This window comes from Hylobates moloch, unplaced genomic scaffold (genome assembly GCF_009828535.3).
Source record: "Hylobates moloch isolate HMO894 unplaced genomic scaffold, HMol_V3 SCAFFOLD_5, whole genome shotgun sequence".
Taxonomy (NCBI): Eukaryota; Metazoa; Chordata; class Mammalia; order Primates; family Hylobatidae; genus Hylobates; species Hylobates moloch.
In genome coordinates this window covers 64,602,785-64,674,873 of record NW_026652280.1, presented here as the reverse complement: position 1 = coordinate 64,674,873, position 72,089 = coordinate 64,602,785, and the positions used below count along the sequence as shown (strand labels likewise).

The 72,089-nt window shown below is 40.4% G+C and overlaps 1 protein-coding gene and 1 long non-coding RNA gene across 4 annotated transcripts; one reads left to right on the top strand and one right to left on the bottom strand.

Annotated features, from left to right (window-relative positions):
• Nucleotides 1-24,584: 24,584 nt before the first annotated feature.
• LOC131383470 (uncharacterized) lies at nucleotides 24,585-36,868 on the bottom strand. 2 transcript variants are annotated; one of them, XR_009213512.1, is made up of 3 exons: nucleotides 36,587-36,868; nucleotides 30,071-30,285; nucleotides 24,585-24,741 (listed from the first exon to the last, which is right to left on the bottom strand). It is a non-coding gene; the product is annotated as an uncharacterized LOC131383470 (long non-coding RNA). The 2 variants fall into 2 exon arrangements; XR_009213511.1 differs by lacking the exon at nucleotides 30,071-30,285.
• Nucleotides 36,869-37,180: 312 nt separating this feature from the next.
• Nucleotides 37,181-42,724, top strand: TMEM200C (transmembrane protein 200C). Of its 2 annotated transcripts, XM_058439767.1 has the most exons (3): nucleotides 37,181-37,630; nucleotides 40,500-40,723; nucleotides 41,039-42,724. In XM_058439767.1, the coding sequence occupies exons 2-3, from the start codon at nucleotides 40,594-40,596 to the stop codon at nucleotides 42,454-42,456; spliced, it is 1,548 nt and encodes a 515-aa protein (XP_058295750.1). In that variant the 5' UTR covers nucleotides 37,181-37,630; nucleotides 40,500-40,593; the 3' UTR covers nucleotides 42,457-42,724. The 2 variants fall into 2 exon arrangements, with proteins under 2 accessions (XP_058295750.1, XP_032008663.1); XM_032152772.2 differs by having other exon boundaries at nucleotides 40,500-42,724.
• The last annotated feature ends 29,365 nt before the right edge of the window (nucleotides 42,725-72,089 follow it).

Here is a 72,089-nt window from a genome sequence, read left to right as displayed (position 1 = left end):
ACCAGCCTGGTCAACCTGGAGAAACCCCGTCTTTACTAAAAATACAAAAATTATCCAGGTGTAGTGGTGGATAACTGTAATCCCAGCTGCTCGGGAGGCTGCAGCAGGAAAATTGCTTGAACCCGGGAGGCAGAGGTTGCAGTGAGCCGAGATCACTCTACTGTGCTCCAGCCTGGGTGACAGAGCAAGACGCCATCTCAAAACAAACAAACACACTAACAAACAAACAAGCAAACAAAAAAACCCTTCAATGCCAGCACTTGGGACCGGAGTGTGAAACTTTAGACTCAATAGCAATCTTGCTTTTCTCATCAGACAAGAGGATATAAGTCACTACAATATTGCACAGAGCTTTCGAGTTCTCAAGTACTTTCTTACACATTAGCTAATCTGGATGTTCATAGCAGCCTGGGAAGAGATGGAATATATAATTAACTTAACTTGAAGATGAAAATACTGAGGTTCAGAAAGATGTTAAATAACTCAGTCAAGGTCATGTGGCCAGAAGGAGCTGCTGCTGATGATGGAAAAGTTGTTCAGAATCCAGATGAGCCAAATATCCCTGAAGTCCTGATGAAATTCTGTTGAATGACTCAAGTGCCTTTGATACTGTCAGAAGAGTGGAAGTGCTTATTAGTTGATTGGGAATGGAGAGATTGAGATTAATGTAGATGTTCAGATGTGAAAGTGAAGCAAATAAGGTTGCTGTTAGTTTAACCACTTCACACAGCGATTATGTAATACTCTGGGCTCCCCATGCCCCGTGCTGACAGCTCCATCAATAGGACTTGGGAAAATGTGCAAATCCCTGCAGTAACTTTGCATTTTGATAATAATTTATAATGATGGAGTGAAATTTCTGAACTTACCAACCAGACTGGAGGAGGGAGGCTGAAAATTCTCAATCCAGGAACTTTGCAAAGTTGCTGACAATAGATTTTACAGCCAAACTATCTTTTTACATCAAAGTCATTTGAGTCTGCATTGACAAGAAGAGGGGAAAACTGTCCTAAAAATTTATTTACTTGATTGACACAAAAATACAGGCAAAAAAATGCTATGAGGGTGGTGGCTGATGTTTTCTGACCTGAACAGCATGACAGAACCATTCTCCAGTTGGTTATTGGGTTTCACGTGTATAACTGTGTGTAACAAGGGAAACCCAGGTTTGTCTCTTTTGGTATAAATTGTCATCTCAAAATTACTTGGAAAAAACTGTCCCATTAAATACATCAGCAGTCAGAGTCCTGGGTAAAATCTGCATATCTTAGGAATGACCTTGACCTACGTCCATACTAACTTGCAGCATGATCTTGGAGATGTCCTAAAAATCTAACTGCTCTTCACTTAGCCTGCCTAACACATGGACTCTTCCTCCTCCTCTTTGGAGAGAGGAAAAAAGGATCTGTGAACTAATGGTCATTTTGAGGATGTTGAAGGACATGATAAGATGAAAAGCAAGAGATGATTATCTGCATTCCCTGGGCACATTGACTACTCTCCTCACTAGGTGGCTGTGAGCCCATCTCCACGACCTTCCAAGGAACCCCATAGGTGAGGAAGCACTAAACTGGCTACTCCACTCCCTTTCTCTATATTTTAAGAACATCTACTCACCTACCACTTCCTCCTTCTGAAAGCTTTTCCACTCCCTAAAATGATCTTTTCATGTTTACCCCTCTCTGATTTTACAACTCACAACTCTTTACCTCTAATTTAGAATATTTCTTATGATACATCTTGAATTTTCATCCTTTATTGGTGGCAGAAGCACATGGAATCATAGGAATTTACCAAGTTTTTCTTCTTTACCTTCTAATGAGGGTGGGTCTCCCATGAGATCCTTGTTTTGCCAAACTCTCAAGAACATCTGAAGAAATGGGAACACAGAGCTCACATGAGGCATGAGAGGGAAGGATAAAGAAAAAAGAGACAGAGGGAAAGGAAAGAGAAGAGACAAGATGCATGCTATGGGAGAAATAATTTGGGGGAAGAGAAAAATATTCAAAGAGGATTTTTAGAAAGTTTGGCTGCATAATGTGAGATGTAACTTCCGTCCTTGTCTTCTGGTATTCACCCTTCAGAAATCTTTAATCAGAATCTTCAATAGATTCTCTCTCTGTGTGTGTATTTTGATGCAATGATGTGCTGAGACTGAAGTTAAGGGAAAAACATGACAGCCTGGATACAATCAAATTCTCCACTGTTATACATTTTCTTATATAACTTTTCATGTGTGCACGTTTTGCATCTCTCTCTAAATTACACACTTATTGAAGATAATAATTTGGGGCTAGACAATTATTCTCTGTATCTAACATATTGCCTATCACCATGTCTTACATGTGAAAAATACACATTAAATATTTTATTCCTTGATTGACAGGAAAAGCATGTTTGGTAAGAATTATGATTTGGTATAGTAGGCGCCAACAATAGCAAATCAAAAACTTCTGCAAAAGAACACACTTGTGTTGGGATCTTTTTAAAAAGATCCTCTAATGTCAAGGCATAATTGTATTCACAATAACCTGGAATAAAAACCTTAGTACTTAGTCTTATGCTAAGAAAAACATAAATGCCTATAAGCCTCTGAATGCAACTGGTGTCATTACCTCCCAGTCAAATTGTGCACTGTAAACAGAGCAGTCTCTGAGATGACTCTGCTTCAGGCTGTGGCAGGTTGTCTGAGGGGAAATTAACTGTGGATTGAGTATTCTGAGCAGTGGAATGCTGGTAAATCTTTAACAACTGGCTTTTCAGAGGGAAAAAAAAGCTCTAGGCTATAGCGTTTGCCAATTTCCATGGTGAAAATACTCGTCATGGCTGATTTCAAGCTCCCAGTATGGCATCACTGAATATTAGACTTAGAAAAACATACCCCAAGCCAGCTCTTCCAAGCCAGTGTAAGTCAGCTCCAGCACACCACTATTCTAAGGCTGTCCTTTTGTGGACATCCAAAAAGCAAGTATGCAAACTGCAGAGGAAGATGGGTTCATGTATGTGTGTGTGTGCATGCATGCTTCTTTCAGAAGCAAGAGGCCAAGATTTAGAAAAGTGACACAAAGCACTAAGAATTATTTGTAAAGCATGACAGAAGGAAAAAAATATACACACATATAAGGCTAGTCAACCAGCTAATAAAATATATCCACTTTTGGTACTACATTTGCAAAACCTTCTTAAGTTCCATTAGCCAGCCAGGCTGATGTGATTGTATCAGGAGAGCCAGAACCCCAGAATTATAGACAATTAATCCCTCAGGGGTCATTCAACTAGCTCCTGCAATGTGTGAGATTTTATTAAGATGAGTATAGAGTGAGAAATGTGCCAGTATCTGAACTTAGGTCAAACACCTGAAGATTTGTCTTTTGCTTGGTCCAAATCCTTTCGCATGTGATATTCCATTAGAGTTCTTTGCTGTGCTTTGTTTCCCCAGGACCTAACTAGGAAGTGCTAACATGTACAGGTCTGGTGACCCACAACACTGGGAACAAGCTTAAAAGAATTGAGGGCTTGCTGCAAGTCAATTTAGTTTGTCTTTTAAAACAATCTCTTTCTGGTAGGTGTATTACAAGTGGTGTGCATGCGTGTGTGTGTGTATGTGTGTGTGTGTGTATGTGCAGGCACATACCTGGACATCTGTACTATTTCACCAAGGCCCTGCCACTCCCTCCTCTCCAGCCTAATCCCTGTACCTACATGAGAGAGAAAAGACATGGATGGGGGCTCACTAAGGGTTCTCATTCATCATGAGAAGGCTGGCCTTTTAAATTTAATTAATTGAAAGACCTACTCTAAAAGGTTATATGTACCTCATTGCTAGGACTTATGCACAATAATCATCCCAACAAAAGCTATAAAAAAAGCTCCCAGATTTGAGTGTGTCAGTCTGGTGAGAAAAAGTGCACAATAGGCTCTTTCCATGTTGGACAAAAGAGGCCATCCACTGTGCTGTGTGAGGGGTACTGTATCCCTGCTTCCACATATTTCTCTTATCCTGACTCCAGAATGTCTGTCTTTAACCCAGAACTTGTTGGGCTTTCAGAATTCAGCCTCTCAGAAAAGACAGCTGGATTCATAATAACAATACCAAAAGGTCTGTCTCAGTCTTTTTGGGCTGCTATAACAAAATACCACATACTGAGTAGCTTATAAACAAAAGAAACATTTCTCACAGTTTTGGAGACTGGGAAGTCCAAGATCAGGACATCGGTAGATTCAGTGTCTGTTGAAGGCCTGCTTCCTAGATGGCAGTCTTTTCACTATAATCTCACATGGCAGAAGGAAAGACCCAGCTCTCTGGGCTCTCTTTTATTGGGGCACTGATATTAATCACAAGGGCTCAGCCCTCATAACCTAATCACTTTGCAAAGGCTCCATCTCCTAATACTATCACCTTGGGGATTAGAATTTCAACATAATAATTTTGATGTGAACACAATTAATCAGGCCATAGCAAGGTCATTTTGAATAAACCTTTGCAGTTCACATACTTTCATTGTAAATTAGATGACATAATAAATGTATCTTGTGTCAGAAAAATAATCTACAGCAACCTGCTGCCCCTGACACTGTAACAAATAGATATGTTATAGAAGAGCTTGGTCACTCTCTTTAAGTCTAATCCTAAAGGTTAAGAATATACACACAAAACTTTCTTAATAACAAATTTGGTTTTGTATTTCATTTATCTAACTAAAAATTTTAGACAATACTAATTTTTTTCAGCCAAGATGAACCATGTCAGCCAAATTTTAACTCTACATATAAATAAAACAATTTCCTAAGTCTAGCTTTTAAAATTTCAAGGGAGTGCTTAGCCAAGAGTTTAATACAATTTATTAAATTTAATAAAACTAAAGCTCATGAACATAGTTTTATAAATGCTAATCATGTCTGTCTTTCAGCCCTAATTTCTATATCAAAAAGTTCATAATTGCTACAGCTTCTTGTCTGATTATATATTTTATCGCTGTTTTGCTGTTAATTATTTTCCCCTTATATTCTATTTGCCTCATATTAATGCTGCTACATCAGCTATATTTTAAAATTTGGTTAGTATTATTTACCTAGTATAACTTTTTTCTTTTCTTTTTTTCTACATATCTGTATCATTTTGTTTTATATGTCCTTTTAAAGTAGCATACGGTAGGATTTTGTTTTTAATTCATTCCCATAGTCTTTATCTTAAGCTAATGGATAGAGATAATCCATCATTGTAATTCCTCTTATATATGAATTTGTATCTACATTTCACATTATTTTTTCTATTATCATCCTTTTCATCTGCTTCTTCACTTCCCCATTCCTGTCTTCTGTTGAACTGATAGGATTTTCTGTATCCCCAACTTTTGTCTTCCATGGAAAGTTTGGAAACTAGAGTTATATTTATATTATTTTTAACTTTTTATTTGGGGATAATTATAGATTTACATGGACTTGTAAGAAATAATACAGAGAGATCCTGTAAACACTTAATTTTCCTCACTGGCAGTATCTTTCATAACCGTAAGTATAATATCACAACCAGGATATCAACATTTTTAAAATCCAGTGACCTTATTCAGATTTCATCGTTTTTACATGCATTCGTGTGTATGTGTTCACTTCTGTGTGATTTCATCCCATGTGCAGATTCATGTATTTTCGTAATGACCTTAAATATATAACATACACACCAAACTATAAATTTGCATATTTGACTAATTAGAGTTAGGGTTCTTTTGCTTTGCTGAAATCATATGCTCTAGTTATTTGTACTTTATAATCTATTGTTAATTACATTTACCAGCATATTTTATTAATTACTATGTTTATTGCTTTTTTTCTGTCACTTGGATTTCCTTTCTTCTTGAATAGATACAACCTTTAACAGTGAAGGTCTGTGCTTGGTTAACTCTCTTTTTATTATGCATAAAAATGTCTCTATTATTTTGCATTCAATCTTGAATGACAATTTAGATGGGTATAAAATTCATGATTGAAAATGATATCCCTTAGTATTTTGAAGCTTTAAATCCAGTTTTCTGGCATTTATCATTGATGAGAAATCTCTCTTTGTATCATAGCCTTGCCAATAATCTGTCTTAAAGGTTTATCCCTGTATAACTCACACACCAATGAGAGATCATTTCCATAACAGCAGAAAGTTTTATTCTGTACTCAGCATGTACTCATTTGTGTCTGCCTTATTTTACTCAACATAATGCTTTTGGGATTCACCATGTTGTTATATATATCAGTAGCTTGCACCTCTTTTAAATTGCTGAGTAGTTATTCATTATATGGATGTATCACATTTTATTTATCCATTCATCAGTTGATGGATATTTGGGGCTAATATTAATAAAGCTGCCATGAATAGTCACATACAAAAAATAATAATAATCTGTTTTTTTCCTCCCTGGTAGTTTCTAGGATTTTATTTTTTATTTCTGATTGTCTACGTGTTCATTCTGATGTTGTTATAGATTTATTTTAGTTTATCTTTACTAGCATTTAATAAGTACTTTCAATTTGTGGACACATTTCTTAAAATCTGGAAAGGTTTTAGCTATTATCTCTTTCAATATTGTTTTCTGCCACACCCTTTTGCTTCTCTTCTGAAATTTCAACTGACATTTGTTGGAGCCTATCAGTCTATCCACTGTATATCTGAACCTCTCTTTCATATTCTACTCCAGGCTCTCTATGCTTCATTCCAGGGTAATTCTTTCAGCACTACTCTCCAGTTCATCGATTCTTTGTGTCCAGCCTGTTGTTTAAATTGTTTATCACACTTAAAAATATTAACAACATTTTTTTATGTCCAGAATTTCAAACTGAATGTTAGTATAGCTAGATGACCTTGTTTTTATTTTTGCCTCTTTTTCTTTCACATATTGTTCTTTTTATGAGTATTATGAGCATACTAAATATACCTATTTTAATATATTTCTCAGACCGATAGACTATTTTAACTTCTGGACTTAATTCATGTTAATTACCAATTTTTTTGTTGTTAGCATCAAATGTCTTTGTGAAGTTTACAAACCAAAAAGCCTTTTGAAAGATTTGCAGGATTATTTTGAAGTTTTAGTTTGGTTGTTTTGTTCTGATTTCTCCCTTCCTCTGTGCTCCAAACTTCCTGTCTAGAAGTTTAGGGGTTGCCCTCATCCACCTGTCTGAGCCACAGCCCAAAGTTAGGTCTTATATTATTATCCAGACCTGCTTTTCAGTATAGTTATCTTCATTTCTGTCTCCTGGTCAACAGGACATTTCATGAGGCTCCTTGTTTGCCCCACTGTGCCTGCATTCCCCCTTGGTTACGTAAGCTGTAGATGTTAGCAGCAGTTTTTTACAGCTTCTCCTCCTGATAAATAGGTTAGCACCCAGGCTTCAAGCACTGACATTGGTGCTAGACCCCACCTCAGGTGAAGGGCTTTGGTCCCCCTTATTCTGCAGGAACCAGATTGCACCTACCTCTGCCTGCTTCCAATCCCAAAAGCAGTGAACCCACATCTCCAACTTAACTGCTGTTTTATGTTGTTATTCCATTTCTGGTCTTGGGAAAAGTTCATAGGGAATTGTAAGCCAGCTGTGGTTATTTGCCTTTTCCTTTTATTATTTTATTTTATTTATTTATTTTGGAAACAAGTTCTCTCTATGTTGACCAGGGTGGCTTCCAACTCCTGGGTTCAAGAAATCCTCCCACCTCAGCCTTTAGAGTAACTGGAACTACAAAAGTGCACTACTGCATCCTTCTTCTATTTTATCAATCATGTCTATACGCTTAGAGCACAGAGAACTCTTCAAAGTCTGAGTTTACTGCACCATCCTGCCCATTTACAACAACAAAAATTAACATTTGCTCAACATTTGTGTGCCAGGAATTCTTCTTAGTCTTTCTATATCTTATTTCACTTAATACTTAAAACACTTCTGTGAGGCAGGTGCTGTCCTATATCAACATTTAAATGAGAGTAAATAAATACTCTCCAGAATTTAAATAACTTGTTTTATATAAGTATTCTGGCAAGTGGAAACATGGGTTTCAAGTCCAGGGATGTCAGACTCCAAAGCCTTAATACAATAAAGACATGATAATGTCTCCTCTTAATAACCTGAAATTACTGGCTTTATGGCCCTATAGAAGAATCTACAGGAGTAGGAATGGCATGAGCTGTGAATCTGCGTTACTGGTTTCTAGTTAGAGCTTGATGTTCCTGCCCAAATCTCATGTTGAAATGTAATCCCCAATGTTGGAAGTTGGGGATGTAGAAGCTGATTGGATCATGGAGGTGGATTCCTCATGAATGATGTCATATCATCTCCTCGGTGCTGTCCTCAAGATAGCGAGTTCATGTGAGATCTGGTCATTTAAAAGTGTGTGGCACCCTCCCCCTCTCTCTTGCCATGTGACATGCCTGCTCCCTCTTCACCTTCCACCATGATTGTCAGTCTCCTGAGGCCTCCCCAGAAGCCGAGCAGATACCAGCATCATGCTTCCTGTACAGTCTGCAGAACCATGAGCCAATTAAACCTCTTTTCTTTATAAATTACCCATTGTTAGGTATTTCTTTATAGAAATATAGCCTAACACAGAGTTATTTTACTAACTACCAGATGGGAAAGTCACTGAAGCAACTCGTATCTTTACTTTTTATAAAATGGGGTTAGTAACAAGTAATTTTTCTCCCTGATTCCTTATGAAGGTCCAAAAATAATGAATTTAAAACATCTCTTAAAAATATGCAATATATTCATAATGTTTTACATTGATGTCAAGCTTTTATTCCTGTATTGAAACCAAGAGATGTCATCAGCAAAGCTTGTATTATTTTGTACGACTGTATTGCCTTGCAGTTGCCCACACCATAGCTCATTTGCTGCTTCTCTACCCACTCAGGAAATCTCATGAGATCTTACTATGGTTTATCCCTGTCAGTTTGACATTTCACTTCCATCTTTAATTTTGGAGATCTCACTGTATACTCTCCAATCCAAATCACTTATAAAACAATTAAACGAACTCTTAAAATTTTTCTGTCTAGAGAAACAATCTTTTTTTTCTACCTTTGGTTTCCTATTAAGCAAATTCTCTATCTATAGCAAAACAAATACCACTCCCACATCACTCCCTGACTAGTGGTTAATATCTTTACTATTCCACAGTTGTTTTTTTTTTCAGCATTCCTTTCCTTATCAAGGGGGAACATCATAGGAAAGACCAGACTATGGAGTCAAATCCACCTGCTTTGTCATCAACTAGTGGCCTGACCAGGGCCAGGCACTTAGCATCCTCAAGCTTTAGTTTTTTTCATCTATAAGGTGAAGATAATATGTCAATCCTAAGGGAAGGATGCAATGGTTTTGTAAGGCAAAGTATACCAAGTGTCACATAGAGTATCTGGCACATAGTAGGTTTTTGATAAATAAAACCCATCCTTATCAGAATCGGAAGCCCAAAAGCATTGACTTGCTGCAAATGTTGAAAAAGCATGTGTTGACTACATTAACCATACTCCAGTGATGCAAATAACTTGCTTCTTTTTTTTCATTTTTATTGTACTGTCAGGTTCAATAATGCAGCAACATAGTCTGATTTTCAATGTTGATAGATGATGATGACTCATTTCAAACGCCAACAAACATGTAGGCCTCATTTTCCAGATAGGCAGTGGTTCTTTTCAAGCTACTTTGACGTCTTTGAAGGGAAAGAAGTGTAGGATCTTGAGTAATGATGGTGAGTGTGATGAAGCCTGCAGAAGTGTCCATTCCGAGCCTGGGGACCACGAGTGCTGTCCTTTACAAACCATGTACAAGCTGTTGATTCATTGGTGGCTAGAATGTGCTGTCCAGCCAAATGCAAATCTCTCCTTGAAGAATCACTGACCTCTTCCATTCAGACACGGCATTTATTTATTTATTTTTATTTTATTTTGAGACTGAGTCTCACTCTGTCACCCATGCTGGAGTGCAGTGGCGTGATCTTGGCTCACTGCAAGCTCCACCTCCCGGGTTCATGCCATTCTCCTGCCTCAGCCTCCCAAGTAGCTGGGACTACAGGCGCCCACCACCAAACCCAGCTAATTTTTTTATACTTTTAGTAGAGACGGGGTTTCACCGTGTTATCCAGGATGGTCTCGATCTCCTGACCTCGTGATACACCCCCCTCGGCCTCCCAAAGGGTTGGGATTATAGGTGTGAGCCACTGCGCCTGGCCCAGACATGGCATTTTATTTGAAGTGAGCTTCACATTCTTTTGTGATCATTTTCATAACCTCCATGAGTACAAGGCAGAAAGAGTTTCAGCCTGAATAGAACTTTAAACCTTTGGCCTAAGCTTTCCTAGACTGAGCAAATACAGGTGCGTGTGTGTGTGTGTGTGTGTGTGTGTGTGTGTGTGTGTGAGAGAGAGAGAGAGAGAGAGAGAGACAGAGAGAGAGAGAGAGAGACAGAAACAACTACTCAGGGAAAATGGAACTAACTGGGGGGAGGGGAAAGAGACAAGGGAAGCAGGAGAAAGGAGAGGAAAGCACAGAGAATTTTATCACTGTCTCCCTTTATCTTCCTTTTAGAGAAATGTCCCCACCACCACGTATGTGTTACTTTGTGAACTGCATATTTCCAGAAGATGCTCTGTAAAGCTCAATAAAGCAGCAACATACCCTAATTTTCAACACTGATAGATCATGATGACTCATTGCAAACTGCAACCAACATGTAGGCTTCATTTCCCACATAAGCAGTGGTCCCTTTCAGTGTTAACTTGTTAGCTGCATATTTCCAGAAAGTTGTACAGATTACCGTTGCCTTCATATACTATAGGAAGTAGAATTATTTCTTCCTAGAGGAAAGTAGATATAATTGCAGCTTGTTTTTTCATAACTATCTATATTTGTTTGCTCAGTAGATTTCTCTCCAAGTCCCTGAGTCATATCTTCCCAGAACACAAAACTTAAACCTTCTTTGCTTTTTATCAGGAGACTGACATTCTCATATAACATTTCATAATAATGTATTCAAATGACACATTTAAAATATATGAAATAAACTTGTTGAAAACTAAAGATATTACAAGCCTCAAGCTAACAAGCTATCTTAATAAAGAGCCACACTAGCTTGCAGAATCAAAATTCAGACTAAAGCCCGGGATGAAGTCCCTTTTCCACTTCTCATACAGTTGGGTTTCAATATTTTCAGGTGATGCCCCAGGAGATGATTTTTAATCAGATTACTTCAAATCGGTTTTCCCCTACTTAAATAAAAATGTGCTATGTGGAAAAAATGTGCCATGTGGAATAATACAATCAAATTTAAAATATGATGACTTCATAGCTGCCATTTATATTCCTCTGAGCTTGGCATCAAACTGAAAATTCCAATAACTTCTGAAAGACTAACATCTCTCTGCTCACCAGTTACTGTTATTTCTCAAATGTTTGTGCAACATTATCCTATCACATTTTAGGGAATTTTCTTCAGTGAAACTAAATTTATGTTTCTATTATTTCAGAACATACGTACAGGTAGGAATTTTGTAAAACTATAGTGAAAAATGTTCTGGTATTGATGTGCAGCATTAAAGACCATCTGTCTTCCATATAAAGACATGTATAACAATAAGATAAAGGCTATGGCTTCCCAATTAAATATTACCCTCAGCTGAAAACCAACAACTTTCAGTATCAGAATATACTAAAATAAGTCCTTCACTACATCTTCCCACCCACGACCCCTGGAGGCTTCTAAGGAGCCATAATCCAGATATCACTGTGACTTCGTGGCTTCTGTAAGAACTGTATTGGATTAGATTGAGGTCCCTGTGCGCCTCCAAGGGCTTGTATTCTCACGGCCACTTTTCCCCTTGTTTTGCTAAACAGACATGAAATTCACGTCCTTCCTTGGTTTACACACACCCATACCCATACACAATTATGCAAAGCCAACTGTATTGAAGGTTGGAGGACCATTAGGGAAGGTCACATATTCAGTGTATTTCCAACAACTTAGTATCCCACAGTATGTATTCCTGTACTTAAATATCCTTTGTCCATCCTTTCTCCACCCTCTCCTATCAAGGAGGTTTCTCATTGACCCCTTACCCATGCATTACCCAGCTTCTTTTCCTCATTCCCACCTCTTACACTTCTTGTGCCACCCTTCAAATTCTTTCCCCCAGTTCTTCCTGCAGGTTTGCAGAGCAGTTCCACTCACTCCAGGTCCTGCTCCCTAATGCACTGAAGTGCTCCACACACAATAGCATCGCTGGATCACAGGGACACACTCCCTTAGAAAGACCATGAGATTATACACATCATTTTCCCATTCTACAGTATACATTTCTCCTAAGTTTTAGATTTTTCAAATCATTTTATTTTTCTATAGCATTTTCATTTTTTTGTCAGAGACCATCAAATCTTTTTGCAGCTTATAAGAGTTCAGTCTCACATTCTATTGACATAATAAATAAACTTATTTGCTCCCCAAATGGAAGTTTTAGAGAATGATACGTTTTGTCTCACAAGTTGACTGATAGTTAAATTGCCTGCAGTGGGACTGATACTAAATTTTCTCTTTTTTATAGGTCCTATTTGTGTTGCCATGACACATTCTTAAGTCTTAATAAACAAACGCAGAGTCTCCTGTGACTTTGAGAAGCTTAGGCAAACAAATTCTCTCACATCCAAGGAGTAAGGAACTACCATTAATCAATGCCTGACTCTAAACTAGGTGTTTGCGTCATTACCGCATTAAAGTCAGTATGTAGTTTTGGGAAATGTTCCAGAAATGTATAATGAACAACTATCTCAGCATACACTAGTGTCATCTTTTTGTATCATGTAGAATTTAAAAAAATATACTGCCCCCATGTAATAGTTATTTTCCTTTCATGATGGAATTCATCCTTTCACAAACTTTCAAGTATCAGGACCAAATTTTAACATCAAAAACTTTCATAGACCACTGTTAATTGGAAAAAACATTCCAAATGACTGAAACCAATTATGACTTTGGCAGCATTTTCAAATTAATTTTCATTTTATTAGTCACAATGGTACTTACATTAGCTACCCAGTCTCTGTAGATGGGATTGTTAGGAGAGGCCTCTCTGTGGAGCTGACGTCTGAGCTGAGAAGTGAAGGATCTGTCATGGGAAGATCAGAGGAGTATCAAGTGCAAAGGTCTGGAGGTGAGTATAGGCCTGGGACATTCAGAAAAGAGGAAGAGGCCAGTGTAGCTGGATGTAATCAGCCAGGATCAGCATTCAGGAGGCTGGTGTGGACCCGACACTGCAGGGCTTTGAAGCTGTTGTAGTCCTTTGGGGGTACTATAACAAAGTACTATAGACTAAGTGGCTTTTAAGCAACAAACATTTGTTTCTCACAGTGCTGGAGGCTGGAGTCTAAGATTGGGTCCCAGCATGGTCAGGTTCCAGTGAGGGCTCTCTTCCGGGTTGTAGACTGTCGTCTTCTTGTTGTAGTCTCAAATGCAGAAAGAGAGGCATGGGAGATCTCTGGACTCTATTTATGAGGGCACAACTCCCATTCATGAGGGCCCCACTCTCACGACCTAATCAACCCCCAAAGGCCCCATCCATCTCCTAATACCTTCACATTGGGGGTTAGGTTTCAACATAGGAATTCTGGGGGGACATAAATGATCAGTTCATAACAGAAGTCAAGGTAAGAAGAAGAAACTTTACTGTAAGGGAAATGAAAAATCATGATAGGATTGAAGCAGAAGAGTGGCATTGATCTGATTTAAGCTTTTACAAGATCACTCTGGCTGCTGCTAGGAGAAACTGCAGAGGGCAAGGGAGAAGGCAGATCTATCAAGGGTTCACTGCCTTAGCCCAGGGGAGAAATGATGGGGCTTGGCCTAGAGTGGGAGCTTCTGAAGGGGAGAGAGGAGGGTGTAACGGGGGTATAGGGCATGCACGTGTGTGGCACACAGCATGTGGATCAAGTGTGCACTCTGATGATGATGATGCTGCATGGACAGCGGGAAGCAGTATCCACTTGACGTATTCATATGTATGGTTACATAGGCGCCTTTTGATAGCACCAGGTCCCTCTTGAGAACCACGGCTTTAATATACCACAGTAGGTATGGCAAGAGATATATTTCCTCCTTTCCATCATCAGGTGAACTTTCTGAAGTACTGCATGAACTATTTTCATCTGCAGAATATTGAAGGTAATTATTTCACATCAGTGCCTGATGAGGCTTAATTAGTGAATGCTTACAGGGTGGTTTAAAATGAAAAATGAAAAAATGTTTAAATGTCAACTATAGCTCTCATTGTATCATAAGCACTGAACTCTGATGCTTGCTGAGAATTCCCCTTTCCACAGCTATGCTCACAAGATGGTAGGAAAGCAGGAGCAGTTTTTTCTAACTGCAATAAACCATCTATCTATCACTCCACACCATTTTCCAGGAAGAAAACAGGAATCAAGTCCCATAGAGGGATTCTTCATTGTCTTCTAGAAAACCACATAAAATGGTCATTTTTTTCCTTTTTGTGAGTCTCACTCTTTTGCCCAGGCTAGAGTGCAGTGGCACAGTCATGGCTCACTGCAGCCTCGATATCCCGGGCTCTAGTGAGCTGGGACCTGTAGTCCCAGCTACTCAGGAGGCTAAGATGGGAGGGTCACCAAGGAAAACTGTAGCTTTCCTTGGCTCAGGACCTCCTTCCATCTTTAAAACCAGCAGTGTAACATCTTCAAGCCTCGATCTGACTCTGACACTCTGCTTTTGTCATTACTTCTCCTTCTCTGACTTCTTTAGAGACCCTTGTGATGACAGTGAGTCCTTGTGATGACACTGGGACCACCAGAGTATCCAGGATAACCTCCCGATCTCAGGTCTTTCACCATGTCTGCCTTGCAAGGGATCCCATTCCAGATTGGGGCTGGGGCGGGGATTAGGATGCAGATGTCATTGGAATTATTCTACCTGCCACACTCACAATCACCAAGCATGAGACTCTTCAGTATTGTGTTGGACATGGAAACAGGTAGTTTATAATTTTTTAAAAAGTTTCCCAATTCCTTAGAGCTCAAAAGGAACTAACAATCTAAACCACTTAAGGAAAGTGGAGTGATCTCCTCTATGTTTAAGTAAGGATTCACCTGTACTTCCTGTCAGGGCATAGGGACTCAGAGGGCTCTCTTACTTCCACTACACCCAGAGAGGCCCATTGAGGAGACTCCTCCCTACCCAAGTGGCTACAGTGCTGTCTGAGTGGATCCTGGAGGCAAGCTTGACTACACTGCAGAGACTGCTGTGTGCTGGGCATGAGCTCTGTCCTCCATATGATCAGCTGGCTAGAGGCACCTACATTCAAATTCCATCTGGCTCTTTGTTTTACCTGTATGAAGTACAGAGGTAGAATGTGTATTCCTGTGTTAATAATCTCTGTTAACTGCATAGCAGCAGTATTCTAAAACTTGGTTAATTGAATTAAAAAGTATTTCAGATTAACACTGAAAAAGGAAAAAAATTACCAAGCCACACAAATCCAGAACTACACTTTCATTCAGTCACATATTTGTATGGAGCACACCGTGTGCTGGGGAAATAGAAGTGAAGAAGAGAGATGAAGTCTCAGCCCTTCATGTGATTGGCGGTTGGCATCAGAACCATGAAGTACATCAGAACGCTGGGGTTGCCTGCTAGTTGAACTTCAGGAAAGGCCTCTCTAAGTCAGCACAGCTACTCTGAGCTCTGAAAGATCTAAAGGCAACCATGTGAAGAGTCAGGCAGACCGTTCTAGACAGTTCTAGACCATTCTAAGGAATAGATGCAAAGATCCTGAGGCAGAAAAGACACGAGGATGTTGAAAGAATAATTAAAAAGTCAATTTGGTGGAGGATGGTGGGCAACAGGGGAAGAGGAAGAAACAACAGGACCAATCAAATACAGCCTGATCATTTCAGTTTTATTCGAAGATAAATAAGAAATCATTAAAGTTTCAAGTAGAGGAATGACATGGAGAGACTGACATTTGTCTACGACCATTCTGGCTGCTGTATGGAGATAAGCTTGGACATGAGCAAGGGTGGAGACAGGAAGACCCCGTAGGTGGCCATCACAATCCCCCAGGCAAGATGGCCGACAGTGCCCATGGAGAAGACCCGACGGGGACATAGCCAGCATCCTAGTCTGAAGGTGGAATGGACAGGGGGTGCTCCTGGATTACATGTGGTGGGTAGGACAGCTGAAGACTTCAGAATGAGTTTTAAGTTTTGCCTTATTAACATGGCAGATGGTAGTGTCATTTATGAAGAAGAGGAAGATCAGGGCAAAACAGATTTGTGGGAGAAAGTTAACACTTCTCTTTTGGATGTTTATTATTAAGAAGCCTGTTAGACACAGAGGTTAAAATGTCAAATAGATTGCTGAATAGACAGTCAGGACAGGAGGACACCAAATGCAAAACTAACATTGTTCTAGCACAGAGTTCCACCTTCCCTGGGCATCACTCTGTGCCCATAGGAGATTTGTTTGTTTGTTTGAGACGGAGTTTCACTCTTGTTGCCCAGGCTAGAGTGCAATGGAGCAGTCTCAGCTCACTGCAACCTCTGCCTCCAGGGTTCAAGTGATTCTCCTGCCTCGGCCTCCTGAGTAGCTGGGATTACAGGCACCCGCTACCACGCCCAGCTTTTTTTTTTTTTTTTTTTTGTATTTTTAGTAGAGACTGGGTTTCACCATGTTGGCCAGGCTGGTCTTGAACTCCTGACCTCAGATCATCCACCTGCTTTGGCCTCCCAAAGTACTGGGATTACAAGTGTGAGCCACCGAGCCTGGCCCATAGGAGTTTCTAACAAATTTACCCCACTTCTGGGGATGACCCAGGTTTGCTAGTTGATGAAGGAGACACCCCTGAGTATTACAAATCTGTTTGACCCTTAGGCCTCAGAGCTATCAGTATGAAGTCACTAGTACTGAATATCCAAAACGGTCTTTGGGTACTTGTATATATTTAGTATGTGGCTGGAACAAAGTTTCTAGCACAAGAAGGCACACAAAGGTTTGTTGAATGAATGGTTTCCTTTAATTGCCTTATTTTTTATTGGAGTGAGAATGAGATTAGCAAGTATGAGTCTAACTTTCCATCAAACAAGAAAAGTGGCTGGGCATGGTGGCTCATGCCTGTAATACCTGCAGCTCTGGAGGCTGAGGCAGGAGGATCGCTTGAGCCCAGGAGTTTCAGGCTACAGTGAGCTATGATTACACCACTGCACTCGGGCCTGGGTGACTGAGAGAGATGCTGTTTCAAAAAAGACAAGTGACTTATGAATCTGCAGGATAGGCCAGTGCTTCTGAGACCTTAATGAGCAATCATTGGGGATCTTGTTGAAATGCAGATTCTGACTCAGTCAGTCCTGGGTCCTGCTTGAGATTCTGCAGGTCTTACAGGCTCCCAGGTGTTGCTGAAGTTGCTAGCTCTCAAATCACACTCAAGTAGCAAGGGAATATGACTTACCCCACCGTTCTCCCATTTCATCAGGCAACCTTTTGTGAAACAAACAACATTCAGTGGGCAAGGCTTCCACAACCAAATATGACCCCAGGCTGCTATTGCCGTGGACTTCCACAGCAACTGTTTCTGATGCTATCATTTGACATTCAACATTTATTGCCTTATATTTTTAATTGTCATCCCATGCCTATATGTCTTATTTTCCAAACAAAACTAAAAGTGTCTAGAGATCAAGGACAAAGCTCTGTGATTTTTTGTGTACCTAGCTCCAAGGCTCCATTCTCATACCTTGCACAAGGCGACTTCCCAAGGAATATTTGTTGACTGACTACTGATGAATTCCTCTGGTAGGGACTGTGGATCCATGAGCATTAGTTAGACTCATGCAGAAATAGAAATATGACTTTGGCCATAAAACTTAAAATTTAAATCTGATAGATTTTAGTTATCCTCACATGCAATAAAGAGATAAAAAGTGTATGTCTATGTGGAATAATTGGCATTAGCTGTAAAACAGGAGTCTTCTAAATGTTGGGTAATTGAAAAAAAGAAAGTATTTCAGAGCACTTGGACCTCTAATTCCTTCTCAATTACAAAAGGATTACATAAAGCTGTACATTCATATTAAAAACACATTAAATAATAATCATGAATATAATCTAAAATAATAAAGTAACTGTAAGTAGGTGCTTGATGTGAATTATCTGTAACATTTTCGTGATTATTCCTTAATTTATTGCTCTATAATATGGAAGCTTTTCTGCCTTTCAGTATGCATGGCAGTCTAATCTTATATTTCCTTCCCCTGAACTCACTCACAGCTGAACAGTTTGCTTGTATACCATGGCAATGAAAAGAACATTGAGTTATGTGGGAAAACAACCTCAGTGTGGCTGCCACTTGGAACCTAGTGCTGAATTACATACTGCAATTAAGATGAAGACCATTGTCGGAGTGACTGGCATCTCTCCAGGGCCCAGCACTTTCCTTCTGTGCTCCCTGGGAAGGAGTTCCTGGCACAGAACTTAGGATGGTCAGCTCTGGTCTTGGTCCATCTGCGTATATCAGAGGGGCTACTCCTAACAGTAGCTAAGTCCCAGTAACAGCAGAGGGGAAACAACCACACCTGACTTTTCTCCCCACTTTTTAGGCATGTCACTTACCCAGTCATTCTTTAACAGCATTTTGAAAGGACCTCTTCTGGGGATAGTGCTGTGCTAAGTTCTACATGAGATACAGGGATGGGATCTCCCTCTCTAGGAGCTCAGAGTCTACCAAACTGAGCTCTGAGGAGGCTGGGGTCTCATCTGGCTTGGTCACACTGTACCCCCAAATCCTGGAAGGTGCCTGGCTCACAACAGGTGTTCAAAAATATTTATCAAATGAATAAATGAATAAGACAATGGATGAATAAGTTTAGTGGGTAGCTCAGATACATAAACGATCAGCTTCTGCTTAATAGAGTGCTTATGCAAAATAATACCAAACCTACAATTTGTGGAGCCCTCACTAAGCTGCATGCCACATACTGTTCTACGGACTTTGCACATTATCTATTTTCATCCTTACAACTACCTCTGAGTAGTTGTGATTTTTACACCATTGCACATGTGAGGGGATGGTGTGAAGAGATGGCAAGCATTGTGCCCAAGCTCTCACGGTTAGTGATAAAGTGAGAACTCAGATTTAGGTCTGCTGATGCTTGAGGTCCTAACCAACGCACTCTATTGCTCTCTCCAGACTTTATTAATAGCCAGAGATTCCAAGTTGAGGATCCCAGTTTAAGAAGGAAAAGCAGTGGGTAATTTTTAGCCATGGGACATGTTAACGAAAACAATCTTTATCCTGCTGTTAGATCATCCTGCTTTCCACAGGGCTTCCCACAGTCCGAGCCCAAGGAAGATGCAGAGAAGAGGCCCTGAGCTGACTCATCCACTGGTCAGAAGATTCCAGATGACAGAGCTTTCCTCAGAGAATTCCAATTTTCATTAGTAGGCAGAAGACAGGTGGTACTCCTTCAAGACAAGCTACAACAGAACACCTTGCTTTGAGCACTTTTAAATATTGAGAATCTCCTAATGACAGCAGAATTAAAGAGTGGGGACAAAAATAGTCAAGATTTTTTAAAAAGTAAACTTTTTTCAGTGCACTAATTTCTATATAATGTAACAGACATTTCTATATCATATGACAAAGGAAGCTGTCATATGCACCATGAATATTTGATATAAATCACAGACTTATAAATTCTAAAGATTATAATCAGATTACTTACCCAGCATTTACTTGGGGCATGATTGCAGAGCTAGCTGCAGATGCAATGGTGCAGGTCTGACTGGAGAGCAGGAGTTGGGGACATTGCAGAGTCAGAGAATCCCCAGAGTCCCCAGCATCTGGGATGGGAACAGATTAGAATGAGAGGTGGGACAACACCCAAAACAAATGTTACTTCCCTTACAGTTGTGCCCATTAGATGTTTTGGAATCTCCTTTCTCTACACTGAGGCACTGCCTCACGTTTTTAGACTCCGCAGCTTTGCTCCCTGGAGGGGAACATTGTAGGTTGAGGAGTGGTGCCTCTCTCTCAGCATTGTGTGATAGTCCAGGACAGTTGGGCCCGTGTAATTGTATTAAATCAGCAGAAGGAGGGTTTACTACACTTAGCTTAGCAGATGGTTTACGTGGTTCTCGAAGTCATCCCCAGATCAGCAGCATCAGTTAGGCCAGGGGTCTGCAATTTTTTCTTTAAAGGTCTAGAGAATAAATACTTTAGCTTTGTGGGCCAGGAAACAAAATTGAGCATCTTATCTGGGTATTTATTATATAACAAGGGAGAAAAACAAAATTCCACTAAGTTTTCGTTGATGAAATTCAAACTATAATATTGGGTACAATTTTTGTGTAATGCAGTTCTACTAATGAAAAGAATGTAATTGTGAGGGGGGACAGAATTTTGCTTAATTGGGGTTCAAAGTTAGTGTTGCCTATCATGGAATCATTTGCAAAGGTTCATCTGTAAAAACTATTATTAACTTGCAGACCTTACAAAAACAGGTGAAAACATGGATTTGGCCCTAGGGCTAGACCTGGGAACTGGTTAGAAATGCAAATTATAAGGCCCACTCCAGATCTACTAAATTAGAAAGTCTGGGGGTGGGCCCCGTAACTTGTTTCTTAACAAGCCCTCTAGGGTATTCCGATGCATGCTACCATTTGAGAACTACTGGTTTAAAATAAATGTGGAAGGGCCAGAGTTAGCCTTGCCCACCCTGTTATTACCATGGTAACGTGCATTTCTCAATCACGGTCTTCAGCTCAATCTTCCCATTACCATTATTTCAATGAGTTTGGGTGTATATTTACATTTTTAAAAATAACCTTTCGGGTCTTAGGCAACTCAAGAAACACGGCTCGCCCACGCCCACTCTGCAATTTCTAAACAGAGAAGCAGGAACTCCTCTGGGAAGTGGCTCAAAGCCAGGAAGGAGAAAGCACTTCTCACCAATGCTGGGAGCATAAGCTGTCAGGCAAGTCATCCTCAGTAGGTATCCCTAGATAGCTGCAATAGAAGTTGTGACTTCTCACCTTTACAATTGTTACCTCAGCACTACCTCTGGCCAGTGAAAAATAAACGGAGCTACAACATAGAGGCTGTTTCTTGATTGAATTGGCGGGCTCGGTGCTATCACCGTTTCAAATGATTTATAAATAATATTTTTGTAGCAAACTCAGAGGGAAGAACTATAGAGACTGTCCCCTGGGTTAATTGCCTTCCCACTCTGACTCATGTTTTTCTCTCTAAACCTCTGCCTCAATTTCTCCATGTGTATGATGGAAACAATCAATAAAACCTCATTGACAGGTTTGTCTTGAGAATAAAATTAGGTTTGGGAAGGTCTCAGCAGTTGATGAATGCTGAGTATTATTCTTATATATGATTGTCCTAACAAACTGACAAGCTGATGCTGACGTTGACAAAAAGCGTGTAGAGAATCTATTATCCACGCAGTATCTGTCCTGTGGCTAAACACACCACTTCCATCTGCCATCTTTTAGGCATACAGAATTTTTTTTTTTTGCCAAAAAATTCAAATAGCTCTTTCGACCCATTGGACAGGAAACTGGTGCAAACATTTCAAATAGGTTCCCCACCAGCCTGACCCCACCACTACTCACTCTGAAATTCAGATCCCTTGAGTCACTTGGGGGTTTTATAACAAAAGGAGAAGGTGGGGGCCGTTGTCTGTGGGAGAGCTTGGCAAGTCTTCTAGGAGCAGCTTCCAGAAGATTCCTCTTAATATCATTAATTGATCAAATTACCTGGATAACACCTAGAAAATCCTATAGAGTCAGACCCAAGTGGATGAGAGGTGGGATTTTTACTATTCTTGTTTTAGAATTATGGGGTAAAACTGGGAAGGCTGCAGACATTAGAGGAGAGCTCTATATTCTCCTACTGTAAAATGTTGCCTAAGACAAGCAACAAACTCAATGTACTTTGCCCTCTGAGAAAGCTCAGAATCCTTGTCCTCAGGAATCATGCAATCAATGCAAAGGTAAGACATAAACCCACAAGTAGGCAATGTCTAAGTGAGGGCTGATGGAGGTGCTTTTAACAGGAGATGGAAACTGAGGAGGTGGAGGAGAATTTGGAAAATGTGTCCTGAGGCAAAAATTCAACTCTGCATCTACTTAAAAAATCAAACTAGCTAGAGTACAACTTCTTTTAACTGGCACTGAAACTAAAGAAAACTGGAAGGAGAAATAATAATGATTTGAAGATAATTAAGCTGTGAAAAGAACTCCATAGAACAGGACTATAAAATGCTTTTAAAAAAAAAGATATACTGGAATTATGGGTGAATCCATAACTGTCTCAAAAAGTTTTGTCTTAATAGATGACACTGTTAATTATTATTTTTGAATCCCCACTTCATGCTAAGCTTGGTACTGAGGTTGTATTCACGGTGTATATTTGTTATCTTCGATTCTTTTATTATGAAACTTAGATGAAGCAGGGACCCCTGCTTTCAAAGGAAAATCGTGAGCTCCTTCAAGGGAAATTCCAGGCACCTAGCTATTCCTGAGAAGTAAATGAGCAACTTGATAAGCGAGAAGGTAACAGTAGCTTAAAACAATAGCCAAGGAAGCTAGAATCAGGAGATATTGGTTCCCTCTAGAAAGTAAAGACAACGTTGTAATGTATGTCCCTGAGTTTTTTTTTTTTTTTTTTTTTTTTTTTTTTTTTCAGAAACTCAGACCCCCACCAAATGGACCCACTGGCACAGAGACCTCAGATGAGGGGGGGCTGAGGACTGAACTCTGACTGCCGTGTGTTGTTCAAAGTTTCTTTCCGAGGGACGTGGAGGAAGTCACAACCACGAGCTGGATCTCATATTCTTTTCTGCTGATTCCAAGTCTTTAGACAAAGATTCTCTTCTTTAACCAATTGCAAATCAGAAAATCTTTGAATCTGTCTATGACCTGTAAGCCCCCACTTCAACATATTCTGCGTTTTTAGGCCAAACCAATGTATAACTTCCATATATTGATTTATGATTTTGCCTATAACTTCTTTTCCTGAAATTTATCCCTTCTGTTAAAAACCCTTACCTGCAAGCCATTGGGGAGTTTGAGTCTCAAGTGTGAGCTGCTGTATTCTCCTTGCTTGGCACTCTGCAAATAAAACACTCTCTTTTCTCCCACTGCATAAACTCAGTGTGCATGTTTCGCCTTACTGCACTGGGCAAGCAAGCCCCAGTTCAGCTGGGTAACAAAAGCCAAGAATTTTAAAACAGAAAGTACCTCAATCTATTCCCAGAAATAATTCAGGTGGCTTTTAGGTTAACTTATTCAGGCCTGTATTAGTCCATTCATACACTACTATAAAGAACTACCTGAGACTGGGTTATTTATATAGAAAAGAGATTTAATTGACTCACAGTTCCACAGGCTTATCAGGAAGCACAACTAGGAGGCCTCAGGAAACTTACAATCATGGCGGAAAGCAAAGAGGAAGCAGGCACCTTCTTCACATGGCAGCAGGAGAGAGGAAGAGAGAGCGAAGAGGGAAGAGCCACAAAATTTTTAAACCCTAAGACCTTTGAGAACTAGTCACTATCACGAGAACAGCAAGAGGGAAATCTGCCCCCATGATCCAATCACCTCCCACCAGGCCCCTACTCTAAAGCGACATGAGATTTGGGTGGGGACACAAATCCAAACCATATCAAGGCCTGATTCTATCAGGAGCTAACTGGTTCTGAGAATCTTCTAATACCGAGCCTCTGGTAAGAAATGAACATTGACCACTGATGACAAATAATGCTTTTGTTCTAATTTGTTCCCTAACTTGCAAGCAAGTAGTGATAAGAGGGAATGGACAAAAATGGAGTTTTCAGAAGTAGTTCTAGTCACGGACTAAGTAAGCCTTGCTTCCTCCCCAGCTTCAGAATCCTGAAATGACTTTGGCTAAACTGCAAAGTTTCATGTGGCTCCATTTCTTTATTTGTAAATGGCGTTGGTATTTTATATTTTGCAGTTATATATTTATTATCTTGTAGTTAGCTTAAGAGTTCTCACTGTTCTTAGTAACATTTTCTTTTTTATTATAATTACAAAAGGTATCTATGGTCTCTTTAATAATGTTTAAATATTAAATAAAAAATGTTTAATAATGTTTATAATTGTTTAATAACAATAAAAGAAAAATACACAAAGAAATTTTAAAAATATTACTCATGAAGTCCCATCACCCAAGATACATATGCCATGCAATTTTTAAATGGGTTTCTTTACTGTCTCTTTGATTCTGAGCTCCAGCAAATGGAAAACTAAAGTTCTGAGAAGCCAGAGCTTGTCTGATGCAACAGTGTGAATGTGGAATTTTCCTTCTATTTTGTTTGAGTTAAGGAATGCATTTGGATGCAAGTTACCAACAAAAACCCTACCAATAGTGACTTAATCAAAGAAGGGAGAGTTGCTTCTCACATAATAAGAAATTGGAAATCGGCAGGGCAGGATTGAGACACTGGCACAGGGATGCACCAGGAACTCAGGCTCTTTTCTGTGCTGTATCGTTCTAAGCAAGCTGGAATTTATTCCCAGGCTAGAAGGTATCCTTTTATTTAGATTTAAATAAATAAATAAATAAAAGCTTTCTCAGAAGCCATCCCCTGCAGACTTGTGCTTCCAACATGTAGTCAGAACTGGGCCACAGAGCTCAGTGATGTGATACGAGATAATGTGAATATCTGGCTTCCCAACCTGTAAAGCAGAAGACAAGGAAAGGTTTAGCAGCAACTTTTAGGTAGCCAAACAGCAGTATCTGCTGCACACACCTATCAGTTTCCAATTTCCAAAATCATTTACATTTGAATTATACATTTTTAAATTCTAATATTCTTTTTTCACTTAGTATATCATGAACATTTCATGTCGACATTATATGAAGTTAGTCTACAGCAGGGATCAGCAAGCTGTGACCTATAAGGCAAAGCCATCCCATTGCCTGTTTTTGCAAATAAACCTATTGAAACACACCCACACATCACTCATTCTTACACATTGTCCATGGCTGCTTTTGCACTTCAGTGGCGGAGATGAATATTCTGATAGAGACCATAGGGTGGGCAAAGCCTAAAATAGTTACTGTCTGTTTTTTTTGCAGAAACAGTTTGCTGACCTTAACTCTACAGCATTGTTTTTAATGGACGCTGATTTTTTCATACAACAGACGGATAGAGATGGATAGCTTATAAATGATCTAACCAATTCTCTACTTTTCAAAATTGAAGTCTTTCTAGTTTTCACCATTTTCAAGAAAGTAATGATGAACATCAATGTACATAAATTTTTGCATGTCTAATTATTTTTATAGGAAACGAGGGAATATAGTTCAGTTGTTAAAAATGTGTTGTCTAGAGTTTGGCTGCTAATGTTCAAATCCTGACTCTACCAATTTGTTAGCTGTGACCTTGGGGAAATGATTTAACTTCTATGAACCTCAATTTTCTCTTTTGCTGTTCTATTGGGAATATAGAAATAGCTTGTCAACATCTTAATTTGCATTTTCCTAATGGCTAGTGATGTTGAACATCTTTTCATAGACTTATGTGTCAACTATAAATCCTCTTTGATAAAATGTTCATTTTATAGCCCATTTTCCTATCAGATTGTTTTTTTCTTTTATTGTTGAGTTTTAAGGGCTCTTTATATATTCTAAATAAGAGTCAGACATGTGGTTTACAAATATTTTCTCACTGTCTGTAACTTACCTTTTGATTCTCTTAACAGGGTCTCCTGCAAAGCAAACGTTTTAAATTTTGGTAACGCTCAACTTATCGATTATTTTTTCATTTATGGATTGTGCTTTTGGTGTCACGTTGAAGAACTCTTCATCAAGCCCCATGTCCCACAGATTTTTTTCCCATGTTCTAAACATTTTATAGTTTTATTTTGCTTTTAAATCTGATTCATTTTGGGTTATTTGTTTAAGCAGTGAGGTTTTTTGTCTAGATTGGTTTGTTCATTATTGCTGAAAAAAAAAAGACTGTGGAGGACAGAGAGCTTTATTTTCTTAAAAAATATCTGCAGACTGGGGAGGCACAGCTTTCAATACAAGTGAAAATGTGCTCTCCTAAGAACAAAGGGAGAGTCTGGCTTAAACAGGGAAAGTTTCTCGCCCCGATTCTCAATCAGGTCCACTTATGCAAATGAAGGATTTAAACTTGTTCAAGTCTGACTGGGTGGCTTCCAAGCCCTAAACTAGGAATCTCTGTCAGATAGTTCTTTGGCTGGGTGGTGGGGAGAGGGTGTTTCTGGCCACAGTTTATCTAGGCACTACCAGAAACTGGTTTGGCTTGATCATACAAAGGGAGGTCCTGTGACACTTTTGCAACACCTTTCTGAGAACACTGACTATATGACCACCACCCCCTCACCCAGCCATGGCAGACTGGTTCTGTTTTAACTTTGAGCACCTCTGCTGTTTACAGAGAATCTGTTTTATCTGTTGGCCAGGAACCTACCTTAACTCTAATATGGACTCATGGATTCTTATTTTATTCAACTACTGTTATTATTCATTTTGTTTACACCTTTAATCCAGAAATTCTCCTTCTAAGAATTTTTCAAAAGGTAATAATTAGTATCCCACCACTACTTTTTTTTTCTCTAAAAGTTCCTTGGCTATTCATACCTCTCTATAAACTTTAGAATATTCTATTTTGCTTTGTTGAGACATGATTTACATAGCACAAAATTCATCAATTTTAAGTGTACAATTCAATGGACTTTGGTGTATTTAAAGACTTGTGTAACCATCATCATGGTTTCATTTTAGAACATCTTCATCACTTCCCCCACCAAAAAAAATATGGGGAAGAACCCTTTGTGCGCACTTGCAGTCACTCCTCAATCCCACCCCAACCCCCGGGCAACTACTAATCTAGTTCTGTCTCTCTAGATTTGCCTTTTCTAGACTTTCACTACAAATGGAGTGATACATTCCAATATGTAGTTTTTTGTGTCTGGTTTATTTCACTGAGCATAATGCTTTTGAAATCATGCATGTTGTGGCAAGTAATTGTATTCCATTTCTTTTTATTGTTGAGTAATATTCCATTGCATGAATATGTCACATTTTGATGATCCATTCACTAGTTGATGGGTATTTGCATTGGTTCTACTTTTTAAGCTACCATGAATAATGCTGTTATGAATGTTCACCTACAAGTTTTATGTGAAAATTTGTTTTCATGTCTCTTGAGTAGATCCCTAGAATAATGTTGATAAGTTAAAAAGACAAATCCAGTCAGATATTAATTGGAATTGCATTAAACAAAAGGAATAATTGACATATTTATATTGGTTTTCTATTCAGAAATAAGGCATTTTTCTGTGTTTATTCAGCAGTTAGAACCTCCTTCTAGTTCTTCTTACTTATATAGGCTCCTTGATTAACAGGATGCTGTCTAATAATTTTAATGTATTTTTGGAGACTCCCTTTTGCCCACCAATCTGTTCACTGTCCAGTACATGGAAGGAGTGCAATAGACATCAGCCAGTCACTTCCTTTGGTGTTAAGGATGCAGCAGTGAACAAGATGATATAGCTGCTCTTATTGAGCTTACTTTCTAGCTGAATAAAGGAAGAATTTGCCTGAAATCTTAAAATAAGTGAACAGTGCTGAAGCAGTGGCAGTAGTTAGTGAATGAGAATGAGAAATGGTGGAATTCTAGGATCTAGGTAGGGGCCAGGGCCATCTTTTCAATCTAGAATGTCTCTGAGATACAAATCACCCACATTTTTTTAGACTAGCATGCAATTAAGGTTTTGTCCGGCTCTTCAAGCACACAGTACTAGGAAGATCTATGACAAAGATCTATGTAGTCTTTGCTAATTGTAGGACAGGAGGGAAGATGGGTGAGCCACACTCTCAGAAATAAAGTTAACTGCAATAAAGCCAATGCGACTTCTATTTACAATCTCATCAGTTGGTAAGATCTTGTAATCTCTGTAATTCCTCAGGTGTATTATTTACATTATGCAGGCTACTGGCTCATGAGATTGACAGCAAAACTCTAAAAAATGTTATTGCATTTAGTTGGAGGATATGAGAAAAGTGGTAGCCTAGCCAGGAAAATGCCCACAGGGGAGAGTGCATGTTGGGGTCTATCACGAGTAGAAGCTAGCAGAGTTCCTAGAAGATGAAAAGGAACACCCAGAGAGGCTGCGTGGATGAACAACGGGGTCTCGCATGGGAAGAAGTGCTTCCTCCAGAGGCACAGGGTTGATAACCCTTCTGCCTGAGAACCCTACAAAGAGTAGGGGCTGCAGGAAGAACAGCCTCCAAAGCCTCCTAGAGAGTTTTGCAAACAGCTAGTCCATCATGATCAGCCTCACACGGAGATACTGTGTTGAAAAAGTTAGATAATCTATTGAATGAACACTAATGATAAAATGCTGAAGACAGAAATACAATAGAAGTGTTTGAACTAGATGTAAGCATATCACCTGGCTTAGGTAGATAAATATTTCATAGAATGTTTCTTCAAAAATAGACTCAAAGTGGGCTAACCTTTCTCTGTCTTGAAACAATACAGGCCCCTAAGTACTTGTCCCTCTGTGGATAATGAAATCTTGAATACAGATAACTAGAAGATGAATTCCCCTGTTGATCCTGAGCTTCTGTGGGTTCACTAACGATCAGGAGAAGGGAGTAAACAGAACCCTAACAAATGGTGAGACAAAACGAAGAAGGTGTCATAGACACTGGAAGGATAGAGAAATGATAGCAAAGAGTTTGTTTTCCTTGGATGAAGAAAATACACTAGGATAAACCAATTGATATTCAGCTGGGAAAAAAATGCCAACTAATACCTCTGGGGTATTGTCTAGAGAAACAAGGTAGTTAATGCGCTAAATAAACCTGAACAGCCATGTTGCTGAAAGAAGCTAGAAAGAACAGTGAATAAGAAAGCAGGTAGCTGTTTGCAGTGTGATTGCAAAGGTCAATATGTTAAGTGGCAAATTCAAAAATAATGGCCGAAGACAGAGATTCTTAGTACCTAACCATTCAATAGCTAAGACCATGTTTTTAAAAATTATATTCTTTGAGAAATACTGGTTTTCCATAACTAGGTCAAGATGTCCCATGGCTCAAATAGAATGAGTGTGTTCTTTTCCAATTTTTAGGAAAAATAATGTTATCAGACAAAGGTTCATAGCTTTAAGGTTTTCTTCTATAAGTATTCCTTACATATTTGATGTCTACTATATTTCTATGTAAGAATCGAATGTCAGATGGTTTTGTGATAGATTCAATCAAAATCATATGTGAATTTATTTTAAATTTGATATTTCATAATATTCCAAGAAGCACTCTGAGATTTTCAAATGTCCCACCTCCTGAAGAGATTCGCAAATCGCAACTCCAACTGGGGACAAAGTACAAATCCAAACCAGTAGCTTCTGCGTGTTGTGGGACATTGTAATTTTACCATGTTTTGTATAAACCAATGTTTCTGGTTGCACAAGAGAAGCAGAAAAAGTGGGCTAATGAGCATTACCTAAAGGACCTATCCCTAGTTTCCACAGTTTTAAGTGAGAATACGAGGGCTCAGAGAACAGGAAGGAATCTTAAAAGCCATCTAGTACTTTTTTAAACCACATCATTTGATACCAACTATTCAACATTATGCATCATTTAAATAGTGCATTAATATGTATTGGGTCCAACAGGTTATGCAACATGCCCTTGAGATTTTCATGGCTGAAAAAGCAATGAAGGAATGAAATTATCTAGTTTGACTTTCTGCATCCTTTAAATAAATAGGACATTTCAAGTCTCCACCTCACCTGTGAGGTGAAGAGATCACCCAGGGAAAAGGTTCAATATTTTGACATGGTTTAGAACCTGTCCTGCCTCGAGACAGAAACTAGCTGACATTTTGATATCTCCACAGGCCAACAGAGACAGGAACAGAAAATCGGAACACTAGCTCCATTGATGAAATCCTGTAGTCTTGTAACTTCCTCAGAGGTGAGCAGCATGGCCCCCTGACCCCAATCCAGCTGGGATTTCTCACCTCACCTTCCACTGCGATAGGCTGCAGGGCGATTCCTTTACTGCTTACAAAATGAAAGCTGCGGAAATTCTCTGAGTTCCCACATTTCTAGAATAAGCCATTAAATAGATCTGTGTTCTGATGAGTAAGCTCTTGAGGTAACTGCTGTAAATTACGATCTTTTCTCATTCTCCTCCCTTGGGTTGCAGATTCTTAGTCTTGATCATATATATATTTATCTCTGTAAATGGAAAAAACATTTCCTTAAACCCTTCCCTGCTCTGAAAAAAGTGGAGCTATAACACTGATTGGTATCAAATTTCCAGAAAGTATAATCTTTCTATCATTGCATTAATATTAATGTCATCAAAAGTCAGAAGCTGTAAGTGATTGGGGGGAATTTGGAGGAAATCTGTGACACAGCCTCTTTGTAAGGTGAATATATTTAGCTCTTACACAATTTGCTGTAAATACTTACCTCTCTCTCTCCCTCTCTCTGTAAATTTCTCAGTAATCAAGGCCTGATCCTTGTGGGGCATGGCTTTGGAAAATAATGAAATTCAGAAATATTTTGAAATATTATCTCTGATTTTTCCGCATATCATTTTCCAATACACCATACCATTATTTTGCCTCTATAGAAAGCTATGTAATCACTTTGCTTTGCCTGTCAAGAAGTGATGTTGGCATCTTTCTCACTAGAAAAGAAATTTTTGTGATGCTTTTCTGATGTATTGATACTTTAATCTTCTTTAGTGTAAAGAAGCCAGCTCAGATTGTAAGAGTTTATCTTCTTTAGTATAAGGATGCCAGCTCAGTTTGTAAGATTTTATAGAAATTCAAGACTAAATTTAGTGTGAAAAATGTTGTGTGCATTTTTCCTTCTGAGAATATACGTGTGTGTGTGTGTGTGTGTGTATACACACATACTATTTATTACTTTAGTGCACTTTAATCATTTAAAATATCTTTTATGGTTGGGATAAGATCATAAGAGTTTCATTGGATAAAACATCATCAGTGTTGATTTATTGATTTTATATATTAGACATATATATGCTTTGTGATGATAATTTGGGGGAGGCAGTTTTCACTTTCACTATGACTCTGTATTTACACCCCTAAAGAATATAAATGTCTTACAGATGTTGCCATGGGGTCATCCGAAAGGTGTGTGCAAAAAGAATTGTTGGCACTGCTTCAAATGTGAAATTTCATGCCACAGTGTGACCCTTTGCTCCCTTACACATTAAGTTACATGTTTAATAACTCAGTAGTGGAGATTTCCAAACACTGTGGGGATACTAGAGGCCACCCCTGATTCCTAAATGGTGGGACTCACAGGATGCTCCAATGGCATGGGTCTGAGATTTAAGGAAACCTAAGCCTATTGCAAAACACAATTGTTCTCGGAGGGTGAGGCCCAGAAGATAAAGAGGTGAGAGAATGAAGACCAGGAAGCCACTGCCGCCTGGCTGGGACTCATTCAGAACTACAAGCCATTCTGGGGAACCATCGTGTATCTTTCAGATCTGACCCAAACTTCATAGGTAGCGCTTGACCTTGACTGCATCTCCAGTACATAGCAGTGCCCGGCAGGGAATGGCCACTCTGTAACTATTCACCATCATCATCACACCACCATTAACATCTAAATAATACTTTACAGGCCTCATCGCCTATACCCCAAGCAACATCTATAGTGGCAGCTCCATGATTTCTGTATGGAATAGGCTTGGGGACAGTGATATATACCTAGCCAACACTCATCTTTTTCTTCCATCTATTCACTTGGTGGGGCCCTGGAGGGACAGTGGAGATGAAGCAGGACCAGACTTCCCCTTCTCCACAAGTAAATGATGCTGCCACTGCCACTGATGATCTCATTTCTTCCCTTGGAGAAGCCTTCCCTGGATTCCCAATCTAAATTGTTCTCTCTTGCTGCCTGTGTGACCAGTCACAGCAACCTCTTTTAATTTCTTCGTACTGCTCACCAAGATTTGAAATTTTCTCACTTGTTTATTTACTTGTTTTTTATCTCACACTCCTGCCACCGAGTGACTGTGTTTGCACAGATCATCACTACTTTATCCCTAGTGCCTAGAACGATAACGATAACACAGTAGACACTCAGTAAATATTTGTTGAGTGAATGATGCAGGAATCATAGAGTGGGGTACACAGAAGTGCTTAAGAAAATCCTTACTGGATGAATCAGCTCTGCCACCCAAGTAGCAATTCCAGGAATTGCTACTTGGAATTCTTGAGTTTCTTTCTTTACTTTTGAAAACTAGTTCTTTATCTGTGTGTATCCGTTTTCCTGTGGTGGATACACAGCAGCTCATATCACAATTAATTTTGAAAGCAGATCAGACATGTGAGCAATTAGCTCTCAGTAGGACAAGTCATCTCTCCATAGCGCTTGTGGATTATACAAAACGATATGAATGACATTAGTGTGGACATTAAGGATATGTTTTGGGAACACAGGGCACATTTAGCTGTGGGTCTCATCTTGGCTGCTGCATTGATGGAGCCCTCCCTGCAAAGTTTTTTCCAAGCTCAGCTTTGATCTGCTTTCAGGCCTGCCAACAAACTCTAGTTTCTCATCTCAGACCTCAATTATTTCGTAAGAATTGCACAGAATCCAGCTTTGATGGTGTACATGAAAAATGGCAGAAAATTCAGGCCATTGGGGAAAACTGAATGTATAAAAATGAACCCCACTTATTAGAGACACCACTCCTGGTGGGTCTCTCACTGAGAAAGACAAATGAATGGGGCTGAAGACAGAGATGGAAGCTGTCATTGCTACATGCTATTGACCTGGAATGGAGGCAGCAGAACCTGCCTGACGTGTTCTAAGGCAGGCTCTTTAGATCTTGCACCATTTCTTTTTTCCACTGCTTCTGTGGTGGAAGTGTTTGGGCTTGAACTTCTTTGATTCCTCTCAGAAATACAAGAAATGAGCTTGATCTTGACCTTGACACTAGCATGAGTTTACCCTTGGTTTCAAAGCTGAAGTTCTTGAAAGTGAGTTGAGCTCTATCTCTTCAGAAGTTCATTTGTGGGACCCTGGGGACTGGATGCAGGAGCAACTGCCTGTCCCTCTAGCATGGCAGTGTTCCATAGGAAAGGGCTAGAAACACAAACCATGCAACCTCTAACTATGAGAAACCCCAGGGCTAAGCCCAGCCCAGCTTGGAAACACTATCCTCAGGCTTTGAAGTTCTGTTGTTCCATCCAGGCTTTGCTTGTGTTTTCTTTTTCTGCTTATTCTGTTCTAAAATAAATTTAATGTTGCATTTCATGTTTTCTGTCTTATCAGGCTCTTTTGTCCTTTGCATGTCCCATGAGAAAATTTAAAGGCTATCAGGTACACTGTGGTCGGGTTGCAAATAACATAGGATGCCTAGTTAAATCCAAATTTTAGGTAAACAACAAGGAGTTTTTTAGTGGAAGCATATCGCTTGCAATAGTTTTGCTAAATCTAGTGACTCTGGTTGTATGCTTGTTTTATTTTGTCATGCTTTTTGTCATTTTGTTTTTTATTGGCAGAGGTATGAAAAGGGTAAGGAAGGAATGAAGAGGAGGAGTTATTTTGTATCCTGTTTTTGATCTGGGGTTGACCGTTTCTTTCTTCTTATATAGAAAAGTCATACCAAGGTTTGAAGGTCCTTTCTATGAAAACTTCCAACTTCTGGTCTGAAGAATGTCTCTTGGTTGTGTTTTTGCAAATTTCTAATTTGACTACAGTGTGTCATGAGTTTGAAATCTGAGTTGTTGAGCAAATCGAAATTAAAGGGTCGTGGTTAATTGCAAAATGAGCAAAGTTGCAATGGAGAAAAGTGTTTTCATTCTCAAGATGGAGCAAGCTTTCTGGAGTGGCACTGGACCTATGTCTTCTGGATAGGGGTAGTTCAATCACAACAGCTGATCCTGTAAGCTTACTTCAGAGAAAAGAAGTACAGATACAGTTCCATGTGGATCCCAGAAAAATATGAATGGAACAGGAGAGTGAGTGTATCAAGCTGAGAGATGTTAGGACCAATAAGGTGATAGCTAAGTTTAATGAGTGCTTACTATGTGCTAAGCATTAGCCTACACTGACTAAACTCTTTTAATCTTTACTACAATGCTATGAATAGGGTATCAGTGTCATTATCCCCATTACAGATGGGGAAATTGAGGCAGACAAGATTAAGTAATTTAGTTAGTGGAGGAGATAAACTGGCTCCAGAACTCACAACACTAAACTACTTATTTCTGCAGCCTGCACTATCTGTGAGAGAAAGGTGTGTGCAGAGGCAAGAGTTGCTGAGCTGTTGGTATAAGCAGACTTCCCTTCTCTGGCACACTCCTGGAGACCAAGAAGGTCCTGTGTGCGCCCATGGCACTGTCTTCCCCTGCGCAGCGCTGGGAGCACAGGCAGGCAAGTCAAGCACACCAGGCTAGGTTGGTGAAATGATGCAGGAAGTAAATGAGTTGTGAATAAATTATGAGACTGAATAAATTATATAAGGATTTTTTTTTTTTTAAAGATAGAGCAAATGAAAGGTTGCAGGTCAGAATTTAATCCAACGAAACTAAGCTAATCTTCATCCTCTTCTCTTTTTTTCCCAGGGCCTTCATTATGCTCCCTGCTGCAAGGTCAGAAGGCTGTGCTGAGCTCCAAAATCTGGAGACACTAGTGAATTATTAAGACTAGGTAGTTGTAGCCTTTCAGTCCTCAGCATGGTGAAAGTGGGGTCCCACAATCTTGGAAATCATCCAAACTGAAATGGCCAGTGAGATTAGAAGGAAAATAACTCCAGAAGGGCCAAGAGTATCCTTGTTCCTTTAAAAATAACTCTAATAACTTGAAAGCCCCTGGGAATGTATGTTGATTCTGTATTACAGAGGGGATAAAGGACTCCACTGGAAACAGATGTGATCTGTTTGATTTCTTCTGATACCATGAGCTGAAAACAAAGAAAATTACTGAACGTGATAACACTCAGGTTAAACAGTTCAAAGTTCCAAAAAGCGCAGTTTGGAAGGAAGCCTTTGAGTAATAAGCCATAAATTTTGTTGCAATCATCAACATAAGAAAAAACTAGCTATGTCCCAAGGCCCTTTGTCTAGAAAAGAATTCTTTTCTTCTCCAAATCCCTCAAATGACTTTTAAATGTGCAAATGATGGCTATAATTTACACAGAAACTTGAAACTATTAGCAGTTTAATCCACCTAAAATCCTAATGAAGTTCTGCAGTATTATTCCTGTTTGTACAGCCCAGCAAACAGAGCACAGGAACTGCCACCCATAGACTCTGGCAGCTAGCTGTGCAATGAAATGAGACCGTAGGCCCAATCTTTGTACAAAATACCAGATTATTATTGGAATTCAGGAGATCTGAAGTTCAGAGCCAAAAAAGCTTCAGAAAACGACAACTAGATCTTATTATTTCTCCTTTGCAGTGATTTCTCTAAAATGAAACAACCCAATGTGGGATTTAAAACTTTCCCTTCATTATGGTTTGTTTTCTAATAGCCTGAATCTGAGCATGAATAGGTAGGAGGAAGGCGATGGGTTCCGGACACCCTGATCATCATTCAGATTCGTTATTTGCTTGAAAAGGGTGACAGAGGCCACCTTTCCAACAGGTGAACTCAGGGTTGCCTTTTAGAAAACACTTCTGCTTCCTTCCCTCCTGTCCCCCACCGTCTCTATCCCCATCTCTTAGATCGCTGTTCACATTTATATCATTGAACTTGTAAATTTGTTGCCTTTATTGTTCTTTTTGAAAAGTGTCTGCTCTAGATTTAAGCACAAGCGAATGCTGTGTATGTGGGGAACAATCTTGTAACAGGAGCTGTGGGCAGCAGAGCCCTCCTGTGTGGGTTCTGTGGACCCCTAAGCAGCAAAACTCAGAATATATAACACCCACCGCCACCAAAATATTTGTCTGGATCCAAAATTTCAGATAGCACTTGCTTCATCTGCTCTTCTGTTGCTTTCTTCCTGAATCCTGGCTGCCTCATTTCAATAGATAATTGAAATCTTTCTCACTTTCTCAATACTCTTTGGGGAAATTCCACTTTGAAATTCTCTTTTCCCTGTCATTTTTACTTTACAGTTGAGAGGGCAGGGAGGGACGAGCTAGGAAACAGGATCTCCATATCTCTCTCTCTCTCTCTCTCTCTCTCCCCTTCTCTCTTTTTTAAATGACGTAGGGAGTTTGGACATCCTCCCTACCCCCACCTCCCCTCTTTGATTCTAACCCTGATTCTTGATTCCTGGAGAATTATAGTTTTCCTTTTAATGCTTGCTGATTACCGCACCGGGGTGGAGCAGGAGGGGCTGCCCAAGGAAGAGCCCCGGAGCCCACTCTGATCTCCGAGGAGCCCCAGCTGCCGGGTCCTGGTCAGGCTGGTCACAAAGCCCGGCGGGGCTGAAGCACGAGCACATCTGACAGAGGCTTCCAAGCGTCCCGCGGTGCGCCCGTCTCGGTGGGGGCGGCTGGACTCCGCCCGGGCCCGAGTTCGCTGGGGGACAACTTACTGTGCTCGCCGAGCGTCCACACTGCAAACTCCCAAGCGGGAGGGGGAAAACAGCCCAGGCTGTGCCGTGCCGAGGAGTAGAGGCAACAAAAGACCGAGCCACGAGGGGAGGGAGGCAGGCACGGAGGGAACGCGGACTCTGGCCCCTAGCTCCCCGAGAGCTCCCCTCGGATGCTGCTGGGGAGACCCTCCGGGCCTCTCTTTGGGGCCTCTGGGGCCCGCGGCTCACACAGGTAGTTGGAAGAAAGAAGAACAAAGCTGCCCGCGGAGACAGGCGGCGGTCTCGGGGCGCCCCGGGGCGGGGAGAGCCGAGGCCAAGGAGGCACCCCGCGCCCCCTGCCCCGCGAGCGCCCCGCGCCGGCTGCCTGCGCCGCCTCCCCTGACGCCTCCTCCTCCCCGAGGAATCGGCGCTTCAGAAGGGACGGGCGGCGGGCGGCGGGGGGCGGAGGACGCGGGGGAGCGGGGAAGGCCGGCGGCGTTGGGGGGCGCCGGAGGAGGGTGTGGGGCGGGGGGCGGGGGCGCCTCCCCACGCCACAGAGCCGGGCGGGCCCCGACCGCCACCCTGCCGCAATTTCCCTGTGTCATGGCTCCGGTCTCTTAGCAACAGCCGCCAGTCCGGCCGCCCCGAGCTGCCGCCGCGGGCTCATCTCCACCCGGCGGAGCCCGGCGCGCCGCAGCCACACAAAAGAGGCGCGAGGGCCGGCGGCGCGGCCGCGGGGGCCCGCCCCGGAGCGCCGCGCTAGGGGACGCCGCGAGCTGGAGGATGAGCGGCGGAGAGGAGGGCTCCGAGGCGGGATGCGGGATGCGGAGGACCTGACACTTCTTGGAAACTCTTGGAAATGGCTCCCGCCACAGCGCCGGCGGGGACTGCGAGCCTGGGGCGGGCGCTCGCCCCCGCGGGGCTGCTGAGCCGCGCTCGGATGCAGGGCCCCGGGGCGCTGTCTCTGCGCTCCGCCGTCGGCTCGGGCTGAAAAAGTTTCTCCATGGTTCCTTTGTGTCGCCCGAGCGCCCGTTCGCCGGCCCCGACCTCCCTCGGTCTCCCTGGGTAAGTGAGCGATCTTGAGTGCGGAGAGTGCTGCCATTTTGAGCAATTCTGCCAGTCCCCAGCCCCTGGGGGCCCCTCCCCGCCCCTCGGGTCCCCGAGCCCCCGCGCCCCGGGGTGGTGTTCGGTGAGAGGCTTTTTCCTGGGCTGGCTACACGGGATGCGCTGCCCAGAAAAAGCTAGTTCAGGATTGCCCTCACTTCGCTCCTGCCTGTCTTCTTTCCAGAGGCGGACTCCCAGCTGCTGCACTCATGTGACTCCAGCTAACATCAATAAGCAGACCAAAGCCAGGGGCCAGGGGGTCGCCGCCCTGCCAGTGAGGGGCCGGGGGTCGAGGACCTGGGTTGGGTACTGGGCACAGCACAGCGCTCCCAGTCTGTGGGCTCCGAGCCTCCGAGCCTCAGAGTGGGGCTTAATCCATCATGAGCGGAGAACTTGAATGTCTCTCTTGGAAGCAGTTGTATTTTTAGACATCCCTCCTTTGCTTCCCCCATCCTCCATTCTTTAACCACGGTAAGACCAGCTCCAGGCAGTAAATTGCGAGGGCAGCCAAGCTTGACTGCTAAGTTTGTTTTCTTTCATTAGGTATAAAGGAAAACCTCAAAGGTGGGTCTCCTGTGGCATCTGACCTTTGTATTTCGTGTCAGATGGTGATACATTAAAAGGGAGTACAGCCTTCAACACAGCTGAAAGAATAATAAACGAGGGAGTTAATTACTAGCTATTAAACTCATTTTAAAGGTGTGCGGTAAAGGACTGTTGAAATCCATTCCAGCCTTCCTTACATTCTACCGGAGCCAAAGCTGCCTTGCTGAGGAGAAATCCAAGTGGATTTCCCCCTCCCCCAAGACATCCAGCCTCCCGGTGCACCTGATCAATGCCCAACAAAACATGTAGCCTTTCTGCGGTGGGAGAGCCACCCTGCCAACTGAGTCTGAGTTCGCTTCTAAAAAATGTCTGGTCCTTAAAGCCTTCTTAAGATAACCACGGATCTCCAGATTATTTAAGATGCTGGATTCCAAGGATCACTTAAAACAACAGTCTCTATGTTACAACCACATAATAAATGTGCTTATTTATTTGGGATTAGAGATAGACAGTAAGCTCTTTTTTTGTTTGTTTGTTTCAATCTGTACTTACTGGTGCAGCTTAAAGGTTTATAGATGTATTCTCTATACTGACCCCTCTCTTATCTACCTGGTGCTTCTCTTTACTGAAACCCAACGAAGTCCCAAAGAGATGCTGATTTGCAAATATTGCAAAGAGCTGATTACCATTTGCATTCCCACTGATGGAGAAATGATCCTGCCTATATTGATATAATAGAGGAACTCAAGGGCCGAAGCCTTTCACCCAATCACCAATTAAAAGCAAAATTCTACCTACCACACATTTTCAAGGGGGAATTTATTCTAAAACATGAATTATAAAGGATAGAAGAGCAAAAGGCTTGGGAGTGATATCTAAGTCTTTCAGTTCATACAATGTCCTTGATTTTAGCATCTCATAGGAGGGAAAACAACTAATGGGACAGAAAATGTTCTACTCTGGAGATACAGCAAGACCGTAATTTTTAGAGGCTGCCGAATAACCACAAATATGCATTTGTGAATTAACCTACCCAAGCTTTATTACAAACAACTAAATAAACTTCCTAAGAATAGTCCATTGGTTGTTGCCACCCTCCCTTCCTAAATGACCTCATGAGAAAGGGATAAGGGGGAAAAACAAAACAAAACAAAACAAAAACAGTTTTGGCTTGGGGGAAATGTCATTCTACAAATCATCATATTATGTAGAATGCTTTACCTAGTTAATTGCCTACTCATTTGAATACTGGGACTCTGTAGCATGCTCTTGGCACCTTAATAAGGGGTCAGAAAGCTATTATGGCAGAGTGTTAGTTTTTTTAATTGTAATTTTCCCATATGAGAAAAAGATCTTTCTCTTGGAGATTCCAGGGGACTTCTCAAATTCCCTGATGAAGTCTGGCACATGATACCTTTAAGGGAGTTCCTCTGAGGGAGGAAAGAAGGCCAGAAGGAAGAGCTCAGTTACATAAGCAGTTACCTAAAACTAAATATTCCACCCCAAGAAGCTGTCCAGATGTTGCTGAGAGGAGAGAAGGCTGTGCAAGGGATCTGCCTGCACATAGCCGTAGGAACAGGCATAGGTGGGAGACAACTTTGTGAAGGGATTTATTGTCAGAGTATTGCAATATCTTTGCTGCTTCCCCAGTGGTGAACTCTCTATTAATTATCTGAAGTAAATAAACCACCTGCCTGCCATTACATAACCTTTGATTTTCATCCAGTGAAATAAATTCCTTTGTCTTTATACAGTAGTAACTTTCCTGACTGTTTTAGTAACTTTGGGCCACACATTGACAGATTCCTCAGCTTAGAGAGACTTGAAACTCCTGTGGCAGCTCCCTTGAAAAATCTTCCAATTCCTGAAGGACTGAGGGAAAGAATCTTGCTAGGGAAGTCCTTAACCACTACTTTGAGTCCCTACATTTAGGTTTTACTAATGGTTGGAACTCCATTGTTCATTTCAAACTCTCATATTACCATGGAGTGTGTGGGGGAGATGGATGGGGAGCGGGGAGAAGAAGGCATATTCTCAGATGGTTTTATCACCACATACTAGTTATTGCAATGTTTTATAACCACCTATTAGTTGTTGCAACGACGTTTCCCTTCCCTAAGGTCTACCTGGCCCCAGCCTCTGTACATGGCCTTGTTACAGTTAGTGGATAAAGGCCTTGGGGTTGGGGCACACATGGAGTGGGATCTGGGAGTAGGGCAGCTGCAGCGTGAGATGTCACTGCAGCCAAGCCGACACCCTCTGACTGTCTTCCTCTGCTTTGCAGCAGGAGGAGGTGGCTGAGCAGCTAGTGGGCAGTTGGCGCCCTCCCTGCTCAAGCCTCCATCCCAGAGGCTAGTCCTGCACTCCAGGAGTTCGCCATGATCGCCACCGGCGGCCTGCTAAGGATTTCCGCCAGAAAGCAGGATCCACTCCGCCCCCCAAGCCAGATACCCAAGCGCAAGCGGAAAGCCAAGAAGAGGCGCAAGAACGACGTGGTGGTGGTGAAAGGCAAGCTGAAGCTGTGCTCCATCTCGGGGCTCATCGCCCTCTGTGGGATCCTGGTGCTGCTGGTGGGCATAGCCATGGCGGTGGTGGGCTACTGGCCCAAGGCCACCGGGGCCAATCGGGAGGGGGGTAAGCAGCTGCCGCCTGCGGGGAGCAGCCACCGCGTCCCAACCACGGCCAACAGCAGCAGCAGTGGCAGCAAAAACCGGTCCAGGAGCCACCCTAGGGCTCCAGGGCAAGTCAACTCCAGTTCCGCGGGCGCGCCCAGGAGCACGCCTCCAGCGCGAGCCGCCTCCCCTTCTTCCTCCTCCACGTCAGTGGGCTTCTTCTTCCGCATCTTCTCTGGCTATCTGCACTCTGACAAGCTCAAGGTCTTCGGGCCCCTCATCATGGGCATCGGCATCTTCCTGTTCATCTGCGCAAACGCGGTCCTCCACGAGAACCGGGACAAGAAGACCAAAATCATCAACCTGCGGGACCTCTACTCCACCGTTATCGACGTGCACAGCCTCCGCGCCAAAGACCTGGCGGCGGCCGCGGCCGCCGCCGCGGCTGCAGCCGCCTCCTCGTCGTCGTCGGCCCCCGCCGCGGCGCCCCCCGGGGCCATCCCGCTCAACGGCTTCCTCAGCTACGTGCAGTCGCGGGGCCTGGAGCTGAAGCCCGGGAGCTGCGGTGGCGCCGGGGACGCCTTCGGAGCGGCGGCGATGCTGGCCAAGGGCTCGTGGCCCCTTCACCCCGCGGCGCTGAGCGGCGGCCGCCCTCGGAGCGCCGCGTCCCCGCCGGACCTGGCCTCTTCCCCGCGCTGTGCGCGGGAGCCCCCGAGCCTGGCCGAGGCCGTGTACAGCGTCTACCGCGAGCGCTCGGGCGTGGCAGGCCGTCGCCGGGCCGCCGCTGCCACCGCCGCCGCAGCCGCTAGCAGCTGCAGCAGTCCGGCGCCCTGCAGCCCACCCGAGAGCTGGGGGCGCCAGAGCACCGCCAGTTCCTTCGTGGACTCCTCCCTGAGCGCCTTCGCGCTGCTGCCCTTGCAAGGGGACCGCGATAGGGACCGGGACGTGGAGGGCGCGAGCTGCAGCTGGCAGAGGCCTCCGGGGGAACGCGGCTCTCTGGAGATCCCGAGGGGCGAGCTCAACCTGAGCATGACCAACCTCCGCGGAGCAGAGGGCAGCATGCGCGGGGCGCGCCAGGAGCTGGAGGAGCCCGAGGGCGCGGTAGCGGAGCGCGCCGCCAGGGGGCAGGGCGGCCGCCTGCCCAGGACCGGCAGGTACGCGGCCTTGCGGCGCCGCAGCACCAGCGGGCTCCCGGACTACCGGGAGCCGCCGCCCCCCGAGCCCCCGCCCTGCCCGGGGAGTGCGGACGCGGACTCCAGCCCTGTGGCCAAAGCCGCCTCCCCCTTGCCACCCCTGCGGCTCGAGGGCTCGCCCCCCACCAGGCGGGACTCCGGGAGCTCCCAGTCGGATGACCCATCCAGCAGCAATAAGGGCTACACACCCCTGCGGGAGGCCGGCACCTCCTCCGAGTCGGTCTTGGACGCAGTAGCTGGTCAAACGCGAGACTCTGTGGCCGCCCCCGTTCCGTGTGCGGAGCAGAGCTCGCCGGAGGGTGCCAGCCAGGAGCCACCCACGGCCGAGCAACCTCAGCCGGTGCAGAGGCAGTTTACAAACAAGGAGAAACTCATCATGATTTCCAGGTCTCATGCCATAGGGGTAGAAGAAGAACTGGAAAGCACAGGCATTTAGAGAAAGGGGTGGGTGGGGGAGGAGGAAAGAGAAAATGGGAGAAACGCCCACTTGAATCAGTGCATTAACAGGTCCCTGTTTCTTTTGTGGACTGATCCGAGGACACCATTCAATATCCACAGAGCTGCAGAATGTTATCCTTGAATTGCGTCCACAAGATTCCTGTAGATAACTCCAAGGATTTTTTTTTAAGCAAACTTGTCTTTTTAAGTCCGATGGTGATTGTATGTTCAATGAAAACCAAATGTATTAAAAGGTCAGCAATCTAGTCCATTAGATAAAATCTTTTAATTTTCTTAGGATCAAATTAATATATTTTTGACAGTAACTGTGCACTTTACTCCAAATTTTTTTTAATCCCTAATTTCCCGACCCCTGTACTCTGCGCTGGTTTTGCCCATAGCTGCTTGCGAATGGCAGGCTTTTTTCTCCCTCCGTTTGCGGAACATAGAAGAGTTTGTCTCAGTTCTCCTAGAATTGATGTTACTAACTGAAGTCAAAGCCAAAAGCATGAATAATTCAGGAAAGAGCACTTTCCTTGTCCCACCCCACTGTGCTCGCCCAATGCCCAAAAGCTTCTTCATTTTTAAACAGGTGTGTATGTTTTGCTACTAGGGTATGTGGTGGAGACTGGAGGGGGCCAGGAACTAGATGGACTGTTACATTCCGAAATTTATATCAAGTACACTATGCTTTATTGAGTGTTATCACACCTGTATTGAAAATAGCATTAATACTTTAAATCTTTTTTAATAAAAGAAGTTTCCGAACAGTTAAACATAATATTGCCTCATTTGCCTTGGAGCTAGCTCATCTGGTACCTCTGAAATATTTTGCTGTGACACTGCTACCGGGACTGTTGTGATCTTCCCCCAAAGTACTCAGCACCATTGTCACATGTCCAGCGTATTTTTAAGCTTAAAATGTAGGGTAGTAGTTAACATCTGGGAACTTCTCTTTCAAATAGAATGAAACGTTAAGTAAATAGTAATATGCCTATGATACTTCTCATTTACCTCCAAGTATTAATTTGCAGAACACCAGGCTTAATATTCCCTTCGATCCTCTTGGATATCACTGATTATAAGTTAATGGTCTTGAATCCATGGCCTACATAGACAAAAAGATAATGTTTTAATAATTCGGTAGATTGTTTACACCTGATGTCATTAAAAGTGAATTAGTTCATTTTCAAGACAAGGAGACAAGATGTGGTCATTTTGGTCTCCTTGTGGTCATTTTGGTCTCCTACAGCAGCTAGTCCTGTAGAAAGAATGCAGATTCAGAGCTGAGATTGGACCCAGCTGTTGGCATCTCCTAGCTGTGTGGCCTTGTACAAGTCACAAACTCTGAGTCTCAGTCATCTTTCTGTAAAATGAAGAGAACCAGACATACCTCATGGAGCTACGAGAGGAATAGAACAGGGTCAGGGTCAGAGGAGGGTTTATATGTGTGGAGTTTACCAGAACCCTTGGCCCACAGGATGTATTCAATAAATGGGGTTTATTGTAATTATTGTTACCATTATAATATGCTGCTGAATGCATACTGTAGAAGAATGGACCTTCCTTGAACTTGAGTTCAAGAAAGTCTAGTCTGAAATCTGGGATATCCACCTATTATCTATATAACCTTAGACAAATCATTTAATCCCTCTGGGCCTCTGGTGGATGATATAATCTCTATGATCTTCAGCTCTAAAAGCCTTACTTAAATTCAGGCTCTTGTTCTGGATGTAATCATATCACATTTGTACCTACAACTTGGCAAAGAGTGAATGTACGTCATCAACTACCATTAGCGCAACATTCTGCAATACACTTTAAAAGGGCCTAATTTATTCTCAGATTGGATCTGCATTAAACCAGTAACTCACTTTAAGGCTGTAGATTAATATATTGGGCTCTTCTATAAAGCAAAAGTGAGTTTGCACTAATGAGTGACATGCAAGTGTAGTAAGACCTCAAGGTAGTGTTAAATTTCAACAGTCTCAATTGCTTTATCACAATTCCAAAATAAATGTCAAACTTCCTTAGGTTTTCTTCTCCATTACCTTGGGTACTGGGTAATTTATATACTGAGATAGTGTGTTACTTCAAGGGGAAAAGAGGTTCTGGTGTTCTGCAATACTGTTTCCAGTCCTCGGAGAATGCACTGTAAATGCTACATTTATCAAATGCTAAGTGACATTTAGCAAATAATAAAGCTAATAGCTCTTAGCTTAACTAAGGAGGGGTGGACAGAATACTGTTTATATCTCACAAACTTATCTCCATATCAGATAATATCTAACTTAACCATTGAACAATTTAACTAGATTTTTTTTCTGAAGATAGAAAAAGATGAGCTCAATTTTCCAAATCTTGGGAGGAGCCTGTGATTTATTTAGACTTCAGAGGAAGTGTATAAGTGTAGTAATTCACAATCTTAACTTTCATAGGAGCAGAAATCTGCAATAATAATGCTAATTTTCACTCAGTACTTACTGTGGGTTCAGTAATATTGTAGGAGCTTTGTACATACTATCTCAGTGAATCCTCACAGCAACTCTATTGAAGTAGGATTATTCTTACTCCTATTTTGCAGAGAAAGACACTGAGGTCAGAAAGATGGAATTTTTGTCCAGGGTTACACAGCTGGTAAATGGTGGATCCAGGATTTACACAGAGTTTGGAAGATTAGGTAGACCTGTCAGCAGATGCTGAGTTGAAACTGGCATTTCTGGAGACCATCAAAATACTTTATTTATTCTTTATTTCCTGCTAGATCCCTTTCCAGACCATTCTTAGAGAAATGCAGAAAATTGTCAGAATGCACAGTAAGATAAAAAGCTGGAGTTCGTAAATCTTCAGACGGGTATGAACAAGTTTTTTTGTAAGTTACTTTTCAGGGGTTTTTGTACATAATAAATAAGAGTATTTGAAAGGGCCTTGTAGATGATAAAATCCCCCCACCTTTAACTTATAAATGAGGTTTCTAAGATTTAGAAAGATGGAACGATTTATTCTGAAACAAACAGCAGTGGCAGGACTCGAATGTTAAATTAAAATAATTGCAACAATTGGTGTGATGGTATTTTTTTCCTGAATTTCTGTCATGTACCAGCTGGGTGGCCATGGACAAGTTACATAGTCTCTCTGTGTCTCAATCTCCTTTTCCACACTATAGGAATAATAATGTCCCTACCTTAGAGGGCTGGAGTAAAGATTAAATGAACTAATATTTGTGTAAAGTGCTTATAATGGGCTTGGAACATAGAGAGTATTATACAAAGTTTTGTTCCTTTTATTTAAAATAGAATCAACTGCTAAACAATTACTTCATATGACCTTCCTTTTTATTAATAGAATAATTTTAGGCTTAAAAATCTAAAGTATAAGGCAACATAGCATAGTGGCTCAAAGTGTGACTTAGGGGGTTATATAACATTATAACTGGGTCTTCACATCTAGTAAATGGAGATAATAAATATAATTTGACACATAGAATTAATTATTTAAATGAGGACTAAATAAACTAATATAATTAAAGGACTTAGAACAACTCCTGGCACATAAAAATATTCAGTAAATGTTAACTACTATTATTAAGGCAAAATACAGAAAAGCAATTAGTAGGCTAAATTTACTACTCAGTAGTTAGGGACAACCATAAACTTAATGTACTAAAAAGTCTTTAAAATTTAGGTATATCAGAAAGAAAAATTAGACCTTAAAAAATGAGGGCTTATGCTGCTGCAATGCCTCCTGATAGAACTATCAAGAGCTAGACATATGCTCCTTATGGTCCCAGGATCATAATATTATATAACAATGAATGAACGCCCAAACAGGCACACTTGGCTATATTTAGCTGCAATTATTGCATTTCCATTTATTGAGGCTAGCCATATCAGAAGGCCAGTGAAGTCCCTGAGGTCTCAGCCCCCTATTAGGCTTCAAGTAAAGATCAGGTGCTCTATTGATTTATTTAAATTGTCCAGACAAAAGATTTTTCTATATTAATTTTTTTCTTCAGTAATTTTGAGTTCTTTAAGATGCAGTTTTGATTTTTTTTGAGCTAGAGAACTTAAGAAAAACCCTCTGACACATAAAATTAGTACAGACTAAGTATATGGACTTCTATTTGGATTAGGATAGTATTTTTGCCACGACATAAAAATACATTTTATAAATAAGATCTTCTTGTATTAAGGGTTGCAGTTTAAGGTTGATATTTTTCTCACTTATAACAAAGAATAGGTTGATGTTTATGGAGTTTGTTTTCCATAGACCCAGACTATTTTAAAATTTTTGTTATTATTTGGGAGGAGTAAAAATCATTGGGTGAATATTTAGACTAAGTTTTTGAATGACTAACTCTGAAAAACAATCTAAGAGACCCCACCCTACCCCAGGGAAGTTATCTTTGGGGTTTTTTTCTTCAAAAAGGAATCAGATTCTTCTTTAAGTTGATAAGAAAATTCAATGTTGTATCTATTAAGCCACCACCAGTTAAGGAGTCCAACTTTAGTCAAACTACCTGCAACTCTGCCAAGACCTGAGGAACTCCTTATTTTCTGTATGCCATCCGTTCATCTATGACATCAGAAAAGCACTGTGCTAGTGTTGAGCCCACATGGGTGTGAACTGCAGTAGGAGTTACAAATGCCAGCCATTCTAAGGACTTAGCCTACACCCCAGAGCCAGAAGCATTTCAGGATTTCTGCCACCTGGAAAGATATTGTTACTCCACTTGAAATGGGCTCTCATCCCTTGTCCCTTTAATAATGCCAGCTATGACATGGCTTTGCATCGCAAACAGGACATGGGCTGATTCGTTACTAAGATAACATACTGTCATTGCTGGTGAAAAGACTGAAAAAGATTATGCAGATTCTCCTGGAATATTACAAAGTATGTGCCTGTCTCAATAACCTGTGCTTTCTGATCCTACATTGTGACCAAGTCCCACGAAGGCTGACTGTCAATAACAAGGGAGGAAAATAGGTAGGCCCAGTGGTGGAAGAAAAAGAGCATCCTGTCAAAAGAGAAAAAAAGATAGGCGAGAATCACTAGGGAAGCTTTTTGTTTCATAAAAAAGCATTTGGTTACTCTTGTTTATAGATCATTTTGTATGTAAAGTGTCTTAAAAATTGCAATAACTTTTATTCCTTAGCAAATATTCTTTTTGCAAATGCGTGGCTAGACATTAATTTGTATATTTTTTAATATTTAAGAAATTCAACACAACACTGTATAATTGATGCAAACCCACTTGATACTAGTAAATGCTAAACACCTAATAATGTTTAATAATTGAAAAGAAATTTATGGGCAAATTTTTGAACAATTTATTTTAAGTTGAGAAACTCCAGTATCTTTAAACTACGTCTATATGTCTAAAGAAAAAAAAAACTAAAAGTTATTAATGACTGATATAACTAGGTCAATCGAAGCAAACCAGATCAGAAAATGACTTTGTCTCAGTGGAGGACTTTTGCCATTGCTTTATGTGGCTAATTGCCTTATCACTCCCTTTTGTATAGACACAACCTAAAAAACACCCAATTTCACCTGTAGTAGTAAGCATCTGTGTTTCAAGCTGCTGCCCTTTTGGTAAAATACACAAATTGCTTTCAGATGAGTTTCAGATATATTATACTCCGCCTATAATGAGTCAGGTAGGCACTGTGGTAGGTAGAAAGGATAAAAATATCATTTTTGTGTGTGTGAAAGACAATTTCTGACCACAGAATCTTGTAATAGTATTGTTTCGAGACAGGCACACAAACCGTAAATTTACTATAATGTGAATATTACAAGAGAGTTATGATACGAATCTTCCAGCTGAGTCTTGAGAAATGAAGAAAATGTCAGATAGGTACAAAAAGCTGGGAAAGGTGTGTTGGCCAGTGGGGCCAGCATGAACAAATGCAGAACACAAAACACAATTTAACAAGCTAGATTATCATAAGATAATTGATATTTAATTATTACCTAGTATCTCCATAGCATAGAGGTGTTTATTTTGGAAAAAAACAACAAAAACAAAACAAAAACTATATATCTCTGATCTATAGATATAGATAAATAGATGTCTCCTTTATAAGTAGCAGAAGGATATTTGAAATTAAAATTACGATGGTTTTGGCATTAAAATGCTCAAAACATATATACCTACATTCTATATTTAATGATTCATTTTTAACTGACCTTCACTAGCAGGGCTTCTTAACTGAGAAGTATCAGTACATAGAACTAACAAACTAAATTCTTATTGGACCTAAGCTATCTTTATAAGCAAGAATGATTTTTGCTGAATTATGCATTGCTTTAAAATTACCATTTAATTTGAAATTTCAAATTCTGGAAATAATTTCCCTAGACATGTGTATAAGGAGATAAAACTGAGAGGAGAATCTGTCACTTGGCAACAATGTTTGGATCATGGATCAAGTGTGTTGATCCATGTACTGTGAAGACTGGAGACAGCATAAACTTGGGGGTTCTTCTATCAAGCCACAGGTCATTTTTCAGAATCTACACATGATAACTGAATATATTTCTACAGATTTCTACATCAATTTTGCAGCATCATTTATATCAGGAAACATAAATAATTTATCTTTGTTAATAATAGACATCCGTTTTTTTTGTTCCTCACGTATGTGTTCATAGCAAAAGGAAAGGTTAAGACGCAGACATACTGTTGCAAATGTGTATGAGTATTCTTTGTGGACTGGCACCAAAAGCATTATGCCTTTTGATTTTTAAACAGCCAGTCATTTTGAGATAGTCACTGAAAACAGATTTGGCCAGAATAACAAAGTATAGATGCAGCTTAATACTTCATTTATGCACAAAGCTGCAAACAAAAAGATATAGGCAAAAAACCTGCTTTTCAATACAAATATTCTGTTAAAGTAAAAAATATATAATTTTATTAACAAAAGTATAATTTTCTTAGTTTGAATTCCTCACGTAATTACTTGATCAAAATCTTTTTAGTGCATAAACACAGTCAAGGCAAACATATAAAATGTGTTTTCTAATCCATGAAAGTGAGAATTCTGCAAAATTACTTTGCACTATAGATAAAATTTAATAGATATAATCAGTTATGTTTTATTGTCATAGACACTAATAGTTCTTCCATAAGGTTATATCTATTGGTAAGAAGTTTAAAAATTGGAAATACTGGTATTTAAAGTGCTGTGGTTAATATGTCATGGTAAATGATATCAGGAAGCAAATAGAATTCTTGATAAAGAGCAAGAAAATTCAAAAGACTAATTTGGTGACCTAAATACTAATCCTTCTGCTTATGTAACCATGCAGCTTAATGTGTTTGGAGCACTAAATACGACTTGAGTGCTTGCTCATTTGATTGTACAATTTATTCTATTTGTATTTCTAGTTTTATTTCAGCTTCATGCCTGAGAACATCTCTTGATTTATTAGTCTTGCTTAGGATTACTACTTTAAAAAAAAGAATGCATTTATAATGATAGTAATAGTAATAATAATAATAGTCTTAAAAAAGACCAAAAAGTAATTTGAACACTAATAATAAGTAATTGTTTGCGCCCCAATTTTTTATATCTTCTCAAATAGAGAATAAATTGACTGATATCTTCTGGAAACATGTGCCGCTGAAAAGCCAAAACACAATTAAAGTGCATGTTTGCAATCTCTTCATTCCTCAAATCCCATGGATGTCCAACACTAGAATCTTTCTTTGATTCATGTAGGATATTCTGACTAAGTCAGAGAGATGCTGGTGAATGCTTTCCAAGATTTCTTTTATTATAAAGTGAATGGAGAGGACACTTAATAATGCTATACCTGCCTGAAAAAAATGCCAGCTTTCATTAAGTCAGTGGCAATTAAATGCAACACTTGACAAATAAATTGAACAAAGCATCTGGCTAGTCTGTAAGTATGAATCATCTTCAATGGAAGTACCAAATTATAGTAAAAAAAAAGGGATATAAAAAGAAAAATAAAATTCAGACGTGATTAGGACCATGAGTAAAAATAATCCAAGTTGATATGTGGCAACTTGTAATGCAGCAAAATTTTAGAAAATTATTTAGTGATTGTATAAATGTGACATGCCTGAAAAATGTTAATTAAACTGGTTTACGCAATGATGGAGATGTATAATTATTTAGACATGCTCCCACAGTCCTTTGGAAGAAAATTGTAAATTCCAGCTCTGAAAGGCTGTTTGGATTATAACCCCTGGTGCTGAGGGTTGAATGCAAAGCCTTTTTATCCACTGAAAATGATGAGATCCCGGAAGTGTCACAAGCTTGCCTCACTCTCCTCTGATTTCATTCACGCAGATTAGAAAGGGCAACTTGAACAGCAAGGAGCATCTATATCTTTAATGCTTTCTCTTTTACCAACATCTTTCAGCACATTTAACTCACGGAGGAAAGACAGCAAAAAGATAGTAGGTTGGGTCTCATAAGGAGTAATCCATCCATTGTATCTTTTAATTTATATGCACTCTTTATAATCTTAAAGACAGAAGAAGGGGGAAGGTTGTCTATTAAAATCCAGAACATTCTTGCCATCATGTCTAAAACTAATATGTCTGCCTGAGATTGATTTCTGAGTCTTGGCCTGAATTACAGATTTGAAAATCAGGCTGTTGCAATAAAAATTAGAATTGATGATAGAAATATTAGTGGAAGGATACCTGGGATTTTTAGTTGCAAATATTATGGGCTGAAGGAGTTCCTGGAGGTGGGATTAGTGTGTGTGTATGTGCACACACACATGTGCATCAATGAACGAACTATTGAAACTTAAAGCAAGTCAACTTTGTAACTTACTGATTTATTTTGAAGTGTGTGAACAAAAATAAATACTTTTGAGAATAAATCACATGCCATAGCAAGAAAACCTTTGCTTCAGGCAGATAATAGGACTGACAAGCCATGTATGCCATAGTTCTAATGACATAGGCTGTGACCTTAAGAAAAATTGAAAAATTCCAAAACAAAATTTATATGTCATAGAATTTAGTCATGGCCCAGGCTTAGGAAGGAACTTGATCATATTTATACTAGCAAGGCGATACATAAGACTTGATGAATTCCATAGTGAGTTTTTATATTATATTTTGGCTTTCATGTGAACTTGTTTGGATTCTCATTATGCTCACCATAATCAGAATTATGAGCCTAAGTGAAGACTGAAGTATTTTAGAGCTCTGGTCCCTGCTACATGGGTTTAATTAGACAAGAAAATGCCCTGAAAGTGAAGCTAACCAAGCAAATGTCAACTTTACAGGCATTGAAATTGATTTCAAAATGTTTGCATCATTAAATTAAAATAAAATAATAACAATTCATTAGCCAATTACATTGCTCAATTTGAATATACAGGATTTTCCCTCCTAGATTCAAATTAGAAAATTCAGAGATGGTCAAAATAATTTTGAAAGAGCTTATGTTTGTTCTGATGCCAGATGGGGGTCTTCTGAGGGAGGATTTGCCATGAAGAGTGTTCCAAGAACACTCCAAGTGTAAAGCCATAAGCATTCATTTGTGGAGATGTCATACACTTGAAGAGAACTCGATTTTCTCTAGTTTGGTCTTCATAAAACTAGTCTGTGACTTTCTCCTTGCACTTCAAAGCAGAATATAATCCTTGTTTACAAAGTAAGCAAAACATACCTTTATAGCAATACACATTTTATCCTATCACACTATATTATGCCTAGGGAATTTCAATTAAATGGTACCATTAGTTTTCCCTTCAATTTTGGTTTTCTTTAGACCACAAAGTGTTCAAGTCTGGGTCTAATTGGCATAAATGTGGTGGGAATTTTACCACTGAAGAACAAATCTGTTACTATTATTATTATTTTTGAGACGGATTCTTGCTCTGTCACCCAGGCTGGAATGCAGTGGCGTAATCTCAGCTCACTGCAACCTCTGCCTCCAGGGTTCAAGCAATTCTCCTGCCTCAGCCTCCCAAATATCTGGGATTACAGAGGCCTGCCACCACGCCCAGCTAAATTTTGTATTTTTAGTAGAGACAGGGTTTCACCATGTTGGCCAGGCTGGCCTTGAACTCCTGACCTCAGGTGATCCACCCGCCTCCACCTCCCAAAGTTCTGGGATTACAGACATGAGCCACCACACCCGGCCCAAATCTGTTGATTTAGGTTAAAAAACAATGTATCCTACTCTATCCTTGTCAAACACCTATACTGATCATTGCCCAATTTTCCCTTGAGTGTGTGTTAGAATGCTAGGGCTCTACTGAGAAATTTCAAAAACCATTTTATTTTAACTTTTTATTCATATAAATTTAAAGAGTACAAGTGCAATTTTGATACATGGATATCTTGAATAATGATGAAGTCTGAGCTTTTACTGTGTCCATCACCTGAGTAATGTACATGGTACCCATTAAGTAATTTCTCATCACCCATTCCCTCTCACCTTCCCACTCTTTCAAGTATCCAATTCAAAACTATTTTAAGTTAAGGAGTTAGTATTTAAAATATATCAATAGCCCATTTCAGACGGCTTTGTGTCAAATCCCTTTCCCATGCTTTTATCCTTAGATGACTCAGTTGTCTTCACATTTTTTTGTCCAGGGTAAAATTTTAGATTTCCCTGCATCTTGCTCCCCCTACTGCCAAGTAGGTGTATGCGCTCCTTAAAGTAAAAACAAATGCCACATTCCAAAGTATTTTTTGGAGTGCTTTTTCTATAAAATGCATGCCCTTCCCTGTTGCCCCCGACCTCCCATCAAAATGTGAACTGATCTGGATAATAACATTTTCTTTTTATCATCATTGTTCCCATTAATAGCATATGCTTACCCTGTATTCTTTCTGAATTATTTTATGTAGCTAGGCTCCCATCCTGGAAATGTGAACAAATGTCAGTTGCAAGACTCACTGCCAGTTTTCTTTAACCAGAAGTACTAATGCTGGCCACACTTCTCACCACTGTTCCTTCTATTCATCAATTTCTTTAGCAAACATTTATCATAGACCTTCTAATTTCAGACCCTGTCTTTAAGAATGAAGATATTAAAAATATGTACTTTTTGACCTTGAAATGTCATATTCTAGTAAAGGACACCGATATGTAAACAAATAATTTCAATGTGTGACATGTGGAGGAGCATTTTATGAAAATAGCATAGGCAAGAGTGTACATTTTCAGCACTGAGCTAGCTCTAAAAACTTTCTTACCTGCAAAATAGGACAAGTACCTACCTCAGCAGGTTTTTGTGAGGATTAAATGGCACAAGGCATATAAGGCCATGTGTCTGGCATATGGTGGGTGCTCAATAAATGCCGGCTAGTATTATTACTAGTTAACAATGACATGATAATAACCAGCAATTATTTGGTTTCCAGGAGTAGGAACTATTCTCTCAATCACTCACCACTTGAAAGTTTCTTGCCCTGGTGTGATACAGCATTTTGAATCATTCAGGGTTCACTCAGAAAGCGGAGGCACTGTGAGCTATCTATGGGACAAGGGATTTAGTTCAAGAATGAGACATTGTCTGGTCATAGGAGGATCTGGGGAAAGTGATGTTCCAGGAAGGAATTTGGAGTTTCAGAGAAGTCATCAACCTGAGAAGTTAAGCACGTCCAAGCACCGAAATCAGGCTGCAAACTGAAGACACAGGGAAGCCATCGGAAGCTGTGCTTCTGTATCGCTCCCATCTCTGTGGATCCGCCACCTAGAGTGAGGTGGGGGGCCTGGGGCTGCTCTTATTCCAGGTGGTCATCCTTCAGAAGAAGAGCTGGCTGCGGAGAGGGGGAGAGTAAGGACAGGCTGGAGCCCACCGATGCCACTGCATCTGCTGTAACCTCATCGAATGCAATGACCCCCAAGGGCAATAACTGCTGTGTTGTTCCACCTTCTTAAAATTGGTCTTCTGGCTGACTCTAACTCAGAATCCTACAGAGTGGTATATTCTGAGAAAATAGGTCTAACCTAACCAAGTCCACATGGTTAAAAAACACCAGAGTCCATCTGTTGTCAGCTTGGCATCCATATGCACCTCTTTAACTATATTTAATTTCTAAATAAGGACATAAGCAACATCATGCTTCTACCTAATGTGATGTAGCTGTCTCTCACACACCTGAAAACACAGCAAAACTCTCTACAAAAAGAGTACAAACTCAGTCTTCTTTGGTGATGCTCATTCTTGTAGCTAGTTCACCCCCAACCCTTTGCCATCCTGTAGTTTAAATATTGAGGTATATAATCAAGTGAACTACTATTAACATATCATAAGTTAGATAAAAGAAGAGCCAGAGTAAGGAACAAAGAAATAAGTTTTCATATTTTCTATTCTCTTCACTTTGAGCAAGCACATTGGCTGGTTGTGATTCCCTTTCTGGCAGGTGACCCAAGCCTTCCTTCCTGAAAGGTCTGTGCCCAGAGCTGTTCTGCCTATGTGGGGTTGGTGTAGTTTTTCCTTACAGGACATAATAATTCTAACAGGCACTATCAGGATCTCCTGCATTCCAGACAACCTCCTTACCCACACTGTGGAGTAGCAAACCAATTTCCACTTGATAGAATAGTCGCATCAGTTAGTACAGGCACTCCTTTCTTTGCCCAGATGACAATCTCAACTTCCAGCTTAATGGAACCAACACTTTCTGCTTCATGGATGCATCCTTGTCTTGGGAACTAAGATCTTTAGACTAGCAGAGCCCAGAATTGCAGCTACTGGAAGCAAAAATTTCACATACGAGTGAAATTCACTTACTAGTCATTAGAGGTAACAGTGGGAGGAAACACTTCCATTTCTACCCCTTCATCATTAGACACGTGAATCATAACTATGGGAAAGGCATCAAGGCATACTGTTTGCTGACTTGGAGAATATACCGTATTCTAGAGAATGTTACCCCAGCCTGCAAAGTGTTGCCACACAGCTGGTGTTATAACTAAGTCTTCAAAAGGCCATTCCATCATTCCTTCAGGCTAGTTGTTTAGATGACTGAAACTGGTGAATTTCATGAACATGAGCCCATTGACAAACCACATTTACTGTAAAATTATTTCTATTGGCAGAATCAGAACTATAAGGAATATCATGATGATGAAAAAGACATTCTGGAATCCACAGATGGTGGTTTTGGCAGAACCATTTCAGTAGGGAAGGCAAATCTATATCCAGGGTAGGTGTCTATGCCAGTGAGAATAACACACTCTCCCTCCCATGATGAGAATGGTCCAATGTGATCAACCTGCCACTCAAACTCGGGGCTTATTATTGTCTCTGCTGCCATGGCAACTTTGCTCATGAGCCCACTGGGAAAAAATACAGTATGCATATACCCATGTTCATGACAGCATTATTCATTATAGCTAAAAGGTAGAAACAACCCAGGTGTCCATAGATGGATGCATGGATAAACATAATGTGGGATATACCCACAGTGGAATATTATGCAGCCTTAAAAAAGGAAGGAAACTCTGACACATGCTACAACATCGATGAACCTTGAAGACATTCTGCTAAGTGAAATAAGCCAGTCACAGAAGGACAAACACTATATTATTCCAGTTACATGATGTCACTAGAGTAGGCAAATTTATGCAGACACAGAGTAGATTAGAAATTACCAGGAGTTGGGGGAAGGAAGGAATGGGAAGTTGTTTAATGAGTACATAGTTTCAGTTGGAAAAGATTTAAAAGTTCTGCAGACAGATGGTGGTGATAGTTGCATAGCAATGTGAATGTAATTAATGCCACAGAACTGTACACATAAAAGTGGCTAATAAGATAAATTTTATGTAATGTACTTTTTACTAAAAATCTAGAGATTAGGTCTTACTCTGTCACGCCCAGGCTGGAGTGCAGTGGCACGGTCATAGCTTGCTGTAGCCTCGAACTCCTAGGCTCCAGTGATCCTCTCGCTTCAGTCACCCAAGTCACTGAGACTACAGGTGCAAGCCACTGTATCCGGCTGTTTTACCAAAATGTAAAAAATAATTTAAAAATACAGTAAACAAAGGGCTATCAGTTATTCACTCCTCATTATGAATTAAGCCAGATACATTCATGTAAATACCTGTGCTTTAGGAACGAGGGTTATGACTAAATAGGAGAAAACAAAGGTTGTAAGTCTGGCACCTGTGGTGCTACTCTAGGAGAGCACTTTAAGAGGGGCATAAAGTGGAAGGGGATGCTTAACTTATCAAAGATTAATTTATCAAAGTCTCGCAGAGTAAAATGGCAGAGGAGTGTAGTAAATGCCACTTGAGACAGCTGCCTGACTTGCAGTTCCTTCCTCCTTCTGTTCACACCTGGCCATAGCTAATTGACCCAGGTATTGACACCAGACCTGAGCTTGGCCAGTCACATTTTCTTTCCCACACGTTTAACATGTGGAGGAAGGAGAACCAAAGACCAAGAGCCCTTGAGATTGGGTCTCATTGTGTTAACCACAGTGCTTCAAATAGTAGGTCCCCAAAATCTTGTCACTGAGGTTCCTGAAGCTGCCCTGGCTCCTGCAAGGGTAAGCCTGATTTTGCTGTCATTGCTGTTATTGTTAGACATAACGGATTATTCCAGTTCTCCTTCCTCTCTATTTCTGTTCTCTTTTGTTTTTCCTTATTAGCTAGAGTTGGCTATTGTGCTTACAATGAAAATACCTGAAACTTACAAGGAAGCACAGGAGATTCCTTATTGCCAGAGTTTAATGGGTATCTCTCTCCTCCTCACATTACCCTTGGTATTCAATGTTAGGCGTGCAAGTGAGTGGCAAGTACACTCAGCACCCAATTAATAAGAATATTTTATTTATTAATTTTTATTGGGGTAAAATACACATATATACTTTATTATTTTAACCATTTTAAGTGTACAGTTCACTGGTAATAAATATAATTATATTCCTTTGTTCTAGGAATTTTTGACAAATTGATACCACTTGCTCTCATAACAAAGACTAAACATTTATTGAGTATCTTCACACACACAAGAATACTCCCAAGTCACAATCAATGGTCACTCAAATAATAATTGATAAAACTCTTCTAGAACAAACTACTTTGAACAGTCCCTTCAATTTTACTGTAAGAAGATTCAACACTGCTAGCTCTTTTTTTGTTCCTGTGGCTCAATATAAGTTCAATGCTTCTAATTTGAGGAACAGAAACTCTATGTAAATTTAATTATCATAATTAGCTTACAGATCGCTGTAGGACTCATTCACTTTTCTTCCCTTTGAGGGTTTTTTAAGAGGAAGTCACATAATAAGGAAAAAAAAGCAAAAATTTAAATAATATGTTTGTTGTTCATTTGCCTTAAAGACAATGCTTGCTAAATGGATTTTTTTGAATGTCTTTTGACTGGATAGAGTTGGCCTCCTCAGCAGCTTCATCTGAGGAAAAATTTAATCACAGCAGCATACTTTTTCTGAAACTCTCTAAGACAACATTTACCCCAACCTAGGCCTAATTTAAATGCAGGTACAACACACACACACACACACACACACACACACACACACGCACACACCCCTATTCTGTCTGCTGTGGTGAGTAAAGGTGGTTAGAGCTGGAGCCAGAGAATTGTGAACAAATAATGTTTCCTTGTGTTCCATTGCCCTAGGTGATAGTTCTCAAAATACGGGCTCTGAAACAGCAGCACCAGCATCACCTGGGAGTTTGTTCAAAATGCAGCTTCTCAGGCTTACCCCTAGGACTGTTGAATCAGAAACTCTGGAGGTGGGACCCAGCAATCTGTGTTCTAACAAGTTTAACAAATGCTCCAGGTGATTCCTACATGCTCAAGATTAGGATCCATGACACTAGACTACCATGAATGCTGATCAGTCATTTTTCAAAAATGTTATCTTTTGGTTCCAAAAACTCTGACAAGGGAATATGCATGGATGAGGAGATAGGTCACTCTGAGAGGACAAAAACATCAACAACAAAACTGAATGTGTACACCTTCTTGGGGGCATGGGAGGGCAGGGAAAGAGGAGGGAGAGGCTGTCATCAGAATCACCTTAATTCCAATGCTCCTTTTGATTCCATCACAATGACTGATGGGGAAAACTCAGACTTACCTCAACTGCCAGGGTGCTAAAGGGATTTCAGATCATGTAGTTCATCTCTGCCTACTTGGTTCAAGGTTAAGGTAGCCTCATCACAGCCCCTGTGGGTGACTTTCTTCCTACTGATCCCATCCCCTTGAGTGCAAATATAAAGTAGAGCATACCCAGTGCATTAGTCTGCTAGGGATGCATAACAAAATGCCACAGGGTAAGTGGCTTAAACAACAGAAATTTATTTTCTTTTCATAGTTCTGGAGGATAGAAACCCAAGACAAAGCATCTGGCAGGTTTGTTTTCTCCTGAGCTTCTCTCCGCAGCTTGCAGGCGGCCATCTTCTCCCTGTGTCTTCATATGGTCTCACAGAGGCATGGTCTCTGTCTCTAGGTCCAAATTTCCCCTTCATATAAAGACACTGGTCAGATTGGATTAGGACCCATCCTAATTACCCCATTTCAACTTTATCAACCCTTTAAAGGCCCTATCTCCAAATACGATCACATTCTAAAGTCCTGGGGGTTAGGACTTCAGCATGTGAATTTTGGGGAGATGCAATTCATCCCGTAACACCCAGAGAGAAATAAGTTCTGCTGTGGCAGCCTTCCATGAAGCCTCCTGCTTAGCTACCTTCTCACTGAAGACACCAAAACCTTCCCTGTCCCTGTCACTTATTTATAACAATACCTGAAGGAGTTCTTTAACTCAGGGCTTTATAAAGACAATAAAAAGATTGAAAATGATTGATCAAATTCCATGGTATGAGAATGAAATAGACTTTCCAGTTTTCATAAGTATAGTTATACTTACATGTACACACATAAAACTGTTATGCAGTACAATTCCAGTATAAATATAACTTAATAAAAATTGGGGAAATTCTAAACTGTCAATCTAAAATGAGTGACAGGGACTAACTCTCCAAAGCAAAGAATTCGTACAGGAATAGTAAGGGATTGCAGTGAAAGATATGTGTGCTATGGCAGACCATAGGCACATCAAAGGGGAATGGGGAAAGTGAAAGCTCTTAAGACAAAAAGGAGTCCGCAGAAGCGTTTTGAAACAAACCATTGGTTACAGGGGCTTGTTGCAGGAGCTGGCATTAGCTCATGGGTGGAGGCAGCTGTTGTGAGGCAAGTTTCTTTGTGCAACTGGCTTATCTGGAATGCTGCAGCTTTGAGGAATTCCTTGCACAATTGCCGTCATAGGCAGGTGTGCAGGAGGTCCCTCCTTCATGGCCTCCTGGTTTCATGTATTAGGACTTGACACTGGTGACTCCACTTTGATACTGATAATTTTCCCAAAACTATTTTTGGCTAAGTAAATTGTTTCTCTCTGAATTCTTTTTTCATCATCCAGGTGTAGTGTCCAGAGCTCTCATCACCTTTTTTGTGCCTTTCTGCGCCCTGCAGGAGGGTCTCCACTACCAATGGCAAAAAGGACTTTGCCTTTGGTCTTATAATTGCTTCAAGTATGTAATGCAAATCCCCACACTCATTCACTGCTAAAAAGTTTTTTTCTTCGGGGGAACTCTGCTTCTTCCAGTAGACAGAATGCAAAATGCCTGCTGTCAATTGCTTATTACCCAGGAAGTGGGCCTCTCTGTCTGGGTGTAAATCAACTGCTTTCTCTATCTTTGTTGTGCTGTAGGGGTGGGAGGATGATATAGTCCACAGCTTTTGGTTGGTGGAGTGACTGTCTTCATCTTGGTAACCCCTTGAAAACAGAGCCTGAGACATGGATTTGCGCGGAGATTGTTCATCACCTTCTTCTACAACTGCCTTCCTCTACAACTGTCTTCCTCTACAACTGCCTTCCTCTACAACTGCCTTCCTGGCCAAGAGTTGAGGGCTGACAGTGTGAATGCCCTAACCTGCTGGGTTGGAACAAATAGCCTCAACTAGCTAAAGGCTAGACTTATCTGCTCGAAAAGCACATAGTGCAAAACTGAAGCCCAACTTCGCTGAAAGATCAGGGCCTCTGAAGTGGCCTGGAGATCTTAAAATGTTAACTTAATTTTAATCAACATATTTTCATTGGCACTAGGTCCTTGATTTCTCCAAGTATTATAGTGGTATGTGAGTTTTGAGGAGCCACTTTTAACTCCTTTTACCTCACACACATATATTACAGCTGGGGTGAATGGCATGTGGGTGCAGCACAGAACCCCTGAGAAGGTAAAGAGCACCTGTTTAGCAATTTCAATTCTCCTGCATGCTGTGTCCCATGGGAGTTAAGAACCTAAAACAACATGTTACTGAAAATAAAGTTTTAAATCATATGCACCAGAACTTCTGAAAACCAAGGCAAATACTGCCTAAATAGACTAATACTGAAAAAAACCGAGGTGAGCACATAGTGTGTGGACAGAATGGAAAACCTAGATTTGGAGGTAATTCCAGGTACAAGGAAGCAGAGAGATGAACCCACTGGAAAAGTTGAAAAAGCCTGCAGTTTTCAAAGGGAAGTTCTTATTTTCTGTAACTATTTCTATAGCTGCTGCTTTTCTGCTGTTGTGATTATTTATAGACAGTCAAAAGAGTCTCTCTTTTTCATGTGTACGTTCCAATTAAAATCTGGCAGCAATTCATCAGACCTGTGAAGGGAATGCTGTAACTGTGTCAGCATCACAGATAACTTGTGCAACCTGGTGCCAGCTCCTCAAGTTCAGTTTCTTTCTCAGTAAAAAAATAAATATTTGGAGCCCTTTATTGATAAGGTAAGCAGTGAAAGGGCTTGGCCGTGGGACAAAATATTTTGACAAAGTCTTCATGGTGGTTTTCATTGTTGGTCTCTCCGTGTGTGTCCAGTTCCATAAACAAAAGTTCTACCCCAATGTTGTGCTCCTGCTTTGAGCAAAAATATTATTTCTGTGGAATATAAATTTTCTCTCAGCTTCTCACAGTTCAGTGATTGCTGGCAACATCAAATAACTGAGATAACAAAATGAGATGCTTTCTGAACACAAAGAAGCTGGGTCCTTCAGTCTCTTTCAAGAAATAATGGTGTCAGCAACACCTCTCAGCTGAGATTATCATCATCACAAATGGCCCTAACCAACCGGAGAAATGCCGAGTGGTTATAGCATGGGCAGACATGACATTTTCAAGCCAGACCACATCTAGCATTTGAAGATATTAAGATTTCTTATTTTGTAATGATTACTGCATCTTACATACTTGGGGGAGAAGAGCAATGAAGTAAAAGAAAAACCTGAAAGTGAATAATTGTTGGGAAGAATGATTGTTTAAATAATAAAGAGCATCTGTGGGGAATGCTGTTCCACAAATATTACCCCAAAACTGTGTGACTTGAGGAATGGCACAGGAGATGGATTTTTCTTTTGTGTGTGAACAAAAGCGAGATAAATCTCAACAAATTGCACAATGCTTCCTCCATTCTCATCCACATATGTAACCTCCTTTCCTTCTCTTTGGAACTGACCACCATGACCATGTCCTGGCCTCAAGGAGCCAGATACAAGTCATAAATGTAACTGTGGGAAACAAAACAAGAAAAGCTGACTGCTTCCTAAAGCTCACGAGTGTCCACATTCAGTGATGAGGGATGGATTTCCTGTTCCTCAGCAAAGAAATATGGAGTCCACCCACAAGTTGGTGTGTGAACTTATTATTATTCAAGCCAAGTAAGTTAATCTATGTGGGGATATAAATTTAGTCAAGCAGATTTGAGTCAGTGTTGATCTGAAAAAGTAGGTGTTGATACCAAGTACCAGAGTTCCCACCTAAAATAAATCCACACTTATCACAGATCAGTGGTTCTCAATGAGGGGTGATTTTTGGTCCCCAGGGAACACTTGGCAATGTCTGGAGACATTTTTGGTTGTCACAACTGGTGATTGTGTGTGCAAGTGTGCATGTGCGCACTTGCTCATGCTTCTGGTATCTAATTGGCAGAGGCCAGAGGTATTATTAAATACCTCATAATACACAGGACAGCCCCCTCCCCTCAACCCAACAAAGAATTATTTGGCCCAAAATGTCAACTGGTGTTCAGGATGAGAAATGGTGTGATATGTTAAAGATAGCCGCAAATGTTTTTCAGCTTCTTTTATCAGGAATGGAATTTATTCCTGCCTGTGACTTGCCCTGACTACTAGAATGCAGTGGGTGTCGTGTTCAAATGCCAGAGCTGAAATCTCAAGGGGACTTTTAGCTTCTGCTTTTGCCCCTTGGGGATGCTGCCCTGAGACCATCATACCAGAAAGAAGCCTAAGATGAAAGTCCAGGAGATTAAAAGACCCATTTATCCCAGATACACCCACAAGGTCAGCAGACTGAACCCCCAGCCAACCCACAGCATGGTGAGAAATAATACATAACTGTCTTAAGCCAATAAAATGTGGGCCGTTATGCTATACAGCAATAGATAACTGAAACGCTTCTAATAAAAGATAACTTGAGTGTGGATAGAGCTTAATTTCCCCAGTGTTTCCTAAGCGATGGGTCATCAGATATTTCTAATAGCCCCAATGGAGGTGGCCCCCAAGAATGTAACATCTAAAGAAATTGCCTCCTTTTCCTCCATTGACACAACCAATCACATTGTGTGGGGATTTCTGGGAAAGTCTCTCTTCACTAGTGAAAATATTCTAACTACCACTGGGTCTTGCTTTCACTTCTTCCTCTTTGTCTTGAGTCAGCAGTGACTGGGATGTCTTTAGGGGAAGAGAAGAGGATAGAAAAGCATCACAGTGCAGAATGGAAATCCCTGGTAAGTCATTTTGTGGTTGTATCCTTCTTGCATTCCACATTCAGTCCTTGGGAAAACCCCAAAGAGATTGTGATTCCACCCAAAAGCACTAGAAGACAGTCCTTTGCAGTCGCTCACACCCCTGTGAGCTGTAAACTCAGCTCACAGGGCATCAGCAAGATGCCAAGGACCCGCTCGAATGTGGCCTGAAGGACATTGGGAGTGAAGAGGAGCACAGATACCTTCTGCACTCTTGTCGGACAGAGGATTCCCAGCCCTGCAGGGGCTGACAAAGCTCTCTCCTCTCCTCTCTGCCTCCTGAGAAGCTCTAGTTCTCCACTCTGGCCTACAATTGTGCAGTGTTAAGAAATCAGGTGCAGAGCTTCCTCCACCCCAACCTCCTGTCCCACAAGAGCAGAACTTTTTTGAAAGCTGGCTGCGGGGAATCTGGGGCTGAGGTGCTTCATTATCAACAATGAGCGTCCTCCGGGATGGGGCTGACGGCAGTATGGTGTGTTGTGAGGCAATCGTTTTGCAGAACAGCTGAATGAACCACGATTGACTGTAGCCTCAAGCACCTCTGCTCCAGCCCTGCTCTGTGCTTCAGGGGTGGGTGGAGGAGGCAGGGCAGTCAGTGTCTTTCCCAGGGAAGTCTACAGAGCGGGGAAGGAGGCTCACTGATGTGAGTACGGAGCAGGAGGCACATGGAGAGCGGCCGGCAGTTGAACCAGATCTTTGAGGGAATGAAAGACTAGCATGGACCCTGCCAATTACGCATGGTGTCTGCGGTGAGGTCGCTTTCAGTTCCCTCATGTGTCAGGGATTCTCAACCCTGGCTGCACATTAGAAGAGTCTGGGATTTTTTTTTCGCTGATGTCTGGACCCATCTCTAGAGAATCTGATAAAAATGATCTGAGCTGAGATCCTGGCTTCAGTAGCCTCCTAATGTGCACATATTTGTTTTTTACTTTGTTTGGGGGTGAAAAACAACTATTCTTTCATTCTGTGTTCTGGATTAAGGCTCTTGCCTTCTTCAGACCTTGGACAGCTCACAGAGGGTTACACCCTCGGCCTTAGCGCCAGAAAAAAACTCACAAGAGTCCTACTGCGCCCTCTTGTGTCAGCCACGATACCGTACAGTTCCTAAGGAAAACATTTTATTACACAAGTTACCTCCAGAGAAGAAAAATATACAAAAAAGAAAAAAATATACAAGTAACCTGTAATCCTCACTGTTACACAACAGATGTATATCTTTGCAGAGTTTTTGATAAATTTTGTTCTTTACAAAAATAGAAGGTTGTATACACTGTCTTGTTAACATTTTACTTAATAACCATGACTATGTTTTCATGTAAATGAATTCTATTAAATTCATTTAATAGAATTGCTTGTGCAACTGAATAGTATTTCACATGCAATGGCAGTAAAAATATTTAACATTTATTGGGCACTTACTACATGCCAGGAATTGTGGTTAGTACTTGGCATAGATAATCTCATTGTATATGCACAGCATCCATATGAAGTAGGTATTATAATTATTCCCATTTTATAGATGAGGACATCGGTGTTAATTTCCCTAAGTGGCATAACCAGAATGCAACATGAGCATTTTACTGTATATTACCAGGTACATTCAATTTATCCCTTACTCTTGTCGTATTGTTGCTTCCTTTGGAAATTATCTTCGTTTCTCTCCCTCTCTCTCTCTCTCTCTCACACACACACACACACACACACAAACACACACACACATGCCATAGAACTGTTTCCTTATTCCTTATGCTAGACTCTAGGATGGATTCATGGATTAAAGGTATGAATTTTAATGGTTTTACATCTCTTACCAAAATTTCTCAAAAAATGACATATTACACTCTCAGCAGAAGGCTAATGGAATGTATGTTGTGTATTCTTGTGTTTTAAAAAGTATCAGCTTTAATTTTAACATAGTATAGAATATACTAGTATATACTAAATTGGAATACACTATTTTACATACATGTAAACAAATGCGTTTTAGGGTCTAAGTAATTTTTAAGAGTGTAAAAGATTTCTGATGCCAAAAACTTAGAGCACTGCTGCGCTAGGAAGAGAAGCCAGAGTCCATTTCTATGCCCGCCACCTGCGCATCAACACCCTCTTCTCCTACTCCTCTCTTTTTGGTCCATAGACTCACCTTGGCTATAGGAGCCACTCTTTCCTGTCGAAAAGGCCTTTTTAATTATTTGCATTTTTATGTCCATCCCTCACTTGTGTCAATAGGTGTGGCAACCATGCAGCCCTACATTTTCAGATACAGTTTTGTTCTTCTGTTACTCTCTCTTAGCCTTCCAAGAATGCTGAGATAGGATCAGCCTGTGTCCGAGGAGGAGCAACATGATGCTGCGGAAAGAGAACTGGGTGTGAATAGCACTTCTATTAGTGACCAGTTTGGAAACTATGGGTAGGTTCCTTAATCGCTTTAATCTAGGTTTCTTTATCCATAAAAATGAGAACATTATCTACATTTTTAGGGTAGAGAAAATTAAATGAATTAGATATTTAGTACCAAGCTAGGCAGAGAACAGGAATTGGACAATGTTGAGTATTTGCCTGAGTCTGTATTCATCCCTTTATTTTCAACTTTCTTAAATGCCTTTGTGTTTTATATATAGCTCTTGTAAATATCATGTAGCTGGATTTTTAAAACATCCAACCTGACAATCTCAGTATAACTGGAGAGTTTTATTCATTAACTTGCTGTTCTTTTTCATTTTATCAGCTACTCATGTATGGTTCTTCAATGTATTGTTTAGTCTTGGTTTTTTAAATTTACAAAATTGCAATCACACTAAATTGACTCCTCTGTGAATTTGCTTCTTGCACTCTCCATTATGTTTTGAGATCATGCATATTATTGTGTGAAGCCATAGTTTATTCAATTTCTTCAATGTGTAGCTCATTCTGTGACTATATCAAAATGTATCTCTCTGTTGTGTTGAGTTAGATATCTGGATTACCTCTGGTAGCATTATATGTATATAATATATATATACACACACATATATACACACGTGTGTGTATATATACACATACACATGTGTGTGTATATATATATATATACTCATGTATATACACACACACACACACACACACACATATATATATATATTCATTCATTCATGCTGGTATGATAAATACCCCCATGAAAATGTCTCCCAGTGCATATATGCAGGATTTTCTAGAAGTGAAATTGCAGACCCCAGGGTAGACATATGTTCTATTTACCAGGCAATGCTACACTGTTTTTTTTTCTTTTTTACCTCTGTGACATACAATGATTTTGTGTAACAATTATAATTATTAATGATAACATACACTAAATCATATCAGAATTATAGGAGTTTCCCATTATTTTGGAACACATACCAGTAACATATTTATACAAATACAGCTCAAAGAAAGCCAAACACTATTTCATATTTGACAATGCTTCCTGTGTGATCTTTATACCAAATAAGCCAAATTTCACCCTTTGCGTTAGTGTACTATTAATGTCAACCCAAATTCTTAATAACACCTTATAGACAAATCTACCCAATCTTAATCAGTTTGACCATAAGGTAAGATTCTCATAAACCTTTTATAACCGGTTACAATTTTCATTAAAGAGAAGATCAGTGTTCTAAGAAAAACTCTTTATTTTATTTATTTACTATTATTATTTTATCATTTATTATGATATATTTTAATATTATATACCATATATGATATAATATTGTATATTAATATGATATATATACTTTTATTTTATTATTTTATTGTTTATTATTAATTAATAATTAATTTTCTTATTTTATTTTATATTTGCCTTTATTTTAATATTCAATTTACAGAAAAGCTGAGTAATACCCCTTTAACTTTAGCAAATATGTTCACACACAGAATCCCTTTTACAATTAATTCTTTATAAACCTTCCATAACGTGTTCAAACGTTTAGATATTTTCTATCTCACTTAAAACAATCCTTTAACTCTCTAAACTTAAGCAAGAAATGCACATTCCCTTGCCTTTTTATAGTCTTTTACTAAAAGTATATTCTGCTTTCCTTACATGCCTTGTGTGTAGAACTGTTTCTTTAGTAGTCTCAGATACATGTTACAATGTTAACTCTTAGTAACGTTTACTTTTGGTGAAAAATCTGGTTAGTAAGCAATTGTGTGAAGCCTAGGACATCAGACAAAAGTGCAGATAAGGTCTGACTCTTTCCGACATGCTAGGGGGTATGGCTAACTCCACATGTCCCCAGGCCTTATCTAGAATCTAATACTCCAAAGTAGGTAAACTGAACAATTTTTAAAACTTAAAGAAGCAGTTTATGACCTTAAAGCATTTAGGACACCTAATATCTGACCTGCCTAATTTAGACCAAATGTCTGAATTTTGAAGACATTTTAATTTTACCAATAACCTTTAAAACTGTCTTTATTTCCCAAAGCTTACTAAAGTCAGATGAACCAAAAGGCACTGTAGTTTTTCTTTGTCCAACAAAATATTTGATTTAAGCTCTTATTACTTTTAAACCAATTAATCAAAAGTCTTTCACATATAAACAGCACACACACAACACATACAAATAGACAGAAGAAGATCCAGTGGTAGTATAATTTTTCATTCAACAGTTTCTTTTTGTTTTAATTAATTCTAGGGTACATGTGCACAATGTGCAGGTTTGTTACATAGGTATACATGTGCCATGTTGGTTTGCTGCACCCATCAACTCGTCATTTACATTAGATATTTCTCCTAATGCTATCCCTCCCCCAGTTCCCCACCCCCCAACAGGCCCCATGTGTGATGTTCCGCATCCTGTGTCCAAGTGTTCTTCTTATTCAGTTCCCACCTATGAGTGAAAACATGCAGTGTTTGGTTTTCTGTCCTTGTGATAGTTTGCCGAGAATGATGGTTTCCAGCTTTATCCATGTCCCTGCGAAGGACATGAACTCATCCTTTTTTTATGGCTGCATAGTATACCATGGTATATATGTGCCATATTTTCTTAATCCAGTCTATCATTGATGGACATCTGGGTTGGTTCCAAGTCTTTGCTATTGTGAATAGTCCCACAATAAACATATGTGTGCATGTGTCTTTATAGTGGCATGATTTATAGTCCTTTGGATATATACCCAGTAATAAGATCACTGGGTCAAATGGTATTTCTAGTTCTAGATTCTTGAGGAATCGCCACTGTCTTCCACAATGGTTGAACTAATTTACACTCTCACCAACAGTGTAAAAGCGTTCCTATTTCTCCACATCCTCTCCAGCATCTGTTGTTTCCTGACTTTTTAATGATCACCATTCTAACTGGTGTGAGATGGTACCTCATTGTGGTTTTGATTTGCATTTCTCTGATGACCAGTGATGATGAGCATTTTTTCATGTGTCTGTTGGCTGCATAAATACCTTCTTTTGAGAAGTGTCTGTTCATATTCTTTGCCCACTTTTTGACTGGGTTGTTTGTTTTTTTCTTGTAAATTGGTTTAAGTTCTTTGTAGATTCTGGATATTAGCCCTTTGTCAGGTGGGTAGATTGCAAAAATTTTCTCCCATTCTGTAGGTTGCCTGTTCACTCTGATGGTGGTTTCTTTTGCTGTGCAGAAGCTCTTTAGTTTAATTAGATCCCATTTGTCTATTTGGCTTTTGTTGCCATTGCTTTTGGTATTTTAGTCATGAAATCTTTGCCCATGCCTATGTCCTGAATGGTATTGCCTGGGTTTTCTTCTAGGGTTTTTATGGTTTTAGATCTTACATTTAGGTCTTTAATCCATCTTGAATAAATTTTTGTATAAGGTGTAAGGAAGGGATCCAGTTTCAGCTTTCTACCTATGGCTAGCTAGTTTACACAGCACCATTTATTAAATAGGGAATCCTTTCCCCATTTCTTGTTTTTGTCTGGTTTGTCAAAGATCAGATGGTTGTAGATGTGTGGTGTCATTTCTGAGGCCTCTGTTCTGTTCTATTGGTCTGTATATCTGTTTTGGTACCAGTACCATGCTGTTTTGGTTACTGTAGCTTTGTTGTATAGTTTGAAGTCAGGTAGTGTGATATCGCCAGCCTTGTTCTTTTTGCTTAGAATTGTCTTGGCTATGTGGGCTCTTTTTTGGTTCCACATGAACTTTAAAGTAGTCTTTTCCAATTCTGAAGAAAGTCATTGGTAGCTTGATTGGGATAGCATTGAATCTATAAATTACCTTGGGCAGTATGGCCATTTTCACAATATTGATTCTTCCTATCCAGGAGTGTGGAACATTCTTCCATTTGTTTGTGTCCTCTTTTATTTCATTGAGCAGTGGTTTATAATTCTCCTTGAAGAGATCCTTCACATCCCTGTAAGTTCGATTCCTAGGTATTTTATTCTCTTTGTAGCAATTGTGAATGGGAGTTCACTCATGACTGGGCTCTGTGTTTGTCTGTTATTGGTGTGTAGGAATGCTTCTGATTTTTGCACGTTGATTTTGTATCCTGAGACATTGCTGAAGTTGCTTATCAGCTTAAGGAGATTTTGGGCTGAGATGATGGGGTTTTCTAAATATACAATCATGTCATCTGCAAACAGGGACAATTTGACTTCCTCTTTTCCTAATTGAATACTCTTTATTTCTTTCTCTTGCCTGATAGCCCTGGCCAGAACTTACAACGCTATGTTGAATAGGAGTGGTGAAAGAGGGCATCCTTGTCTTGTGCTGGTTTTCAAAGGGAATGCTTCCAGTTTTTGCCCATTCAGTATGATATTGGGTGTGGGTTTGCCATAAATAGCTCTTATTATTTTCAGATACGTTCCATCAATACCTAGTTTATTGAGAGTTTTTAGCATGAAGGCTGTTGAATTTTGTCAAAGGCCTTTTCTGCATCTATTGAGATAATCGTGGTTTTTGTCATTGGTTCTGTTTATGTGATGGATTATGTTTATTGATTTCCATATGTTAAACCAGCCTTGCATCCCAGGGATGAAGCCAACTTGATTGTGGTGGATAAGCTTTTTGATGTGCTGTTGGATTCGGTTTGCCAGTTTCTTAACTGAATTACTAGCTTCAGGGCAGAGCCCTTGGAGGAACAGGGCCTGGAAAGCAAGCATTTTCTATGGCCTAATAAGCAGGCACAGCCAAAGCCAGTTAATTGGTGTTGCATGCAGATGATTTTCCTTTGGGTCAGAGGTATCTTCAATATAATCCCCTTATGGTTTGCCAGAAAAATGTTACTGGAAAGGGGTCCTGATCCAGACCCCAAGAGAGGGTTCTTGGATCTCACACAAGAAAGAATTTGATGCTGAGCATGGTGGCTCATGCCTGTAATCCCAGCACTTTGGAAGGCCGAGGCAGGTGGATCATGAGGTCAGGAGTTCGAGACCAGCCTGGCCAAGAGACCAGCTTGGCCAATATGGTGAAACCCTGTCTCTACTAAGGCATGGTGGCTGGTGCCTATAATCCCAGCTACTTGGGAGGCTGAGTTGAGAGAATTGCTTGAACCCAGGAGGCAGAGGTTGCAGTGAGCTGAGATTGTGCCATTGTACTCCAGCATGGACAATAGACCGAGACTCTTACTCAGAAAAAAAAAAAAAAAGAAAAGAAAAGACAGAATTCGAGGCAAATTAATACAGTAAAGTGAAAGCAAGTTTATTAAGAAAGTAAAGGAACAAACAATGGCTACTCCATAAGGCAGAGCAGCCTGCATTGTTTTCCAAAATGATTACAAAAATGTACACTCCTATTATAAACTGATGAAAGTTCCTTTTGCTCCATATCCTCACCAATACTTGATATTTGGGTTTTAATTATCTTTGTCAGTCTGAAGGATGAGAAATAAAATAATATTGTGATAAGAATTCTAATTTTTCAGATTAATAATTAAGTTGAGTGTCTTGTTATTTGCCTATAATCCTTTGTATTTCTTTTTCTGTGAAATGCATTTTCATGTTCTTTGTCCATCCTTTTAGGTAGGAGTTAAGAATTCTGGATAAAATTTTCTCATCTATTATGTGTGTGGCAAATTTCTTTTTAGAGTCTGTGATTGGTATTTTCACTCCCTTTTTGATACCTTTTTATATGAGTTCATAGTATCAAAATAGTCAAGCTTTTCTTTGCAGTTTGTGTCTTGTATAAGAAATTCTTCCCTATTGCAAGACATAAAAAGTTATTAAAATATTTATTCATTTTATCTTCTCAAAATTGCATAGTTTTGATTTGTACATGTTACTCTTAATCTATGTGGAAATTGTTTTGTGTATGGTGAAAGTAGGAATCCAATTTCTTCTTTCATCTATGTAGATAACCAGCTTTTTTAACACCATTTTTAAAAAATTTTAAATTCTGTGAGTATTAATAATACCTAGGAGGTATTAACATTTGTGAGGTACATGAGCTATTTTGATGAGGGCATACAGTGCATAATAATCACATCATGGAAAATGGGGGTTATCCATTCCCTCAGGCACTTATTGTTTGTGTTACAAACAATCCAGTTGTACTCTTTTAGTTATTTTAAAATGTACAATTAAATTGTTTTGACTATAGTCACCCTGTTGTGCTATCAAACACTAGGTCTTACTGTTTTTTTCTGATTATTTTTTGTACCATTAACCATCCTCACCTCCCCCTGGTCTCCCACTACCCTTCCCAGCCTCTGGTAACCATCCTTCTACTGTCTATCTCCATGAGTTCCATTATTTTAATTTTTAGATTCCACAAATAAGTGAGAACATTCAATGTTTATCTTTCTGTTCCTGGCTTATTTCACTTAACAATAATGACCTCCAGTTTCATTCATGTTGTTGCAAAGGACAGGACCTCATTCTTTTTTATGGCTGAATAGTACTCCAT

Bases quoted from the DNA above. Each gene is read 5' to 3' on its own strand.
- TMEM200C (XM_032152772.2), top strand. From the start codon at position 40,594: ATGATCGCCACCGGCGGCCTGCTAAGGATTTCCGCCAGAAAGCAGGAT.